Below are 72,089 nucleotides of genomic sequence, written 5' to 3' on the forward strand. Positions count from 1 at the left end.
ACTTGGTTTTACTTTCTCTAGCATCAAGATAATTAGACAATCCTCACCAATAATAAAGCTGTGTATTAATGTATCAAAATATTATCCTCAGATCTGTCACTTACTATCTTAGTAAGATTATTCAAGTAATTTCATATCTCTGGGTATCTCTTCTCTAATCTGCAAAATCCTTAGCCATGACTACTTCACAGAGATATGAGAACCAAGTTGGACATTGCATGTAAAAGCACTTCATAAACATACATTACTTGCTTATACACATGTAAAGAATGATAGGAAATTAAGGATACAAGAGTATGGACATCTTGAATGACTCTCCATGGCATCACCTGGAAGACCCTTGGAGAGTGTGTGTTTGCTTGCTCTCCAGTCAATTCTACACCCAATCTTGACTTCAGTTGTACTGTATTACTCACAATTCTCAAATACACCCCTTTGCCTTTGCATACACCATTCTCTCTTCCTGAAATGTCAGTTTCCCTCAATCTCATGCAGACTTACTGAATCTTTTCTCATTCTTCAAGAACAAACTGGTGCCCCCTTTGTAAAGCCGTCTTATTGTGACTTCCATCCCCGTGGGAGGAATGGATAGTGTCCTGCCCACACTGTTCTTCGGAAATGACTCTTTTATAGAATTCATGGAATACCTAATGAACGTTTTATTTCCAATTTTGTCACCATGCTTAGAATCTTTGAAGGCAGAGACCACATCTTCTTCATCTGTAATGAACCATCCAACATCTTTAATTCTTTATCTTTAATTGCCTGCAAAACATAAGTGTTGAATATAGATTCTAAGATGCTGATTTCTTTCTTGAGTCTCCCTTTCTTTTTGTCACCTAGGGCACTCCCTTTAAAATAATGATACCGTTGTATTTAATTTCCTCAAGCATTTTCTTCTGCAAGTACGTTAATATTGCTTGAGAATCTACGTCTTTGTTTATCTTTAAAATAACTATGTCTCTGCCCAGGGATGAATAGCAAAGGGTCACCAAAGAGAAAACATACCACCTATTTATTTTTAAGAGACCACTGATTTTATTTAACTTGATTATATTTTAGCAATTCCAATTCAGTTTGGCTTATATGCCCCAAGAGTGGTTTGATCCACATTTTTCTCAATAAATTATTATCACTTACCAGAAAGATTAAAGTTTTTCATCATCTGAAACGATTGTAACCACACTCTAATACTGTTCACTTTTTCAGTGGAGTTGCTTTCATATATCCAAGCTCTAATATCTAGTACTTAATACTTCAGAACGGCCCCTACTTTTCTATACTCATGCCTGGGACAGAATTAGGCCTGATTAAGCTTTTACAGGGATCCTTTTTACTGAATCTATCCCCATGTAGCACTTAGCTTTCCTGAGCAGAGTTTCTCCAAAGAAGATGGAAAAACATCCTACATAAATATATGTTCAGCCATTGCTGAAAGAAGGAGAAGACATATTACTCCCTTGTCCCTGCCATTTAAAGTTCCAATGAAGGGTCCCATCATGTGACTTTGACAAAGAACAAAATGGAGTGGCATCAAAGAGCTCCTCTTTAGCTGCTACTCCTCTCTTTAGAGAGGAGCTCTTTGATGTTAGCATTGGGAATGGTTAAAATGTAGGGCTAATATAAAAACTACTACAAGTTTTTGAATCTCTACTATGTGGCACATGTTCTATGCATTAGCATATCTTATAATGGACATCAGAAGTATATAGTACAATTACCCCAGTGTTAAAGATAAAAACTTAACTGGGCTTCACTGAGGATAAGCAGATGTTCCAAAGAGACAAGAAATGGCTATGCCTAAGAATTCAAGACCCACTCTGACTCAAAGCACAAAGTATATATTACTTTGCCCAAATTCAATCTACGTGTGTGCAGCCAGGAACGTTGAAGAAAAACCACCGGATTATTAGTTCAATTACAGATTGCTGTCTTCCATCGTACTGAATCAACATCTGAGAAGACTCAGGATAGATGTCTAACAATTTTTCCAGATGATCCTAATATTCACCTAGGTTTGGTGACACCAAAATGTATTAGTGATATTCTCCAAAATACATTTACCTTCAGGCAGGTCAATTCAGTGTAATTAATCTACATTTGTTCAATAAGCATTAGTGAATACCCAATATGTGCCAGAATCTATGCGATGTGTGATAACAAAAACAACTAGCGGCCAGCCCCATGGCCATGTGCTTAAGTTTGTGTGCTCCATTTTGGTGGCCCCAGATTTTGCTGGTTTGGATCCTGAGCATGGACCTAGCATCACTCATCAAGCCATGCTGAGGCAGCTTCCCATATAGCACCACCAGAGGCACTCACAACTAGAATATGCAGCTGTGTACTGAGGGCCTTTGGGGAGGAGGAGAAGAAGAAGAAGAAGAAAAAAGGAAGATTGACAACAGATGTTAGCTCAGGTGGCAATCTTTAAACAAACAAACAAACAAAACAACTAAAAACACATTGAAACTAAACCCAAGGTGCAACCCAGGAGTGAAAGGGTGGTGGCATAGAAACAAACAACTTGAAAGGTCCAAAGTCGGAACAACAACAAAAGGACCTGAGGCTGAAAATGTGAGAAAAAAGGGAATAATTATCTCTACTTGATGAGGAAGGTTACAAAAGCATCCACATAGGAGACGCATGTTGCTCGTCAGAAAGACAGTGTCTATACCGTGCATTTCCAGTCCAAGCCTTCACGAGTTTTCATCAGAGAAACAGTTTGGATTTATCTGACTAAAAAAATCCCCCCCAGACAGATAGATATATAGATATATGTGTATACGTATTTTATTTGCTTGTATATATGTTTTATTTATTTATTTGTTATAGTAAATATATATAATAGGTATGTATGTATATTTTATTTATTTATTCATTATTATTTATTTGCTTTAAGAGCCAGTGTATTCAGGAAATATTGTGGTAACTCGTAAGATAGCACATTGATGCCTAAGTGAATTTATTCTTGCTATTTCTTTTATTTGACCTTTTATTTTTATTAGATTGCTTTTATTTCAACACATAAAATATATAGTGCTGTAGGATGAAATTTATATTTTATTCTATATATATATTGCTGATTTAATTTTTTTCTTCCAAAATCTCATACCTTATGAGAAAATCTGATGAAACCATGGAAACTTCCCTATTCCTGACATTGTCTTCTGAAACTACTTTTATTGTTTCCTCTGGGACATCAGGGGAGTTAAAGTTTAATGATTTCAAATGAAAACTGGTCTAGAACAAACTGCAAACACAATCCATGAGAACATTTGTCTAAATTACATTTCTTCTATTTCCCTCTGGTTGCATCTTTGTTGAGGTTTTTATAAATGAAAGGAAAGTAAACACCCATATATGGAAGGCATCTCTGAGAACGTTTACTGAATGTTTCACATATACTGATGACACCAATGAGGCCCAGAGAGAGGGCAAGACACGTTCCCAAGGGTACACAGCACCCCTAGCTTTCAAATTTGTCTTTCCATTCTCAACCCATAATCTTTCCACATTATCTCACTATCTCTTTAAAACAATATATTGTGAGTGGGTGAAATTCTTGCAAATAATTTTTTAGGCCTTTCCAGAGGATGTATACAGAAACAAGGGGATCTATACATTTAGAAGGCTGACTTCCTATCTATGGTAAATGTGTCTTAGTGCCATTTTTTTTTTTTTTTTGAGGAAGATTAGCCCTGAGCTAACTACTGCCAATACTCCTCATTTGCTGAGGAAGACTGGCCCTGAGCTAACATCCATACTCATCTTCCTCTACTTTATATGTGGGACGCCTACCACAGCATGGCTTGCCAAGCAGTGCCGTGTTCACACCCAGGATCCCAACCAGCGAACCCGGGCCACCGAGAAGCGGAACGTGCGAACTTAACCGCTGCACCACTGGGCCGGCCCCTTAGTGGCATTTATTAATTATTAGTATATTTTTAAAAAGTAGCGTAGTCTGTCTCCCTGAACATAGAAGATACATCCAGGAAGAGATGGGCTTTTGATAGTTTTTCTCTTTGATGGTGTTTAGTAAGAAAATTATTACTATCCATCTCATCCACCCCATCCCTCAAAATTATAGCTGATGTATGTCTTAATGTTATGGTCCTGATATTTCCCTTACATTGTCCCTTGGGGCAAGGGAGGAGCATCTCATTGTGTCTGGTATTTTACTCTTTACCTTGAAGATTGAGGTACGTCTTTAAGCCAAACCAGGCACATCATTGCAGCTGGAAGTCAGTAAGCAGAAGATAAACTATCACCATGGAAAATTAGGGAGAAAAAAGTAAATTACATCAGCTGTGGAAGAAATCTCTCCTATCCTCTGATGTCTCATGAAAACAAATGGCAGTGTTGACAGACGAGGAACTGCCATCGTAAATCTATTTGAACAGAAGTAAAAAGAGGTGGTGCTTAACCTGAGGCCTAGCGTTTCATTCTAGAAGGCAGCAGGACACATACGTGGCCCCGTGGGTTTCATGGTAGCTCATATCAGAGAGAAGACGTGTGAAATCTCACAGAAATTCACACATGTTCTCAGGCTGTACGCACAACCACTAGTAAAGTGAAAAATAGTATAAGAGGTGAACCAATCAAGTTAAGTAATTACTAACTTGCCCCCTATGAGTTGGTATTGTTGTTTTTCATTTTTTAAATCTAAATAAATACATGGTACCCCTCTGTGCTACACTTTACTCTCTTAAAAGTGACATCAAGTGCCCTCATACATCGAGGGAAAGCTTGAGAATACTGTAATGTGTATGTAGCACCATTTTCATCCTTAGAAGGCCCAGTGCTGTCTTTGGTTTAAAAACAAACTAACCAAAGAAAATAATAAATCATCATTTACAGGAAGATGGATCCAAAGGGAAAAAAATTCCAAGTGAGACTAAATCATATTTTCAAATATCTCAGAGAAGGGAATGAGTTAAGTCATTAACAAAGATCGCTTCATATATGGAGAAATGTACCATGAGGTATTGTTATCCTGCCACTTAACAAATGAAGAAATTGGGTTTTTGCAAATTGAGGAACTTCCAAACTCCCAAATGCCAGGGAGTGGGTAGGTGTGATGCCTTCCTTGTGCTCTTTGTATTGTATTGTGCTAATGGCCAGGTCTGAATGAAATTTAAAAGTCACATCTCTTCCAGGACTTATAAAATGCCCAGTGCCATGATAGGTTGATTTATTGTGTGTGGCCAGAGAAGAAGCTATAGCATAATAGACTATAAAAAAAGTGCAACTATTAAAAATGACCATATGTTCTCATTTTACGGAGGAGGAAATGGAAACAGAGAGGGGAAATGACTGCCAATTGATCATTAATAAAATTTATTGAACTCAGTTCTGATTATATCACTCTCTTCTTTAATATTATTCAGTGGCTTCCCATTGACTTCAAATGAAATCCACATTCCTCGCCATGAATTACGAGACCCTTTGAATTCTTTTCTGCCTTCTTTTTCTAAGCAAAAGAAAGTCCTCTTTTAGATAGCCTGCTACATCAAATATTCATTTTGCTGGATTAAGGTTTTTAAACATGCTGTCCATTCTGACTTCATTTATTTCCCTCTGTCCCTCGCTGTACAGACAATGCCTATTTACACTTCAGAGTTCACCTTAAGTGCCCTTGCAACACTGAGCAAGATTTCCTGCCTGGGTTATTTTCTAATATCACTTGTACCACCTTTTTCCATTCATCAAAATCAAAAGTAAATAATCACATTTTAAAATTTCTGTTTAAAGTCTATGTTCCCTTCTAGATATAAACGCCATGAGGAAATGGATTATAACAACTTATTTTGAGTGAATGAGTGTTAAATCAAGAATATCGGGAGTGGAAAAGATGTGAAAGGCAACTTTAATTCCTCGTGGAATGTTTGAAATCTACCTGCATGATGACTTCCCCAAAGGGCTAGCTCCTATATTTTTTAACTCAGAACCATCTTTTACAGTGGAGACTTTTCTACAGCTATTTATCGCTACTTGTCTGCCCTATGTTTGATTAATGTTGAAAAGTTTGAGCACCTTTATCAGATTTGTAAGCCTAGAAATGCTACAAAAGAAATGTATTTTTTAAGTATTAAAGATAATCACACACAAAAATATTTAGTGGTAGTTAAATAAAACTAACTTCTTTTACATGTCACTAAAATAACAAAAGAACCTCAACTTATAATATTGCACTAGATTTACAATGACGTATGAAACACAATGAAATAAACATGAGGACCTATGAAAAATGGCCAGTGTAACAACTAAACTTTATACATGAAGAAGGTCCAAGCTGAAAGTGATTTATATCTTTGGAAGATGATTTCACGTGAGCCTGATGGTCAATCAAACGAAATGTTCTCCTTCTTCTCTGTCTGTATCTCTCTTCTTTAGGTTTGATGAGAAGAATGAAAGCCTCTAAGCCAATCTAGCTTTTCCTTCTAATCAGAATGTTCAGTTCATTTTTTTTTTCCCTCCCCAAAGCCCCAGTACGTAGTTATATATCCTGGTTGTAAGTCCTGCTAGTTGTTCTATGTGGGACACCACCACAGCATGGCTTAATGAGCACTGTGTAGGTCCACACCCTGGATGTGAACTGGTGAACCCTGGGCTGCTGAAGCCAAGTGCACAAACTTAACCACTACACCACCAGGCAGCCCCAAGCATAATACCAGATAAGAGTCCCAATATGTTCTCCTCCACCAAACCTGTCATTCACAAGATAGCAGCCTGACGCTGAGCAGATCAGTGCTACAGGATTTTATTTGTTGACCTTCATTTTCAGAATATTACATCCAGAGAACAAGTCAGTTGCTATTAAACATCTATTTGAAACAATTTCCTCTGCTTAAGAATTTCATTTGGCATGATTCTGACATCTCAGGACTCAGAGCAGAAGTATTTTTAATTTAAAAAAATGTTAAAATGAGAATTTTCAAATTCCAACAGTTTTTTAAATTCAAATATATATGCCTTTGGTAATTCTAGACTCTGCTTACAATGACAGTTTTTCCCTAAAGCAAATAACTCGATTTTTACTTTGAAACCTTCTGCTGGAAATCCACATCTAGCTCTCCTTCTCTCAGCTCTCTGCAAAAGAGCAATGATGGTCACTTACAGTGCTGTTCAGCACCACCTCAAAGATCTCTACATGCAATGCATCCACTTAAACACTGTACTCTGAACGCTTAATAATACTATAATGATGACCACCTCTCCTTGAAAAATAGAAGCGCCTAACCCCTGAATGGTACATGATAAGGCAAGGTAATCATGAAAAGGAAGAAGAGTGAGAAAAGTGTGATCAGTAAAATTAAGTACTAATGAATGATACTTAAAATTCTCATTGTTAACCAAATTGCATTTGTTGTTGTGCGTACATTTAAGTGAGTGTGTGTGCATTCGGGTGTGTTTTTATGTGTGTTTCTTTTAATGACACCTAAATCATCCACGTTATGCCTTCTGAAAAGGAAAAACAAATGTTTTTAGCACATGTAATGTTTATTTATCCCATTTCATTCTGCCAATAGTCCCGTGAAGTATTTTCACCAGTATGAGATGGAGAAGCTGTGGTCCAGAGAGATTAATAAGTAATCCAAGGTCACATGTCAAATGGGTGATTAAATTCAAATTTGAAAGTAGGATTATAGAAATGGAGGATCTGTATCGTTTCCAATCACCTCTGTGTCTTTTAAGCAGCAAAGAGCCATATGTATAGACATTCATATTCTCTTTCCTTGACACTTAATCCAATCAATTCAACAAAAGCCCCAGGGCTCTATGTAAAATTTTCCAAAGGATAATGCAGCGATTTGCTAAATTTGGAAAGAGTTGAATCAGACCATATGTAGAACAACCCAAATGGAGAGGCATATCTCACTATTGAAAGGCAAATGTTTCCAAGAGAAATATTTCCCAGGAATAAAGTGAGAAAAATAAATTGCCTATTTAATGAGCAAGACCATCATATCAATAACCAGTTTTATACAGTGTGCTCTGCAATGCACCACGTTGCAAAGCTTAAAATACCCCAGAGCTCAAGCCAATGAAAAGCTTTAGCAAATGAAGAGTTATGGAAACCTTGGTGCTGTTGCTAATGAAAATAATTTCAGGGACAATGTATAAAAAAAGAAAAAAAAAGCAGAAAAGAAAGGAAGGAAAAGAAAAAAAGGAAAAGAAAAGAGAAAGGGCAAGAAAAAAGGAAAAAGAAAGTCTTGTTTTCAAAAGGTCGTACTGCTTGATACTCCCAGGAAATTAAAGAGAAAGTGTGGCTAGATTTCCTTCTACCATGTATTACTTCTAGCTGCTGTAGATAGTTGGAATCAGTAGAGGGAGCAATGACAAATAGCTGTCAGAAGGGATGATAATGAATGATAATGATTTTCAGAGTCACATTTAGTAGATTCGAGAATGAAAGTGTTATCATGTTGAACAATGGACAAATTTTAATGTATTTGAAATATCTAGTAAATACCTCTTTGGAAGAACATTGAAACACAGTGCATCCTTGAGTATCTTTTATCTTGTTTTACTGTTCTAAAATTATGCAAATAGCCAATGGGAAATTTGAAAATTACTATGCAACTCTTACTCACCCTATGAAAACCTCACAACTTCATCAATGAATTGTACATACAGCTCCTCAGAATGGAGTTAACTTATTCTGTCTGAACACACTTAGCTATTTCCATATAACACCTTAATATTTATTATTTTATTCCTCTACATATTTATTGAGTGTTTATGATGCAGCCGATTCTGTTTTTATTCTAGGACTATACTTCAAAGAAATAAAAAATTACCCCTGCTCAATCAATATTCCAGTGAGGGAGAAAAATAATAAGCAAATAAATAAGGAAGATTATTTCACACGTTCAAAAGTGCTATGAAGCTTCTAGATATAAAATAATAAGTCATGGGGATGTAATGTACAACTAGTGAAGATAGTTAATAATATTGTATTGTATATTTGAAATTTGCTAACAGAGTAGACCTTAAAAGTTCTCGTCACAAGAAAAAAAGTTTTTGTAACTATGTGTGGTGTTGGATATTAACTAGAATTATTATGGTGAACATTTTGCAAAATATGCAAATATCGAATCATTATGTTGTACACCTGAAACTAATATGATGTTATATGTCAATTATATCTCAATAAAAAAAATGTTGTAAGGAAGATAACAGAATAGATCAATACCAGACAATTGCAAGAGAGGTGTCATTTAGATAAAGTAGTCAGAGAAGTTTCCAGTGAGAAGGTAACATTTGTGTGCAGCCTGAATGACAAGAAGGAGCCATTTGATGAACTGGGTCCAAAGTGTTTCAGAAAGACAGAAATGGACCCTCAAAAGTATTGAGTTGAAAAAGAGCATGATCCATGTTCTCAGAGCAAAAGGGAAGCTATTGTGGCTGGAATTTACTGAGCATGAAGGGGTAGGTTTGAGAGTAAGTAAAAGGTTAGTCCTTGTAAGAATATGACACAGTTATCTACTTCTGTCTAATCCACTCTGAGTTCTCCAGATTCTTGTCATCTATCCTTTTTTCTGTGGATCTCAAAAGAAATGCATTTTATATTGAACTGAGCCATCAATATTCACTTGGAATAAGTCCTAGCATTCAATTGCCTATTATTGTCAGGGACATATCTATATGCATCTTTTTTCACATGGGCATCTGTTGAGTGAAAATATGCCAGGCACCATGGAGTATCAAAAGCAGTAGGGAGAAATTGAAATGGACTAGGATGGAAGTCAGAGACCCACGTTTTAACCCCTTTTTCCAGTTACTGTCTCTGCTATTTTGTTCAAGGTTTCCACCTGTTCTTCACTCAATTTACCTCATCTGTAAAATGAGGGTAACAATGGTGGATCTGGCTTATCTGGTGATCTGATTGATCTGGATTTGATCATTATTCAAATATATGAAGGACCTTGAACAATAATAGGCTGAACCCTAAAAAGGCAGAATTGGATAAAGGAGATCACAAGAAAGGAAAGAGTCAGCAAGGAAATAATATATAGAACTGGGTTGAGAGAGCAGGAGTAACCTTAGAATTTGCAGTCATGTCAAAAGAACGAGAGGGAGTGTTGCCATGCTCTTGATAGGATAAAGTCTAAGAATGACTGATGACAAGCTATGGTTTGGTTTGCTTGGTTGTTTTGTTGTGTTTTGTTTGTTCATTAATGTGAAAACTTCATCCTATATTCTATCCTAGCACAGGACCTGGCACATAATAAACATTTAATAGTAAATGTTTGCTAGACAAATGAACCAATACAAATGGATGGACTGATAGATGTGTACACCCATATAGACAGCTGGCAAAGCCTTAGTCCTTAATGTAATCCATCCTCTCAAACTTTTCTGTGATCAAGTATGCAGTAGAAGAAACTGAGTAAGCCAGATTCATCCTATAGTCTAGAATCTAGAAGGCTCTTCCTCAGTATCTATTTGGCAGGCTCTTTGGTGAAAACTAAAGAACTATGTAAGTAACTAGTGTAATTCATGACTGAGCACAGCTCAGAAAATGGAAGTTCTCTTAGGTTAGAGATTTCATGGTAGGTTCCTGGATCACCTGCTTCAGAACCACCTTGGGAGTGTCTTCAAAAGCAAATCCCAGGCCTCCACATGGATCAGACTGATAAGAATCTCTTGGATTGGAGCCTAAAAATCTGTATTTTTAAAAAGCCAATTAGTTGATACCTACAGTCCCAAAAGTTTGATAATCTCTGTTTTAGTGGCTTAAAAAACATTTTATTTTCCAATTGAGTTATATTTGTGGGGGATATAAAGTAACGTAAATTATTGACTCCATTGGAAAGCAGAATTAGACACATATGCATGGTTCCCAAACTACATCCAAGACAATTATTTCAATAAGATAAAATGTAAGTGGGAAAAAAAGCTAAGAAGCAATGCATGTATGAAGATGTATGGCTTTTAAGATGACAGAAAATTCCAGTGCTGGTCAACCATGTGATGCGGCTAGTTCAAAAGCTAATGAATCTTCAGCTATAGTAATAGAAATTGGGTACTCATCAGAACTAGGACAATGACAGTCTCATATTTGTCAGACCTTCATAGGAATGCTGTGTTCACATTTAGGTGTCAACCTTTGAAAGGATATCAAGCAAAATGAAATTGCCCGGGTTAAAAGACTACATCTAAGGAGGAATAACCAAAGAAACTTGGCTTACATGAAAAAAGATAGACCATTGTGAAATTTACTGTCAAATTACTGGAAGGCTGACCCAAGAGAGTGACTAGATTCTCTCTGGGAGTAGCAAATGGAGAGAAGGGGTGTAAGCTGCAGGGTGGTTATTTCTCCTCAATATAAAAAGGTGTCTAGCACAACCAGAGACGCTCACAACTGGAATATACAACTATGTACTGGGAGGCTTTGGGGGGGAGAAGAAGGAGGAAAAAAAGAAGATTGGCAACACTTGTTAGCTCAGGTGCCAATCTTTAAAAACAAAAAAAAAGATGTGTCTATATCATTATACTATTAAAAAAGCTATATATGAACTTTAGAATTATGTTTCAAATGTGGGAAAATGGTATCCATAATTCTTTACGCTAATATATATATATTCATATCTGCCTAATCTCTTCTGATTCTGTCCATAAGCAGGTCTGTTTTTGTAAAAAGTTTGTATCATGGCCCGCACAGTTGCGCGTCTTATTTGACATTATATTCTGAGATGTTTCTGTGGATTTGGATTTACCATTTTGATGGCTACATAATAATCCATTGAGTGATATACCAAACTAAGCCGGTTTTCTGCTATTAACTGCATATATACAAAGAACTCTGGATTAAAAATAGATTTAAAAATGTAATGGAATACCTCAAAATAATAGAATCTTAGGGCTCAAGGAAGATTTTGAGGTAATTTCTGCAGACAAGCATGTTTTAGAAGAGATTTCGAATAGCAAAGGGGCTGCTTTAGGATTCTTGGTAAGTAGAAGAACCGCTTCTGTTTCCTGGGTCGGTGGTCTTTTTTCATCACAGGCTGGAAAGAACTGGTTCTCCTTCTTTAAAAGTACTCAAGTAGGTCACAGTGATGATTTGCTGGGACATCATAAAGGAGATTCAAAGCATCAAAGAGAGAACATGCAGTGCCACCATTAAGAGCCTTTCCCATGTGAAGATCATATGGCTTTGCACAGTGACGGCTAGTTTGAGGAAGCAGAGATCACTATTTCATAGACTGGCCTCAGAATAGTTTCTAGAAGAGGGGAAGACCACAGAGAGTTCTCAGCTATAATTGGTGCTGAGCTGTACACATTGTGGTATTCAAACTGTGCATCCTTATGCATCTGGCATAAAGGCATTGCAATTAGGATGTTCCAAATATCCACAATTCATATTCCAATATTGATGCCTGAAGATAAAGTTGCAGCTACTTCCTGTGATTATTCTCATTTTGCAAAGGTTAAAAAAATGATAGATAATCAGTATGGGTCCCCAAGATACAATCTGAGACAATAAAGGTGCTCTATATCTTTTGTTCTTTCATCCTTCTCTCCAACCATTTCCAGCAAACACATTTAATATGAAAAACAATCTTTCCAGAAAAACTTCAGAATGTACCCAATGAGTGCTTGAGGTATTTCTCTGGAGCCAACACCAGGTGTCCTGGTAGGCGTGGCATTATGCATGCCAGATGGATGTTTTTATACTCGTCTGTCGTTTTCTTATATCCTATATTTATAAAAGTTCTTAAAATTGAAGCTAATTAAATACAGTATTTCTACTTTATTTACAGAAGATATCTACTGCCAGATTTGGTCAGCTATGTGTGGCTGTCTATAATTTCTCACTTAAGAGGGTAATTTATTCATGACACTAATTGATGTTGAAGTGATTATTCAAGCTACATAGTGTGTCATTCCTTTCAGTTTCTCTGTCATTTTACACCGAGTTGGGATCTGTCTTTTCTGAATCTCTGTGCCAGGATAATTATATGGCCATATGTAAATCACCCCATCCCACCTCTCTGATTTTTGAATGAGAACCAGGGATGGAATTACTGTAGATCCATAACCATTTTATACACATAGTAAAAGGATTTTCAGAATTTAATATGAACTATAAGGTGAAGATTAATTTGAAAGAGTAGTTTTAGGACATGTTATCAGAAATTAACTTTAATGATAAGTTTGGAGGGTTTTAAACTTAAGCTGCAGTATTATGCATTTATTCTCTTTACTAAATTCTTGTTAAGACACTCTGTGACTTGTCCTTTATTTTATGACAAGAGACTTGAAAGGTTGATTTGTATGAGTCATAGTCATAATTATTAGGCAGTATAAAAAGATAATAGATTTCGGAACTTCTTTTTTATATTTTTAAGATCTTAAAATACTACCATGAACTCTTGCACTATTGAATCTAAAATGGGATATCTTAAATGTCTGACTTTAGGCATCAACCTAAACTTCAAAAGTGTATAAAAAATGAAACCCTGTATTGACAAATTTAATTCACTTTTTATAAGGTATAGATTATTGCCCTTATGTGTAATGTAGAAACTCAGGAATATAAATTTCGTTCTTTCACAGTCATACCATGATTTTGATGTTCAGAGGGAATTATCACTCAATGGGTGGCAAAACAAAAATGTGATTTTCAAGGGAGAGGCCAAATATTGGTGTTGCCTTTATTTCTATTGTTCACACTTAGTGTGATTCCTTTCTTTTCCTCGCATGAACATCTAATCAGTCAGAAAACTTTGTGTATTTATGCTTGAAACCACATACAGAAGAGCATATCTTTCCACCACCTTCACTGCTACATCCTGGTCTTATCCACCATAGTCTCTTGCCTGGAATATTAAATAGTTTAATTGGTGTCCCTGGTTCCACTCTTACCACCCTATAATATATGCTACATTCAATAGCCAGAATGAACCCTTTAATTCGAATCCAATAAAGTTCCTGCTCAGAAACTTCCAATGGCTTTTCATCACACTCAAATGAAATTAAAATTCCCTACATAGCCTACAACTGAAGTATATTGTAGTCCCTAAGTACCTTTCTGACCATATCATCTGAAATTTTCCTGCTCACTTACTCAGCTCTAGCCATACTCCTTGTATTTCTGCTTCCGGAACTGTTAAGTTCATGTCTACATCAGGGGCTTTGCACTAGCTGTATCCTCTGTCTGGAGCACTTCTCTCCCAGATATCTTTGCATGGTTCTCTCCTTCCCTTCAATCAGATAGCCACTGAAATGCCACCTTCTCCAAGGAGCTGTCCCTTGGCAGCCAATCTAAAATAGTCACCTTAAATTGCTTTCATTATCTCGTGTAAACCATTCCCTCACTTTATCTTCATAGCATTTATCACTACATTAGACATGTGTTTCATGTTATTCTCCCCCGTGACAATGTAAGCTCAATAAAGTACCTTTCCCCCTAAAGGCCAGAGAAGTGTTTGTTCACACTGCACATCAATTTAGTGAAGGGTTAAATATGTTAATAAATAAACTGATAGGCTACACAAATATATGCAGTAGTAACAAGGATCATTTTTTTCAAATGCACCAGACTTCCACATAACTGTGACTATACTCCACTTGATTCCTTCCTTCAGCTTAATTGTTGAAGGGTCTTTTACCCCAAATTTCCATATACATGCTCTAACATCTAAAAGTTCTCGAAATATCCAACCTCTCCTCCAATTATGGATACGATATGTTGAAGTGAAACTGGACTGTTCAGAGTCAAGAATGTAGCTCTAATTCTCTTTACTGGTATGGTGTGAGAGATAAAACTTATATGGTACGACAGGTAAAACATACTCAGCTAATAACTTTTAAAGGAAAATACATAAAATGGGAAAATTCATATTTATTTGTGATGAATCCAATTTTCAACGCAGGCTCTTTAAAACTGGTACTCTATAGCCCCTTCAGTTACCATAGTGACAAGTGGCAGTACAAACAAAAAGATCATAAGATCAGTAATAGGCTCTAAGGATGAACCAACAGTATTGCACTTGCCTCCTCATAGAAATCATCATCATTATCGTTATTATCCTCACTAATTACATAGCAAAGATCTAGACCTTCAGTTGTTTATTTCTTTAGAGGTAATAAGTCTCATTGACTCTTATACACTCTTAAATAAGCTCTAACTAAATTGCCTCCCAGTAGATCATCAATAATCTTTTCTTCAGTGCATCCAATGGTCATTTTCTTGGTGTCCATCATTGCAGCCTTAGATAGTTAACCATCCTTCTCATAACTATTACTCCTCTTTTTGTTCTTTGAGACATTAGTGTCTTGAGCATCTGCATCTCATTTCCTTGACCATTTTTCACGCTTCTTCTTGTTACATTTATATGAGTTTCCACGAGTGGGGAACTTTTTCTTGCAGAGAAAACTCCAGGCCTTGAACTCCATGATAGTTGAGTTACCACTCCCCGAGTCTCTGTCTAAGCAGCCAATCTATGTCCTCTTCAGAATCTCCCTTGTTAACTTATATTGACAACAGTCCTGTGAACAGTATGCCAGTCAGTACGTACAGCCATGAATGCTTTAAGGCAAGGCCTAAAAGGGGCTATGCAGAAATAAACATGGAAGTTGCATTAGATGGAGTAGATAGATGGAATAGATAGTTGCATTAAATAGACAAGAAAATTGAATCTTGCTGCCTGCAATTAAAAGGTACACATACTATGAGCATATCCAAGACTTCTAGATAGTGATTTCAAGAAGCATAACTCTGAACAAATCTGCCCCCAGAATGAAGGTGTCAAGATTTTCCAAAGTCTATATGTATCACACACTCCCTGTTTGTCCCTCCAGGTCCACTCTCCACCTTCTGCAGGGGGTTCACTTACCTTATTTACTGCTCCCCTTATGACCTCCACTGACATCACTGGTGGTGGAAAGGATGGGAGTTGCCTTGTTAGTGCTGGGCAGTAGCAAAAGTTCTAGAGAACCTCGACTTCCACCCTTGCCAGGCTATAATGAGGCACCCTGAGCCTACTGCCAAGAGTGGCGTCTGAGAAGCCATGTAGGCAGCAAGGACTTCATCCCCACACAGAGTTAAGGAAGCCCACACCCATTCACCCTCGAGGCACGTCAGAGGATTCCTAGTGTGAGTGGGTATGGGCTTCCTTGTAGCAGGTGGGGATGAAAGTCTCAATTGCCTACATGACTTTTCTGACCCCACCCTGACAGTAGGGTTCCAGTGTCTCGTTACAGTCTGGTGAGGGTGGGTGAAAATCTAAGTTCCCTAATGGGAAACTTCTGATGTGGATGGGGGTGGAGCCATAGTTTTTTCTCTGATGTTTGGCTGAAGTAGAGCATTTATTACCTAAAAGTTTTGTTTTGCTAAGCTACCCTTTTCCTGGTCCTTTGGCCAGAATAGTAGGCTTTTATTGTAGCTTTTTAAAAATTTGTGCCTAGGGGATGGCCTGGTGGCATAGTGGTTAACTTTGGGTGCTCTGCTTCAGTGGCCTGGAATTCACAGATTCAGAACCTGGGCATGGACCTACACACTGCTTACCAAACCATGATGTGGCAGTGTCCCACATACAAAATAGAGGAAGATTGGCACAGATGTTAGCTCAGCAACAATCTTCCACAAGCAAAAAGAGGAAGATTGGAAACAGATGTTAGCTCAGCGCTAATCTTCCTCACCAAAAAAATAAATAAAAAATAAAAATCTGCCTGTTGGCATTTCTGCTTGCTGGCTTCTTCCACTCCTTGTCTAGGATATATGAGACAAAAATAAAAAGAGGAACTCATCACTGTGTTGTGCCCTGAGTCCCAATGTCTGGATCTAGCATGTTTTCTTCTTTCATCTTTTAGAGGCTTCTTATGTTTATTTTATGTATAATGTCCAGAGTTATTAGTTACACTTAGCAAGAGGAATAGGGAAATGTATGTCTACTCCATTTTCCTGGAAGCAGAAGTCTCTGCCACATCTGTTTGAATGATCTTTCATAAACTTTTCTTCAATAATCTAATCTGAGTGAACTGTTTTCTGCTAGAATCCTAACTTATAACAGTTGATTTATTCACACTGATATTACCTGTCTCCTGAAGTTTGACTTCAGTGCAGCAAAAGTGCCAGATTCATATTCTTATTTTTTGGAAAATACCTAAGACTTTAGATAATGTAAAAGTCATGACATTCATAATTTCCCCATATTTGCTGTTCTAGTTATTTTTAGTCTGTATCTGTATAGCAACTTATAATAAAATCTCTAAAATAAACAAACCACAATGGTTTGTGCTTTTAACTTGCTTCAACTTGAAAAGCTTTGGCCTTAAATTCGTTCCACCTCAGAATGCGGGTGGGGAAGAAGGACAAAGGAATACAGCAGTGTCCTGACGACTGGGAACAGCAGGAGGGGGAAGTATGCTGAGACTGGGAATTATCCTCTGTCATAAAAATGGTTACCTCTGTCTTACTATTTAAAGCACACCATGATAATTTCTTTCTCATCCTGGACTGCATATTCTAGAGAGTGCAAACCTGGTCTCTGGGCTATAGTGCCTAGATAAGTCCCTCACAAAGAGACGATGACTGCTGAAAGGTTTAGGATATATTCTCTATATGTCCACATAGTGACTCAGACATAATAAATTTCAAATATGATTGATGAAAGAATGATTGCATGGTATATTGTTTCTTGAAAGAAACATCTTTAGAGAAAAATATAATTCCTTAAAAAAGACTTAATGGAGTCAGTTAAATAGATATATCACATTTTCTCAAGCATATATTGGCATTGCCCAAGGATAATAAAGCAGATACAATAGACATAAAGCTACGTAATTAAAGTAGCTGAATTAATGTCATCTTCTGGAAGAGTATACATTGTTTCTCCATCATTCTATCATATTTTGAAGCTTAATTTTGTCTGGCCTCCAGAGAACCTTTTTCTTACTTGGCCAATGAGAAGCAATCTCACTTATGTAATTTTTCTTTTTTTGCATTATAAGATAGAGCCTTCTGAAATCATGTTTCTGAATTACTGGTTAATAAAGGTCAGTCATCTAGGAATTTGATTGGTTGAGCCTGATTTCATTAGGTATGATATGGTAATATAGAAGATGAAGAAAGCCCATCTCATTAAGATCAGCAATTTAAAGCCAAGAATCATTTTGGGATAATAGCATGCAAAATTCTTCAAGCTATTGAAGTGTACAGAAGATGTTAAAATAAACCATGATGCTCTAAATGGAGAATTCATCCTATGCAAGAAAGATGAATTTATGCTAATTGTTCATTTAGAGTGGATAAAATTGCCTTCTACTTTAGAAAGAACTGACCCCATCAGGGATTTGTTAAGTTGGAAGCCAAAGAAAGTGACTCTTATTTTTAAAGAGCAGAAAATAATAAGGAAAATAAATCAATGGCCCCATATGCAAGGATCAGATGCTAATAGGAGGTATGTTTTAATCAGGATCAGGAACATATATGAAATAATCCTAACTAAATACCAATGGTCCCACTCATGAATTGTTTTCACATATCATGTTAACTATTTTAGTTGCAATGTGTGTGCATTTTTTTTAATTGTAGAGTTCCAATAGAAAACATAATCAAATTAAAAGCCTTGTGGCCATGGCTGGACTGAATTGAGGAATATCAAGAATGCAGGATCCTTGCCAAAACATGAGAACACATTGGGTCGGAATTCAAAAGTTGCTTTCTCCATTATTTCAAGCACCTTTACGTTATTGTGCGAGAGCAATAACATTTTTACCCACAAATGTTTAGGGGAAAAATATAAGAATAAGTTATTTTGAGGAATAAAAGTCAGAAGCCTTTATTTGTCAAACAGCCTCCATGAAGCTAAGGAGCTGCCAAACAGGCCCACATGTAAAAACAGCACACATGTAACTGGAAGAAATATGTGCAGATGTGTTCAGGGTGGTCCTCAACATATTTCCTAAATGGGCTCCCAATATCTTATCTAGCATCATCACACCTAAAGGATGAAGGTATTAAAAAATCTCTTATGCAAGAGACTGGTAGATGACTTAGTCAATTCCCCATTCATTTTACAGGTGATAAAATGGATATTCAGAGTCGCAAGAAAGCTCTAGTCAACATTTTTTTCATTCCAGGCTTTTCCCAAAGGGGAAACAAAAAAGAGATTTAAGCTATAAATTATTTTTGTGAACTTTCATGAGAAGGTGACAAATGAAAATTAAACTGTTTGCTAAACCTCACCAGCCCCTCCTCTCACAGCTCCAAAGGAAGTAAACAAATTATAGACTCAGACCATAGAGTCAAACACATCTCTGCTTTCCTCACTCCTCACATGTCTGTGCAATCCTGCCACCAAGCCACAAGCAGAGTGAAATGACAAGGAAGCCTTTACATATGATTACACTTCTAAAAAATCTATTTTGAAGCACAGTTTAGGATATTTTCAGCATTGCTAGGCAAATAGAACTGTGGCCTGTCTCCATATGCAGGTAACTGATTTAGTTGCTTAATCCTTCTCCTGTTGGCAGGTATTAAGACACTACATTCTACAAGTGAAAGCATAAATGTACACTGTAATAATACCACCTTAGCCCCCTCAAAGCTTTATTCCTGCACTGTTCTCCTGTACATGGGATTCAGCTTTGTCTGAACATGAAAAACATATATTTAAATTTTTTGTTGGAAGGAAAGAAGAGAGAAAGGGGGAAGGTAGAAAGAGGAAGAGAGGAAAAGAGGGAGAAAAGAAGGAAGGAAGAAACAAAAGAAAAAAAATGCCTTGTAGACTGCTAAAAATCATGTTTTAAAAATTAAGAAAAAATTATCAGGGAAGTTATTAGATGACAGTATTGCCAAATGTGTATGGATTCAAAGATCGAGTAAAATATTTATAAATGCACTATCATATATTGCATACATTATGCTCCAATGGTTATATTAGAGCAACTCAACATGGAGAAGAAAGTGTTGTGTAACCTCAAACTTCACTATCCTTTTTGAATTCTCTTTAAGAGATTTAAGAGACTATAATGATTTGATGTGACTTACAGAGCACTTCGGATAAAGCAATTGTTCTCACAGTGCAGCTCTAGACCGCATTAGCATCCCCTGGGAACTTGATGAAATGCAGTCCTAGGCTCTCATCCTAGATCTATGAATCGGAAGTTCTGCAGGTGGAGCCCAGGAGCCTGCGTTTTAACAAACATCCTCCAGGTGTTTCGGATGGATGCTGAAATTTGAGAACGCTTGTTTGAAAACACATGGAGCACTCTACTTTTCCCGCTTCCTCTCCTGGACAATTTCTTTAAGTATGTGGGGAATACATGGCATAGCAAGGATTTGTGTTTTTCTAAGCACAAAAAAAGAGGAAAGAAATTTATTTAGAGACTGATAAAAATGATTTGTTTCCATGCATTATATTCATTCCTTTCAAGGTTTCAAAGGTGAAATTCAAATAATTATAGCAAAAGAACAGAAGGACCGCAAAGCTGTTTCATCACATACAATTGCCAACGTTTTCCCTAATCCAGAAAGACAAAGGCAGATAACCTGGTTATCTCCGTGGAAATAGGTTTTTGTCTATATAGTGTGTTTTTAGGGTCTGCAAATTAATCCTACGTTCCTATGTCTCTATATGATAGCTGAATTGCAAAATTTTGTGTATATTAAATGGTGGTAATGATTAAAATTCAAATAGTTGGAGAAAGGCTAGAACTTCTATATGTCAGCAGTCATTCATAATTTGAGGAAATAAAAGTTGAGTGTGCCCCTTATCTTACACCACACACAAAAGTCAACTCAAAATTGATTGAAGACTTAAACGTAAGACTTGAAACCATAAAACTCCTAGCAAAAAATGTAGAGAAAAATCTCCTTGACATTGGCCTTGGCAATGAGTTTTTGGACGGGACACTGAAAGCTCAGACAACAAAAATTAATAAGTGGGACTATATGAAACTAAAAAGCTTCTGCACAGCAAAGGAAATCATCAATGAAATGAAAAAGCAGCTTTTGAATTGGGAGAAAATATTTGCAAACTATATATCTGATAAGGGCTTAATATCCAAAATATATAAGGAACTTATACAACTCAAGAACTAAAAAACAACCAACCTGATTAAAAAATGGGCAAATGAAATAAATAGACATTTTTCCAAAGAAGACAGACAGCAGATAGATGAAAAGGTGCTCAACACTACCAATCGTTAGAGAAATGCAAAGCCAAACCAGAAGAAGATATCATCTCACACTTGTAAGGATGGTTCATCAAAGAAAAATAAAAGAGAAGTTTTGACAAGGATGCAGAGAAAAGAGAAGCCTTGTATACCGTTGGTGTGAATGTAACTTGGTACCGTTATAGAAAACGGTAGTTTCCTCAAGAAACCAAAAATAGAACTAACATACTATCTAGGAATCCCTCTTTTGTGTATATACCCTAAGGAAATGAAATCAGTACCTCAGAAAAGTACCCAGACTGCAATTTTTAGTGCAGTATTGTTCACAATAGTCAAAATATGGAAACTACCTGTGTCTATCAATGGATAAATGGATAAAGAAACTGTGATATATACATATATACGTACACACATAATGGAATATTTTTCAGCCTTAAAAAAGGAGATCTTGCCATTGGTGACAACATAGAAGAACCTGGAGGATATTATGCTAAGTGAAATATGTCAGACACAGAAAGAAAAGAACCTGCATTCTCACTTATATGTGGAATGTAAAAAAGTCAAATATACAGAAGCAGGGAGTACAACGATGGTGACCCGGGGATGGGAGGTGGGGAAATGGGGAGATGTTGGTCAAAGGGCACAAAGTTGTGGTTATGTAGGATGAATAAGTTTAAAAATATAATCTACAGCATGATGATTATAGTTAATAATTCTGTATTGAATACTGGAAATGTGCTAAGAGAGTAGATTTCAAATGCTTTCACTCATCGCACACAAAAAATAGTAATGATGTGAGGAGATATATTAATTAGCTTGGCTATAATCATTTCACTATGTACATGAATATCAAATCATCATGTTGTACATGTTAAATATATACAAATTTTATTAAAAAAAATTTGAGTGTACCTTTGATAGGTATATGTGAAATCATTCCCTTTTTATAGTAACAACCCTTGAGTGAATAATACATATGAAAAATGAAGTTAGGCATTAAGAAATAATGTACAGGGGGACTGGCCCCGTGGCCGAGTGGTTAGGTTCGCGCGCTCCACTGCAGGTGGCCCAGTGTTTCGTTGGTTCGAATCCTGGGCGCGGACATGGCACTGCTCATCAAACCACGCTGAGGCGGCGTCCCACATGCCACAACTAGAAGGACCCACAACGAAGAATATACAACTATGTACCAGGGGGCTTTGGGGAGAAAAAGGAAAAAATAAAAAAAAAATCTTTAAAAAAAAAAAAAAAAGAAAAAGAAATAATGTACAGGGGCTGGCCCAGTGGTGTAGTGGTCAAGTTCATGTGCTCTTCTTCAGTAGCCTGGGGTTCACGGGTTTGGATCCCGGGTGTGGACCTACACCATTGGGCAGCCATGCTGAGGTGGTGACCCACATATAAAGTGGAGAAAGACTGGCACAGATGTTAGCTCAGGGCTAATCTTCCTCAGCAACAACAACATAAAAAACCACACTGTTGAATTGACACATCATCTAAGCAAATTCATCTGAAAGTGTATTTCACAGGTACAATACTGGAAAGAAGACATTTTTGTTTTCATTTTGTTTAATATATCCTACATTAATTTATTCAAAATTAAAGAGTTATTTTAGAAACAAATGGAAAAAGCTAATGTACATTTTCTAGTCTATCAATAATTGCCAGAAAGAAGTGAAAACTTAATCACTTAAGCAACTGTTTTTATGTTACCATATTAGCCTGAATTATTATTTTAATTGAAAGTTCGACTGACAAGTAGAGAACTATATTTTGTGAACTTAGTGAGTTATTTGCCTTCTCTGAAACTTGGTATTCTGTTTAAATTACAAGGGAATAAAACTAGAACTTGAACTTCTATATAGAAGGTAGGGAGCCCTCAGTAACTATGGTGAATATTAGAAGCCACAGCAGGAAAGGAGGACAAGATTGGACAGAGGAGTTTCTATCCAGACTTTAACTCATGTTAACAAGTCAATCTGACATGAATTGTTATCAATTAACCTTTTTTTTTTTGGAGGAAGATTAGCCCTGAGCTAACTACTGCCAATCCTCCCCTTTTTGCTGAGGAAGACTGGCCCTGAGCTAACATCCATGCCCATCTTCCTCTACTTTGTATGTGGGATACCTACCACAGCATGGCTTTTGCCAAGCGGTGCCATGTCCGCACCTGGGATCCAAACCAGCGAATCTAGAGCCGCCAAGAAGCGGAACGTGGGCACTTAACAGCTGCACCACCGGGCCAGCCCCGGTCATTTCAATTTCTCAAGTTCTGTGCTTGCCTGCTACTGTTTTGGCTGTTAGAGATGTTTCATCCAAATGGCATCATGTAAAGCCAGATTCAAACTTGAGATTTAGGATACTTGATGGATTGGGTTTCATAGCTTGGAAACCAGGGTAGGTTGTTTCCTCCCAAACTGAAGGTAAATAATAGTATGCTGGGTTCATGTGAACACTCCAATAAAGCTGGTTTGTTCTAAGAATAGTTAGTGGAAATTAGCACAAAATTTTAAATGTTCCTCTAAGAAAGAGACATTTTTAAAAATCCAGTATAAATGAATGATATAAATTATTCCTGTTGAGATGTTTATAAAAAGTGAAGCATTAAAAACACATACACAGATTTTTAAAAATTTTATTATAAAAATTCTCAAATAGGTAAAAAGTTGAAATAATTTTACAGTGAACACATATATACCCATCATCCAGATTCTACAATTATCATGTTACTATCCTTCTACTAACCTACAACTATCCATTCGTGGCTTACTCTTTCCATCCATCAAGCTGTTTTTTCTTTCTTTTCTGGACCCATTTCAGTGTAAATTGTTACAATACTACACTTAAATATTTCAGCATTCTTATTATTAACTAGTGTGTGGTATTTATTTACAGTATTTTTTTCTTTTGAGTTAAACTTCATAAAATGGAAAACTTAAGTGAATATTTGCTGACCTTTGACAAATGCACACCCCTGTATCAAGTTACAGAATGCTACCATCACTCAAGGAAATTCTCTCAATCCCTACTACAGACCTCCAGTAACAGCCAACATTCTAATTTTTTCCACCACAGATTTGTTTCTCCTTGACAAAGAACTTCACATAAATAGTCATACCTTATATACACTCTACATAAGTCTGCTTTCAGTCAACACACTGTTTTGAGACACACCCATGTTGTTGCGTGTATCAGTAATGTGTTCCCTTTTATCGATGACAGTATTTCATTGTATGAATACAATACTTTTTAAAAATCTGTTCTTTTATTGATGAATACGTGGACAGTATTTCACTTAGGGCTAATATGGATAAAGTTGTCATGCACATTTTTGTATAACTCTTTTTGTAAACCAGTGGTTTTATTTCTCTTGGAGTAGAATTGCTTTTACATAATGAGGTGTATGCTTAATATTAATAATCTTCCAAAGTGACCTAACTATATATGCCCACCAACAATGTACGAGAGCTGAAGTCACACCATATTTCTGCCAACTTTTGTTAATGATTAGCCTTTTTTTTTTAGTGAGAAAGATTAGCCCTGAGCTAATATCTGTGCCGATCTTCCCCCACTTTATGTGGGATGCCGCCACAATATGATGGGTGGTGCTACGTCTGCCCCCAGGATCTGAACGTTTGAACCCCCGGCCGCTGAAGCGGAGCGCACAAATTTAACCACTCCACCACCGGGCTGGCCCATGATCAGGCTTTTCAATTGTAGCCGTGTTACTGAATGCACAGTACTAATCTCATTATGGTGTCAATTTTCACTTTCCTGATAACTAAAGCTACTAAGCCCTTTTAAATATGCTTTTGGCCATCTGTATATCTTCCCTTTTTGACACATCTGTTCAAATCTTTACTCATTTTTCATTCATTCGTCTTTTTATTATCGAATTGTAGTTCTTTATATAGTTCAGATACCAGTCCTTTGTCTCTTTCCAAAAATAAAAATTGCGAACACTTCTCACCTGTGACTTATCTATGTATTTTCTTAATGTTTTATTTGAGCTAGCAAAAGTTTCTTGTATGATGAAACTAAACATCTTTTTTACTCTTTTGTAGTCATTACTTTCTCTGTCCTTTAGAGGAAACTTGAGAACTGCAATCCATGGCCATATTTTCCCATGTTGTCTTCAAAAGCTTTATGGGTTTAGTTTTTCTGTTGATGTCTATTATCCATGTCAAACTAAGTTTGTGTATAATATGAGGTTGGGGTTGAAGTTCATTTCTTTTTTTCCCCATATGAGCATCCACTAGATCCATCACCTTTGTTGAGAGGATCTATCTTTATCCATTGGATTACTTTGGTACTCTTGGTGAAAATTCAAATAACAGTGTAAGGTTGAGACTATCTCTGGGATATTTTTTCATTATGTCTCAACTATTTATTGATCTTTACACTAACATTACAGTTCTGAGATTACATTTTCTTTATAGCAAATCATAAGTCATGTAACGTAATTTCTCGAACTTTGTTCCTCCTCTTCAAGTTTGCCTAGGATATACCATACCCTTTGTGCCCGCAAATAAATTTTAAAATAAGCTTGTCAATTTCTACAAAAATAAAAAGAAAGTCTGCTAAAATTATGATCAGAATGCCACTGAATCTATAGATCAACTTGGAAGTACCAGCATATTAACAATATTGTATTTTCCAGTTCATGACTATGGTGTATCTCTCCATTTACTTTGGTTCCCTTTATTTTCACTCAGCAATTTTTTTGAGTATTTCGTCTAGAAAGCTTCATGTGTTTCTTAAATTTATGCCTTTTTTATGATACTTTAAGTGGAAATGTTTATTTTTAATCTTATTTTCCCATTGCCAGAATATAAAAATACATTAATTTTATACATTAACTCATACTTAGTATCTTGCCAAATTTGTGAATTTGATTTTTGTGAATTTCTTAACATACTCATATAAATGATCATGTCAAAAACAAATAGAAACAATTTTACTCTTTTCTTTTCACATCTTGATATCAAATTTATTCTCCTGCTTGATATCAATCACCAAGACCATCTTATACAATGCTGAAGAGAAATGGGATACAGGCATCCACTGTTTTTCTAATCTTGTCAGAAAAGCATTCTATATTTCACCATTAAGTATGATGCCAGCTATCAGGTTATTACATAAGTCCTTCATCAATGGGGAGTATTTACTTCAGTTCCATAATTACAGAGGAATCTGTTCGTTTTATCATGAATGGTTATTTTTTTCAAATGATTTTTCTATATCTATTGGAATAATCACATGCTTTTCTTCATTCTATTGCTATCGTGAGTTTGATTCTTTTGAAAGTCGTTAGTTTTGTGTTTTTAATTTTTAAAAATTGAGATATAATGCATACCATATGCTTCACAGTTTTAAATGCACAGCTCACTGTTTTTTTAGCATATTCACATAGATTTGCAACGATCACCACTGTCTAATTTCAGAACATTTTCAATACCTTAAAAGGAAATCCTGTACCCATTAGCAGTCACTCCTTATTCTTCTCTCCCCCAGGCCACTGGCAACCACTAATCTCCTTTCTGGGTCTATAGGTTTGCCTATTGTAGATATTTCATAAAAATGGAATAATAAAATATGTAGCCTTTTGTGTAAGGCTTCTTTCATTTTGCCTATCATTTTCAAAGTTTATATCTGTTACAGCATGTGTCTGTGTTTTATTCCTTTTAATAGCTGAATAATGTTCCACTGTTGGATAAACTGTATTTTGTTTATCCACTCATCAATTTGGTTTGTTTCTACTTTTTGGGGGTATAATGAATAATGTTTATGTGAACATCCATGTACAAGTTTTTGCATGGACCTATTTTTTTTTTTTCAATTCTCTTGGGTATATATGGATATAGGAGTGGAAACACCGGGTCATATTGTAACGCTGTGTTTAGCTTTTGAAAAATTGCCATACTATTTTCCAAAGTGGCTGTATCATTTTACATTCCCACCAGAATTGTTTGAGGATTTCAATTTCTCCACATTCTGAGCAAAACCTATTATTGTCCAGTTTTTTTCATTATAGCCATCCAAGTTATCTCATGGCTCTGATTTTTGTTTGCCTAAAGTCTAATGATATTGAATATCTTTTCATGTTCTTCTTGTGCTTTTGGTGTTATATTGAAGAAAGTACATATTCCCAAGTCACAACATATGCCTATGTTTTCTCACAGCAGATTTAAAGTTTTACCTTTTACCTTTAGGTCTTTGATTAATTTTTGGCATAATTTTGTCACTAAAAATCACCTGGTCAAAAATCTGTGAGTGTGCGGTTTATATTTATGAACGGTGAATGTGATGCTGTGAATAACCTGGATTCTACTATATTCCTCCAAAGAGTGCTGTGTATTTTGTTTTGCTTGCTTGTTTTAACACATAATTAACTTGTTTGTGTTAGAACTGCAAACTCTCTTGGGTGTCATTACAAACATTAGGTTAGTTCCTTAATTCTTAGCTGTCCTGATGGAATCTACTTCCTATCTGCAGGCTTCAGAGATCAGTCAGATATTTGGTTGGAGTAGTTTATACACAAAATTTGGCCCCCCACCTATGACTTGCTCCTTTCACAAATTCTCTTTCCCCAATTTCAGCTGTTATAGTAGCCTGGAACTCTGTTCTCTGGTTTTTCAGGCCAGAAAGACAGTTGGTTTTCTATTTAAAACTCGTCATGCAGCACTGATTTCAATCTGCCCCCAGGCTAAATTTCATTTGAAAAAGGATACTCCCTTCCAATTACTTCCTGTTCTAAGAGTTGACGCCCTGTAATGTGTCTGTATTTTTTTGTTCTTAAGTACCTTCAGTTGTTTCGGTATTTTTTTTGAGTTTAGAGTTGTTAAGCGCAGAGTGTTGGTTTGCTAGGAGCATACTTTGCCATATCAGAGGTGGAATTTTCACAAACGAATTACAGTTATCTTTTCAGTGAAGCTAGTTATTAAACTTGATCTGCCTTTTCTTTTTTTTTTCTTTTGTTAAAGATTGGCACCTGGGCTAACATCTGTTGCCAATCTTCCTTTTTTCTTGTTCTTCTTCTCCCCAAAGCCCCACAATACATAGTTGTATGTTCTAGTTGTGAGTGCCTCTGGTTGTGCTCTGTAGGACATGGTGCGCCATGTCTGCACCAAGGATCTGAACTGGTGAGAGTGCAGAATTAACCACTCAGCCACTGGGCCAGCCCCCTGATCTGCCTTTTTTTGTTGGGCTTTATTAGCTTTAAATCTCTCTAGTCCTCAGTCTTGTAATCAGCCTATAGTCAGAATTATTTACATTTCCCTAAAACATGCTCTTACATAAACTTTCCTCCAAGTGATCCATGCATTGACACATTACTCATTTAAGGAGTTTATATTGAAGATATTATCTCTATTATCTTCTATTCTTTTTGAGTTCTTATTTAATTCTGCTCAAAAGTATAGTTGTGACTTCCCTCCTGACTTCATATTTCTGAGAACCAAGTTATTTCTGCAATAAAAGTAAATTAAAAGTAGAAGAGAATTAGACAATAATTTCCATAATAAGAACTTTGATGATTTGCGAGAGAGCCGGAAAGGTAGAGTAGTTTCTTTGGATTTCAAACTTTGATCCATCTTTGCTATTTGAATTACCATTAACTTTTCATTTGCATCACATTTATGTTTTGGTTTAAGCACCTAAAGGGTTTATGTTTTATTTCAACCCTGCCTCTCCACCTTCCACTACTTTAGAAACCATTTAAATATGAAGTCTCCGAATTTGGTAATTGTCTAACTTAACTGTAAATATTTAATGAGTCAACATATTGCTGCATGTTCTTTAAGCAATGCCTGAATTAGCTGGAAGGAGACACTGCATAATGACTTCAGTCCGTAATTGTGCAATGAAGGAACTTCTGTCAGATTGCACTCTTGCTAGGAAACTGATCTTAACTCTTAACAGAATCTAGAAGAGGGTTCCATCTTCTCAAATGACAAAACTTAAAGCAAAACTGTTTCCTGAAGCACTGAGATGAAAGCAGCAGCCTACATTTTGCAGAATAGGGGAAGGGGAGATGATCCTCGATGAAAAAAGTAGAATGAAGTCTTCCATTTTCACTGGATGAGACACCATTGCAAAGATCTTTGTAAATTCAAACAAAGCAAACAAAGCTAATGAAATAATAGACATACATTTTGCTTTTAAAGTCTCAAATTTAGAAATGAGGGTAAAGATTGACAGTATTCTATACTTGGAAATAAAAACAAATGCAGGTGCCAAAAGAAGGAAAACATACATGTAAAGTTCATTTCCACCAGAGACTTGCTTTGGAACACGAAAAAGAATCTGTGTACACTGTTGAGATCAATGACTAAAGAAGGTGACCTAGACAATGAAGGAACCATCTCAGTTAGCCATGCTTGCTAAGAATTTCACAGAATTCTTTAGTCAGTGGTTGAAAGCTGGTACCTTAACTGTGTAACACATTATTTGCAATTGTTCTTGTGTGTATGTGTACGTACATGCACACACATTTAAGCTTTTCAAGCTTACTGGTTATTTAACCAAATATAGTCTTTATCTGAGATGGGAATTTAGTCTTTCTCAGAGAAAAGAGTGCTTGCTGATTTAGGATATCCTGAGTTAAACACTAGTAAAGCCCAAGTATGTCTCACATAATGTGAGTGCCGTTATGTGACAATTACACGCATACGCATAGACACACACACACACACACACACACAGTGCTGTGGCAATTGATAATCATGTTTGTGAAATGCTGCATATCTTATCTTCCTCATAGAGGTTTGCAATGTTGAAGCACATATGAAAAGCTCTAGGAACTCTTCCATCAGGGAAAATTATTAAAAGTTGTTTTTCTTCCTTCCTTCCCTCCCTCCCTCCCTTCCTTCCTTTCTTCCTTTCTCTCTTTCTCTCTTTCTTTCTTTCTTATTTTTCTGTATCTCCCCCTTCCTGCCCATGTAACATTTGTTAACATAGAAACAACCTCTGGGACATATTTGAGGAACATAGGTACAGGAATACTGAAATAGACATAAATCTAGATGCAATGTATTCCGGCTATGGCATCCAAGACTCTAGTGCCCAAGGATGATAAGCCAGATAAGGACCTAGTAATGGTGGGCTTGTTGCTCCACGGACTTGAGGGGATGCATCCAAATAAGCACATTTCCTGAAAATCCTGGAAGAGCTAAAAAAGAATTTCAATATTCAATGTGCTCCCTTGGAAAATGCAAATAGGGAATTCCCTTTTTGAGGCAAAAGAAATGTCTTCAAATATCCTCTCCATTCATTTACCTCTGCAGGTCCAATTCATGGACCAAGACAGCTGTCCTTAATCTCTTTACCACTGCCCAGTCACACCCCCTCTTTGCCTACTTTTACAGAATTACCATATATCTCCCTAAAACCCCAGTGTGTGCTCACCCACTACTCTTCACCTTTCCTACACGTGCTTATTTCTATTCTATCCTGGTAAATACAAATCAACTTGTTTCTGCAGGTCTGTACTGGTTGTTTTATGCCTTTCCAAAGATATAAACACATAAGAGTTCTAGAGCCATCTGGCCATGAGAGGAAAGGCAGGGGAGTGAGGAGAGGGGAGGTAGAGGCTGTGACCATTCAGATATTCTCCAAGCAAGACATTGATACCAATTCTCCAAGGTATTGTCCAAGCAAGCTTCACGCTTTTTATCTTTTTAATGCTTTCCGAGTTATGACTTAGAATATTGTTTCAATTAGTGTTAGAATGGCTAAAACATGCTAATTATTTTTTAAAACAGTTTTAAAAGAGAAATAAGAAGAATCCAAGTAAGTAGTGTTATAGATCTAATTGTGAAAGATGAACTCCTCTCAGAAGTAAGGAATCATGCATTTCAGCCACACAAAACTTTAGCTAAGCATCAACTATAGAGAGAATAGATTGCACTGAATAACATAGGTTCCATCAACCCTAATTTGGCATTGAGTACACATTTCTTCAACAGTGATCTCATGCTGGTGGTCACAAGCTCCAGATCATAGGCCACCCTGATCTCTGGTCAATTTGCTTCTCGAACAATGGCTCAAAGTCAAGAGCTAATGAAGCAGGGATTACCTCTATTGGATATTGTGAATTTCCTCTGAACTCTTATAATAAATCCATATTTTGCCCAAGGTGAAAGTATGTTTTGATTGTATTTGCTTGTAAGGTTTGCTGGCTTTCAGAAGTAGAACAATATTGTTTCCAATGTTTTTGGAAGTATGTGGATCCTTTCTATCTGATCATGGACTCATGCAATGCTATATTTTTCTACTTTATAAAAAACAAAGTTGGGGTGTGTGTGTCCATGTGTGTGCCTGTATGTGCACAGGCACATATGCTTACTCATCTATTTATTTTAAAATGTGATTGGTGGCATTACCTTGTAATGGGTTACATGCGGGTTCCCACTGGTGTAGGTCTGTGTAATTAGGCAGTGGCAGATGGGCGAATATAATCCATATATCAGAACACGGCTCATCCTTACATTATCTTCTCCCTGTCTTGGTAAGTTTCAGTGTAATTCTGTGGTATCCCAGATTAAGAAATAAGATCTTGAGAGTGATGGTACTTCAAGAAACACATGTCAGAGCCAGCCCTGTGGTACTGCTGTTAAGTTCGCACATTCCACTTTGGCGGCCTGGGCTTCGCCAGTTCGGATCCCAGGTGCAGACCTACACACCATTTATCAAGGCATGCTGTGGCAGGCATCCCACATATAAAATGGAGGAAGATGGGTACAGATATTAGCTCAGGGCCAACCTTCCTCAGCAAAATAAGGAGGATTGGCAGTAGATGTTATCTCAGGGCTAGTCTTCCTCAAAAAAAAAAAAACTTATATGTATCATGATGCCATACATCCAGACTCTATTCATTTTTGGAGATACATTTAAAAATTAATTCCTTATCAAGGAAACATAAAAATTAAAATAGCAAATTACTTGTATCATGTGGAATTGTCCTCCAGAAGTATCTTAGATTATGTCAATTCATCAATATCCCCTCTGCCTCCAAGATCCTTATGGGCCTCTATAGACTGCTAAGATTGTGTAAGAGAATAAAGTTATAAAAGAAAGAGTCTGCTATGTTGTGTTTACAGGCAGGGAGCTATACATTAGAGCTATACATTAGTAGGTTGTCCTAAAGAGATCATTCTCTGGAAGAAATAAAATGTATGCATCTAAAATACATAGATCTATATTTTAAGAGGCAGTATATCACTTTTGTGATATCAGTTTTTGAAGCCCATGTGCCTGACTTAGAAACCCTGCAATGCCCCTACCTGGGCACGTGACCTCAGGCAATTTATGGAGCCTGTCCGCACCTCAGATTCTTCATCTGTGAAATCAGGATAAAACAAAAATCGTTTATTTTTTTGTGAGGATGAAAGGAATACAAGTGTGTGAACACAGTGTAAACACTGCCTGAACATAGGCACAATCGAGTGTTAGCTATTTTCATTGATGTTGTTGTTGTTATTACTAACGTAGGGAGATGTTTTGTATTGGATATCCCGCTCTGGGATTTTTACAAGTTAAGAAAAAAAATCATCTCCATACACCATAAACGATAAAATATGGGAGTTATCTTCGTGTGGATATGAAAAAGCCTGTTCACACACGTGGACTGGCCTCCAGACTTATGCTCTTTCCTCTCTTATAACCTAGATAACATAAATAATTCAGAGTCATCAATAAAATGCATGAAACTTCATATGTTAAAATAGCTCTTAATCCTCCTTAATCTTGAACCATCCTCTGAATATATTTTTTCCAACTTTTTTCACAATAGTATGAGTTGAAACACGTACATTTTATCATTTAAAATTCCACTAAATCTTGACCTTCAATACTTGCATAGCATTAACCTTTGAATAGCAAATTACAGAGACATCTGGAAGCATGAAACAGTAATAGTCACTCAAAAGTACGAATTATGTAGCATACAACATATCTTGGAAGAATGAAAATTGCTAAAAGCTACATATTTAATTATGCATGACCTGAATACTTTTGGAACAAATTTAATGTGTTCAAATAAGCACTGTTTCAAAGAGTACTTTGGAACAGAAACGTAAACTGACATCCCCTTTCGTGACTTATTTTCTTCCTCAACAGAACTTTACTTCTAAAAAGGAACATGAAAAAGATCCACTTAGTAGGTCACTGTTATTAGAAAAAAATGCAAATGAACAGCTAAACTTCCTTGCACAAATCAAGCTGCCTATTCTCCTGGGCATTATTCAGCGCTTGGTTTAATATTTTCCTAACATTTTAAGAGTTTTTCCAATTAAATATTAATACTTTTCTCAAAGAGAAAGAGAGATTTATTATCCTAAAAAGGTGGTAGAAGGGAGGGATAGTGATCTGTGTCAGCAGTTAGAATGAGGAACTGAAGAGAAAGGTTCATTAAGGAAAACACACTGAGCCCACTTTCTCTGATACAACAAAAAGTCACATGTATGTGCTTGTGGGTTTTTTTTTTTTTTTTTGAGGAAGATTAGTCCTGAGCTAACTGCTGCCAATCCTCCTCTTTTTGCTGAGGAAGACTGGCCCCAAGCTAACATCCAGGCCCATCTTCCTCTACTTTATATGTGGGATGCCTGCCACAACATGGCTTGCCAAGAGGTGCCATGTCCACACCTGGGATCTGAACCAGCAAACCCCGGGCCACTGAAGCAGAAGGTGCGCACTTAACTGCTGTGCCACCAGGCGGGCCCCATAGGCACTTGTGTTTAACCATGTGGTGGAATTAAATAAAAAATCAGTATGCTTTCTAAATGATTGACTATACTGGGTAAGGAAGTTCCCAACCATAGTATCAAGCCACTAGAAGGTCAGGGAGGCATTAACAACATGCAAATATTTGGTCTATATTAAAAAAATAAACACACACACAGAGAAAACTACAGACTTATTAGGCATCTTTGCATCTCAACTTGCCTGACTATACACAATTACCCACGTGAGAAGCCTACTGACTTCACAATAACGCCTATTGCATTAGACTCCACGGTCCACCCCTCGGGGGACCTGAAGTGGAATGATTCCTGAAACTGCTGAGAAGAGAGTGTTGATGGCTTACGAATCTCAGCTAACTTTCTTTAGAGGATGTGACATCAGTTGAAATAAGCTGCCTTGGCCAAGGTCATGCCCCCTTCCTGAGGATTTACTCCATCAATTTACTAACCAGAATCTAGAAAATGCAGACACATAATTGGTGAGCCATAAGCAAGTGTAAAACCCCTATCCAGCAGCTAAGCGATTCCCTCCAGCCCCACTTGTCCAAGTAAAGTTAGGCTCTGTCGCTCAGTGACATATTACATGAGGCACTCCAAATATAACCGCTAAATAGGTAAAATTTTATTAATTTGTTTCTTTTTCTATGATATGTACAAATAAAGAAAAATACTTGATTTTATTTATAAAAATAAATTCAGGGGCTGGCCCCATGGCCAAGTGATTAAGGTTCCATGCACTCCACCTTGCCAGCCCGGGTTCGCGGGTTCGGGCCCCAAGTGCAGATCTACTCCACTCATTTCCATGCTGTGGAGGCACCTCACATACAAAAAGTAGAGGGAAATTGGTGCAGATGTTAGCTCAAGGCTAAGCTTCCTCAAGAAAAAAAAGAGGAGGATTGGCAACAGACGTTAGCTCACAAAAACAAATAAATAAATATAATCAATTACATCTCTGAACTTCATTGGCCTCAACTGTTAAATAGTAAAATATAAGCCTCCTCAATCAGCTGGCGCTTTGCTTGACAGATAAAAAGTTCTCCATAAAAATTAGTCCTGATTATTTTCGTTAGAATTCCTACCCTTTCTATCTGGGAGTGTGTTTTTTCTCCCATTATTGTTAATACCCAAACCTGGATAAAGATATCAGAGGCCAACCGTTTACAAAATACATAGAATGAGACTCAAAACTTGATGTGGAAAGAAATAACATAATATACGTATCAGGTTTTTGGCAATTCTTCTTTAATATGGAAGGATATTTGGCTGTAAGGATATTTGGCTGTAAGGAGTGTAGACTAAGTTTTCAAAGGAGACAATCTGGTGAGAGGAGAAGGAAATCTCCAAGCAAATCTGTTTCCTAATCTCCTGGAAATCAGGTTTTAACTATTGTCAACCTTGGTTCCCATTCTCTACCAAAGCCCAAATACTGATTCTGTCTGTATGTCTTAGGGCATCAGTTTTCTCATTTGTGAATATTACACAAGACAACCAAAGTTACTAGCACATAATAACCACATAAAAGCAAGTTCCCAGACAAAACCCTCCCTCTGCCATATCTAGCCTTCTCCAATCTAAATTCACTGAGCTCTCAGTCTGAAAGGTGAGTTCTTCACTAATTTCTAGAACTGTAAATCAGACTCATGGGATTAGCATGTCTGCTAACACCCATATTCAAAGGATTAGTGTGCTCCATACTCAAGGATTAGTATGTTTCTCCCTAAAATTTGAAATGTAATGACCAAGTAAGTGTTGTACCAAACTATTTACCAAGCACACTTTGGAATCAAACCATCTTGGTTTCCTCAAAGTTAACTTTTTAATCCCCACAATATGTTTCTCCTTTTTCTCTCCACATATTGGATTAATGCATAGGATTAGATTTTTGCCAGATTTTCTATTTATTATCCTTCCCATTTTGTAATACTCATCTTTGCAACTAAATGCTGCCCTATACTTTCTCCAAGAGGCTAACGTCCTTGCCATCTGTATTCTTTATGGGAAATCAGAACCATAATTCTGCCTGGTTATAGGACATCTAGTTAATTCCCACAGTCTTGGTCCCAATTTTGACTTGCCATCTGTTTCATTAGCGTCTCCCATTACTAGTAGAAAAGAGGCACATTTTTTACTTCCAGAGATATTTGTCCATCCATTGGGCATACTACACCCAGTTGGAGCCTTAAATTTCTAATATTATTACCTCTTCAATGGCTTCCCACTATCCTGAGGATAAAGCCTAATCTTTCTAACATGATTCACATTGTTTTTTATGGTCTAGAATTAGTTTAGTAATCAAGTCGCTTTATATTTTCTCTCCCACTGTCTCTCTCTAGCCACAATGTACTCATTTGTTTCCTGAAATATGACTTGTTATCCCTCACCTAAAAAAGCCTTTGCAAATACTTTCCTTTTTGCCTCCTTCATCTTTGTTTGACTCTTGGTTATTCATCTCACATCTGTAAATTATACTTTTCTATTTCTCCCAAAGTGACTAGGATATTCGGTCCTTGCCATGAATTTCTAGGGTACTCTGTCCTTTCATTTTGATAAGCTTTGTTATATTTTATTATTCATCCTTGTTCAATTTTCTGTCTTTCCTACTTGTCTGCAGGTTGTAGGATGGCAGACTTTTTGCTAGTCACACTCGCTATTAAATTCCCAGAAAATAATATGGTAACAACAATTCCTATTGAATGAATGAATGCCGCAAACACCTAGTTCACATCTCCTCATGGAAATTGCTCACTTCCATGTGGACAATTGTCAAGAACTCCTGAACCACATAGTAGAAAACAGTATTGCATAAGTGTGAAAATAGGGGCTTTTGTGTTAGCCTTCATTTAAATACTGGCTTTATCCCTTAGGCAAATCATTTAACTTCTTTCTTCTTGAACTGAAAAAACAGGTTTGAAAAATTATCTCACTGGATTGTTGTGAGCATTAAATTAAGGGAATGTATGTAAAGACATTACTCCAGTGCCTGGCATAGAACTAACAATTGTTCTATGCCAGCAATTATTAGTATTTTGGGAAGAGGCTATAATATGTTATCAACTGGGGACAGGGTATGAAAAATAAACTTCTTCCCTTACATTCAAAAATGCTTATAAAATTCTGCAGTCATTTCCTTTTTGATTCCCATTTCCTGAATCATTTATAGGAACAATTCAATTATAGTTTCCAGTTAAAGTAACTTATCTTTGTTTTTTTAAAATTCCATTCAAATTAAGCTTGTTTAAGCAGTAAGGGAGGCAGTGATAGTCTTTTCTGCTGTTGACAGAACCTGACATGTGGCATGCCTGATTCATCAACCGCAGACAGCATTAACTTATTATTTATGTGGTACACACTGCAAACTTTTCATGTTTAAGGTTCTGCAGACTCTGAGATGGTTTTCAAGGTTTCCAGGGATTTTCAAGTTATTGGGTCAATTCAGAAAAAGTATATATGTATACTATTTGTGGTACCCATCAGACTGGTAAATTTGTGCATGATATCAGCTGTTTTGTATTCATCGGTATAATCATTATGCCAAAGAGGTCTTCCCAGTACTTTAAAATACACATAATGGTTTAAAATTTATATTGACTTTTGCCATTTCTCCCATTTCTCTTGTCACAGTCTTAATTCAACAAAAGATTAATTCTTTTCTGGGTATCTGCATTATCCATCTAACTCATCTCCCTGCATTTCTGCTCCCTCACCACGCTCCATTTTCTCTACCAATTATCTATTCAAGATGTAAATCTCAGCATTCTACTTCCATGCACAAAACCATTCAATGTCTTCCCATTGCTCTTTAGATAAAGCCTCCACTTCTTAACACGGCTATTAATCCTTTCACTATCCCTTGGGTCCTCCTAAAACTTCAGTTCTACCAACCCACTCACCCATATCTTTTAGTTCTGGTTACATACATAGGATCTCTTGACTGCCTCAGAAGCTTTACTCAGCATCTTTCTTCTGATACACGTCTTTATATTGTACAACCCACTTTTGCCTATTTACCTCCTCCTCAACTTTCGGACACCAGATGAAATATTGCTTTCTCAAAGGAGCCTTCCCCAAATCCTAATTATAGGTCTAATTCTTTCATACATTACCACAGAACAACACACTTTTGCTTCATGATACTTATCTTAGTGATTATACAATGACGTTGTATATGATATCAGCTGCTCACAAGGTTGACATAAGAGAAGCCATATTGTAGAAAAGAAACCATATTGTAACTTTGAATGGCTTCTGACTAACTAGCCCAACTGGATATGCACCCTCCGGGAGGTCTACCTGCTCCGTAGATTTTATGGCCCCTGCTTGTGCACGTACGTCTCAGCTGCGATAAGATGATAACTTTGTTCTTTTGAGTTCCTTAGGAATACAATGACCTCTAGACAGAGAGTCTGTCTGGTTTGGCCACTCCTAGTCTGTAACACCAGAGGGTCAATATTGCTAACCCCTTCCTTATTACCCACTGGCCTATATAACTGCTTCAAGATTCTGTGCCCCACTTTGGATGGTTCTTTTGAACATTAGTTGACCATCTTCCCTCTTGCTAGCAGGCTGTAATAAAATGGCCTTTCTTTGCCACCATCTTGCCTCTTGATGATTGGCTTTTGTCTCATGGTAAGCAGATCATACCTTTTTGTGCATTACCATACATTTATTACTTAGAATGTGACTGCCAAGAATGCAGGGATTTGCTTTTCATTATATTCCAAACTTTTCCCAAGCACCTGGGATATGGGCTAAAATATTTTGGAAAGGCTATAAATGTAAAGCATTGAAGGGGAGCAGAATTTGCCACCCCCAAATATGCCTATTTGGCATAAGGATTACTTTAGGATGATTATTTTTAAGAAACAGCAAACATGGAAGAAGATCTGAAAACCAAGTAGAAATTACCCTTTTGTAAGAGACATTTACACTCATAAGGGAAATCTCTATTTTTTTATTTATTTATTTTTATTGATTTTTATTGATTTATTTTTTATTAAGATTATGATAGTTTACAACCTTGTGAAATTTCAGTTGCACATTATTGTTAGTCATGTTGTAGGTACACCACTTCACCCTTTGTGCCCTCTCCCCACCCCCCCTTTCCCCTAGTAACCACCAATCAGTTCTCTTTGTCTATATGTTAACTTCCACCTACGAGTGGAGTCATACAGAGTTCGTCTTTCTCTATCTGGCTTATTTCACTTAACATAATACCCTCAAGTTCCATCCATGTTGTTGTGAATGGGACGATTTTGTCTTTTTTTATGGCTGAGTAGTTTTCCATTGTGTATATATACCATATCTTCTTTATCCAATCATCAGTTGCTGGGCACTTAGGTTGCTTCCACGTCTTGGCTATTGTAAATAATGCTGCGATGAACATAGGGGTGCATGGGACTTTTGGAATTGCTGATTTCAGGTTCTTAGGATAGATACCCCTCAGTGGGATGGCTGGGTCATAAGGTATTTCTATTTTTAACTTTGAGAAATCTCCATACTGTTTTCCATAGTGGCTGCACCAGTTTGCATTCCCACCAACAGTGTATGAGGGTTCCTTTTTCTCCACAACCTCTCCAACATTTGTCACTTTTGGTTTTGGTTATTTTTGCCATTCTAACAGGTGTAAGGTGATATCTTAGTGTAGTTTTGATTTGCATTTACCTGATAATTAGTGATAATGAGCATCTTTTCATGTGTGTATTGGCCATCCTTATTTCTTCTTTGAAGAATTGTCTGTTCATGTCCCCTGCCCATTTTTTCATCAGGTTGTTTGGTTTTTTGTTGTTGAGGTGTGCGAGTTCTGTATATATTATGGAGAGGGAAATCTCTATTTTTAAAGGTGTCTTCCTCTTGGTACAAGGAAGAGAAGGATGACTAAATCTCTAGAAAGTCTTATCAATGGAGAAGACAGAGACTCAAATCTGCATAACAACCATACCCTCTTTTACTATGCTTTGCCTGAAACCCTCCCATAACTGGCTTCCCAAACCTGACATCTTTTGTTTTTACTTAGAGATGGTATTTAAGGTGATGGCTTGGGCCATTTCGGGAAGTTACTCAGTTTTCCTGGGTATCTCTGTGTATGCAGGAGATATGCATGTTACTAAATCTCTGCTTATTTTTCTCCTGTTAATGAGTCTTTTTATTATGGAAGTGGGAGAGTTTTGTTGCATGTGCTCTTGGTTCTTGTCGTCCCCCAGGAGAGACATCAAGAGAGCCAGTGAGCAACAGTGAGATGAAAGAAAATATATTAGCTTGTGAACAAAGGAACCAATCACAAAAAGGGAAGAAGGGAGAGAGAGAGAAGTGAGTGGTCCTCAAATATTGTGAAGTTTTTATCAGGCTGGGGCAAGGGATGTGTCTTCCATCATGTCATGTAGAGGTGGGGTTGTGCTTGTGCCTGCACTGTCTCTTAGTGTGCTACTGATACATGCAACAGTAGCATGCTAGCTCTCCACTCCTGGGTGTGATTTTCACAGCAGTAATGGGGCTAAAGTCACCTTCAGTCAACTCCTGAGTGCTCAGGAGCATTCATAAGCCCAGGAAAATCTAGAGCCTGCAGAATGTGGATCTTGGTGGTCTCCATCTGATTCTCTTAGCTTGCCAATTGGTTAGGGGCCTTCTCTTGTTAGGCCAGGGAACATGCAGATCATTAGGCTGGTTCCTGTCTTAGTCTGTCTCAGCCAAGAACTTAGAAGGGTAGAGGGGAAATTATTTTTTCCTCCCCACAGCATCATGAAATCTATCTTGAGATGTAATAGGAATTTAGAGAAAATTAATACCAATACTAATAGTAATAGCTATCATTTATTGAAAGCCTTCTAGATCTATGCACAGTGTTAACTGAATCCAGAGATGGAGTCAAGACCATTGACCCACGTTTAAGAAACCCAGAAGTCTCACTTATGATTACATATGAAATAAGATGGGCTATAATATGAACACAATGGATAATTATGATGAAACAGTGGAAACAATGATAAATGATGATCTGGAAGCCTGGCCTTGGTAGGCAGAATTTGTAGGCCTACATTGGGGATATATCAGTGGCTCTAATTTTTATACTAACCAGATTTTAGAAACATTGACTGAGGTAAGAACCACATTCAATGATCCAGTTCTACTCGATGTTGAAGAAAGGGAGTATTACCACACAAAGGGCATGATCTGCTCACCACAAGACAAAACCCAATCTTCTAGAGGCAATATGGTGGCACAGAAAGGCCATTTATTAAGCGATAAGCTAGCAAATCAGAAGATGTGGGCACTAGTGTCCTAAAGAATCATCTTAAGGGGGGCACAGAATCTTGAAGCAGTTATATGGGCCAGTGGCTTATAGGGGAGGGGATTAAGAATGCTGACCCCCTGGTGTTATAGACTGGGAGTAACCACACTAGACTCTTCAGTTGTCACTGATGATGGTTATCAGCATAGACTTTCTGTCTGGGGGTCATCACATTCCTAAGGAACTCCAAAGAACAAAGTTATTGTCTTATCACAGCTGGGAAGTACATACACAAGCAGGGGGTCATAAAATCTACAGAGCAGGTAGATCTTCTGGAGGGGGTATATCCAGCTGAGTTAGTTAGTCAGTGGTCATTCAAAGTTACAATATGGTTTCTTTTCTACAATATGGCTTCCCTTATGTCAACCTTGTGTTAAGCCAGTATCTGAAGGAGACAGCTGGAAAGCAGGGATAATTTCCAAGAGATGTCAGAAATCATGGACGTGATTGTCTCCAGTGATTCATGGGGGATAACTGATTTGGGGATTTGGAAGTTAATTTATTTTAAGACTAAATATATTAGATTATTTAATTATCACCTACTTCATATCCAATTTGGTTCAGGAAACAACAGAGGAGATGAACATCCAGAAAAGACCGTTGCTGTCTGATGTGGAAAAGACAGTACATGAAGTGAGATTGTATTTACAATTTTTCAGATGCTTTACTGAGTGTACTTTGTAAAATATAGATAACATGTTTCTGACAGCACTAGTATCCAATGCCTTCATTTTAAATGTAATTATAAGCAAAATGGATCTCAGAGAAATTATTTAATGAAGGCTGCACAACCTGTACAATTGGAATGGAGATATGTCACACAAAGATGAGATTAACACTAAGATTTCTCTGACTCTAAGACAATAATGTTTCTATTCTACCCCAGGCTAAGCTAGAAGAGAAAAATTTTTGAGACAAAGTTCTTAATGTATCTCTCTGTCTCTGTCTCTCTCTAGCGCTCATTCTAAGTCTCTTGTTGAATATAGATGATGTAGATAAATACAGATAACAATATAGATATAAATGTGAATATAATGTTGGCTTATCATTAATTTTCTCTATTTTTTCTGTTTTCCTTTTTAATAACTCAGTGAGTACTGGAGTAGTTGCTAATCAATAATGAAATTAAATCCCATCTCATACCCTAGGCCCATGGTTGAACATGTAATATGAAGATATATCCATTTGGGGTTCAGTGTGATTCTGATGCTGTCTAATAGTATAACATTTCTTGATGCTTCTTTTATATTCTGAAACTTGTAGGTATAAAGTATCAGACATCCACATGTAACTTGAAAGCACTAAACCTGCCATTTGAGTAAAGATGATGCTATAATTTTGATCTCTTTAAAAATAATTTTCATGTTTAGGCATAGCCTAATTTAACCAGTATACAAAATTGAACTAATGAAAACAAACATCAGAATTAAAGAAGCTATATGTGAAGAAGGACCACATACACTGAGAAATAAAGACACAAATACTTAGGATATTCTAGTAAAGTTATTTTTATGTCTTCGGTGTTATCTGTGACATCCTGATTTAATCAAGTTTTTTTTTAAAAGACTTCAAAAAATCTTTTAAACTTACACTGATACACACGATGAATTCCTGAAACTACTCTTCACTTGCTGTCTGACCAAGGTAAGAGATGATAAAGGGGGTGATGAGATAAAAGGGCCAATGGGATAAATGTTAGTCCCTGCATTACACTTAAAAATTATATAATAAGAATTATAAAAATGCAGGTATGGACATCTGGTTGAAGGAGAGAGTAGTGGCACTTTTGAAAGAGAGACCTTGCTATTGTTACAAAAAAGAATAAAAGGTCGAGCAAATATTGGATTCATGAAAATAATACAATTCCTAGAATACTTGAGGTGGGATCCCATTATTCTTTATGACAGCCAAAGAGATTCCGCCTGGTAGACAGAGGCTATGTCTGTGAATTACTTTCCATGAGAAATATTTACTAAGTAAAAGCATATTCAGATTAAAATGATAACAATTGTAAATGAAGTAGAAATCAGAAACCCATGAATATTAATCCTGGGGAAAAAAAATGGAAGATAATAAAATTTCCTCACCTTAGGTGTTTCTAAGGCCATTACACAGAATAAAGCTCCGACATGATATGATGTCAGAAATATTACTCAACGTTAGAAATACCATTAATCAGCAGAAGCTACACGCCAGGTCTGGCTAAGAAAAAAAAGCAAGACTCTTATTGCCAGAGTTACCCCCAAATAGAAGAAACTTCTCTGCAGTATTTCAAAATGAAATACCTCAGCTCAGACTGAATTATCAATTGAAAGATCTTAAAAAAACAGAAATGAAGCTTCGATGAATAATTTGAACAATGAATAAGTGAGCAAAGTGTGAATAGCCATTTTTTCCTGTCAAAATAAAATTTACAGAATAGCAAGTATGATTTAAACATAGTTGAAATACCTAACATACTGGAATACCAAGGATGTTTCATGTGATTTCACGCTTCCAACACCATATGCATAATACCTGATATTATTAATTTCACAATCCAGTGCAAAAAATAGATACACTAACAAATTATTGCTAGTGGGATTTCCAATCTGTGTACAAAATTGAATGTCCCTCTATTATAATATCATTACTTCCCAATGTTTAGTGACTTCTACTTCAAATTCTCATTTATATGAAAAGAACTTTGATGTCATTAAGAGAAAATGGCACAACATTTACTTGGAAATAATTAGCAAATAAGAAGTTGAAGTTGCAAACTAGAAAATTAAGTAAACAAGAAAACCTACTTAGAGTAAATATATTTGGAATACAGTTTGAGGAAAAAAATAAAATGAAACTTCATGACCCTCTTGTCTCAGTTTGGAGGGAGAAAGCTGAAATGTTCTGTGAACAATGTAACAGCATGGGCTTATAATACGTGGTCCAGGAATAAGTAAATAAGGCTAGAATATTTGATTGCTTGAAAGGGATAAGGAAATGCCTCTTCATCTATGCTAAGAAAGTTAACAGAGGGTACCACATTTTTCTCTGTCTCTGAGTTTATGTTAAGACCTTGTCAGTAAAAGTCAGCACCGTAAGTCATAAACTCAGGAGGAAATCAGACATGTGGGAACAGACTGGAAAAAAAACAAGACAAAAAAGTATGTCTTGTAATGTGTATATTAAGTGAAATAAAGAAAAACGAATATATATATCCATTTGACTACAACGAAAGGAGATGAAAATCAGAAATGTATACAGAGATCAAGGGACTTTAAATGGAAATTAATTATCCAGGAAACTTGATTTAATATGCACAAAAAGCTGTATTCTATTTCAGTGATCCAGATTTCTCATTTTTATGTAACATAAATGTTGAGTATAAGGATTTTTATAAGTAGTCTTGTATCCTTGTAAATATATAATTTTCATGTGATTTTAAAGTTTTTGACCAAAAGTTCTCAGTCCTGAATGGAAGATTTGTCCTTTTATATGTTTTTCTATTTCTCTCAACTTAACCATGTGTGTAAATGTATTGGTATATTTATTACGTTGAATTTGGAAGTTTTATGTTGTCAACATCTAGAAATTTCTAGCAAACCTACCAGGCATACTTTTTCAACATTTTCAAGACATCAGATTTTCCTTCAATGTAGAAACAAACATTTCAACAAACAAAACTAAGACAGATTATTTAAGTGTTTTAAAGAAACACAGTCCCCAAACATTAATAAATACTGATCTTGACTTTACTCGAAATCTGTGTCTCATACTCTGGCTACCTTCAGGTCTACATAAACTCTATAATTTACCAAAATAGTGTTACACTAGCAAGGAATCAATATTTGTTCTTTGTTTTTTTGGTTTTTTTCACCTTTATGTTAAGAATGTTTTGCTGCACGTTGGCTAATATTAAGATTGTCCTCTGTCAATGAAATAGATTATAGCCAGATTTAAAGCAGCATGGGTGAAAAGAAGTAGGGTCAGTATACAGACAGATCTGAGTCAGCCTCCTGGTTCTGGCATTTGCTTTTTTTCTAGGAAGCTTGAGCAAGTTACCTTTTCCCAACTTCATTCTGTGGAAATTAATAAAAGAAAATTTAGCTAAATTGGAGTCAGGAAGGCCTGTAGGGGGAGTTCTCACGCCCTATCACTCATGTTACACCAAATAGGAAGAGAGGGACTCCTGAAACTTACTTTACTACTGGAGAAAGATTTCTCTCCCCACCCAGCAACAGCCCAGCCAATAAGAAATGCCACAGCTCAGTCAGTGAGAAGCCATTGCCACCCTGAACTGCTGCTTCCCCCAGAGAATTTTGCTTTCAAACAGTCCCTCCGTACGCCCCGTTTTTCTCTGTGAAAGCAGCTCCCTTCTTTGTTTATTGGATTTGCCTGTGGTTTGCCATGGCATGCACATCCTGAATTGCAATTCTTTTGTCTATTCACAAATAAACTCTTTTTGAGATAAAATAACAGGCAAATTTGCTTTTGAAGTTGGCAATTCCACCTACTAGTAAAGTTCAGGTAATACCTACTCCACTGAGGTGTTCTGAGAACTTAGGTACAAATTAAGATGCCTGATAGGAGAAAACACCTGGTGAATATTTGTTCCACACTATGGAAATGATGTATATCAAGTAAAACATACTTAAAAATATCCATTAATCTCTAAAATTTCTGTAAATGTTCTCCAGGGTGCACAGATTTCCTGCAAGTTGTTTTCGTTTGCTTTACTCACTTTGATCGTAATCGGATAAACTATACAAACATATCCTGAGTCCTGTGAATGAGTACCGTGTAAGTGAGTGCTGCCTCCCGAATTCAGGGTGTATGTTTGCACTTGGATTTATGATCACCGTCGTATCAAATAGTACTATTTGGTTGATGCACAAAGAGCAGAAGTGAACTTAATGCATAAGTGATGCAAGCATGATAAGTAAAGCCAAAACCAGAGCATCAGTTTCTTCAGCATTTCAAAAGGGAAAATTTCAAGAAGCATTCAGTCTTGACATGGTGCACACAGTAATATATGCTATGCAAATTTGAAAGAATCTTATTCTTAGCAGTTGGGGCTATGTTCACAATCCGAGGAATATTTTACTTCCAGCAAATTATAATTCTGTTTCTGTTTTTACTTTGAATTACATTGGACACGTGGGGATCTTTTTAGTGTTTTAGTATTTTGTGAGCAATTTTTGCTCTTAACTTTATGTAAGCTAAAAGTTTAAGGAGTTTATAACTAGTTTACATGAGTGCATATCTTAATCATATGGAAATCATGATAGGCCATGATTGTTTTTGCCTTTGATTAAGGTTCACAGTGGGAAAAGTATTATTATACTAGAAAACAAGAGTTATTGTTCTGAGTACAAGCTTAAGCGCCAACCCCTCCAGTTTCAGCATTAGCTTAACCTCAGTGAACTTCATTTTGCTTCCAGGTAAAAAAGAGATAATTAAATTCATCCTGCCTCCTTTACAAGGTGTTTGAGAGAATTAAATGAAATCAAAGATGTTAGAGAGCCTTGTAATCTGTAAAGCATTGTATTAATGTAAGGGATTATTCATTTCATCATTATTAATAAACACTTGAACTTCCTACATCACAACATTGTGTAAGACATCTTCAGAGGGAAATATCTAATGCCTTAGAATGCAAATCAATGAATTCATTGTTCCTTTTCCTGATTTGGAAGGTTTATCTTGTCCAAAACCAACATTTTCTGCCACAAACAAAATTATGCATTTTGGGGTTTTGTATGAAACTGTAGTTTGAGGAGTAAGTAAGTATAGTTTGGATTGTTTGCATTACAAGAGCTTAGCTGTAGACAAAAGTTTGGACTCCAGGGACCTTGAGAGAGTTACTTAATTTCTCTCTGATTTGTCATGATATCACATCTAGGATGTAGCCTACCCCTTTAGCATCTTATACAGAGCTGAAAAAAATTTTTTTTCTGAAAATCATTAATATAAAATACAATTTATGTGCTCTAAGAGAAACTAGAGAACAAATATCTATAATAATAAATAGACAGCTAGATACAAACAGCTTCTATAGAAAGTGGCACTATATATTTAATTTTTAACTATATGTCTATTTCCTAAAGAATTTCTGGCTGTTACATAAAAAAAATACAATAGGATAAAACTAAGATAAAAGTAGAAATAGAATATCAAGTTCAAAGAAAACGTGAGATGGAAATTTTGTCATATAGTATTTCCCAGTTTTTCAAACATATAAATATCATGTTAACATCTGAATAATGATCTGAACAGTGAATATTTGATTATGTAACCATTGATGGACAACTAACTTTAATGCATTTTATATGATAAATAAGAATATGTAATATATATGTATGTGTGTGTGCCTACAGACATATATGCACATATGTTCATATAGGTCTTTTTTACTGTCTATCATTGACCAATATATATAAATTGTGTTTGAATCATTTTTTTATAAACCTTCACAATGCTTTCCAAAAAGATTTATGTATATATTAATTTATTCAAATAACAATTAATCTTTAGCATTGTTTATCTCCACTCGTTATTTCAAGGACTCAATCTATTTACAATGCCATCTACAGCATACGTATTTGCTTATTTTGATGTCACCTAGCTCGTATTAAAAATTCACTAAAAAACAACTTTTAGGTTAAAGAAGAAGTTTCCCATTTTTGCTTTACTATTTTTTCTGTTAGTTGGTGTGCATTGTTCCTGTCTCTACAGTGAGAATAAAAGTTGCTTGGGAGCAGAGTATATTTCTACTTTTGAGTTTTCAGTAGCACTTAGCACAATGTTTGGCAAATCGTAGGTAGGTACCAAAGACACATTTGTTGTTCAAACAGAAACTCATTTTAAAAATCGGAGGTTGAGAACTGGGAAAGATGGTTTTGGAGAGAGTGTCCGAGTTTACAATCATGAGAAGACAAGACCTAAATATTTGCAGTTAATTCAAGCAAGAATTGAATAGCAGCCCTAGTAACAGGCCACTTAGTTGGGCTGTGGTTTTTCATTTGTGCCCTACATTTTGTCTTCTATGCCTGGAGGTGCACCCTTAGATGCCACCCAGTGCTCCAAGTCTCTGCAGTGCCCAGAGAAGAGATGGAGTCAATATTATCATAACCTTTTTTGTGTGTGCGATCTCCACTAGTGCATGTCCATCTAATTATAACAGTCAGGTTAAGTAGACATTATTCCCACTTTATAGATAAGATTAATAATGCTTAGAGATGTTAAGCCACCCACAACTTTACAAGAAGAATAAATAGATTTGAACCTGGTAGTGTCTTAATTTACCATCCATGCTTCTGCTAATCTCTCCACTTGCCTTCCATAAGGGTATGTCTTCTGGAACCATGGGCACTGTTCTGGCAAATTCTGATGTTCTGGCTATTGCTAGGAATTGCTACCTGAGTACTCTTGGCACCATCATTTCACTGAACAATACTTCACTCGGATTTAAATTTTGGCACTCCCTCATTGGCCGACAGAAGTTGGTCCCATCTCTAAAACAAGGTCATTTTTCCAGATTTCAGTCATAAAGTTTAAATTTGCCTGGGTAGAATATAAGAATTAGTTTGAGTGTCTGAAAATAGAAACTGAGATTTCTATCTGCCCCAATTTCATAGACTCTGTGCGTGTGCATGTTGCAACAAGAAAACCCCTGAATTTCTCCATGTTCATTCTATATGCTCAAAATTGTTGAAATCACAGAATACTTCAGTTCTTAGTCACACTGTCACAAAACTGTCATCAGTGTAAGATGAAAGGGTTAGGTAAGACTTCCTACGGGAAGTTGGATTTTAGCTGAACTTTGAGGATCGAGCAGAAGTTAGACTGGAGGAAGAAATGGTATGGTGTGAGCGTTTATGGGAAACATTATTCCTAAATGAAATCTTTGAGTTTGAAACCTGAACAATGTGTTCAAGTAAAACTCTATCCCCTTTGGCAAGAGAAGTTCATTTACAAAATGCCAAAAGCCCATTAGTACTAAAACTACTAATATATGTCTAGAACTTTATAGCATAGATGTCTCTTTTTTTGTGAGTGAGATCATTGAATCCTTAACTACTACCTTAATGTAGTTTGGAAAGATTTAATTATGCCAACTTTACACATAGGAGAAATAACATCTCAGTCATAAACTTTAAATTTGCATAGGTAGAATATAAGAACTAGTTTGAAGTTCTGGAAATACAAACCGAGATTTCTGTCTGCCCCAATTTCATAGACTGGTGTGTATGTGTAACAAGAAAAGTCACTATTCTATCTTATAGTCTGACTGTGTCTCTAAATAATTATTATTTGTACGTTCCTACTATTCTACCCAGCAGAGTTGATATCAAACGTGAAGCGAGTTTGCTCACCTGTTGCACAGCAAGCCAATCATTGATACTGGGTGTGGTGGAAGAAAGTAGGAATTTTATTATTGCACAGTGCTAAGCAAGGAGAGAGAGCAGCTAATGCTGAAATCCCAAAATCCCCAAAAAGCTAAAAGGAAGGGTTTTTATTTGGGGTTTTAGGTAGGGGAGGGGGAGCATATGGCCTTGCTCGTCAGAACTTTCCCACCAGCCTGTCTTTGGCCTTGAGACTACTTGCAGAGAAGAGGGAGCCCGTGACCTTCTTGGTCAGCAGCTTTCCCACCAGCCTGTATCTCTTTGCAGGGAGGAGATAGTGAATCCAGGTGCTTGTCCTTGGCGGTGTCTGTCTCCATGGAAGATAGTGGATTCTGGAGCCAGGAAGCCAGAGAATAAGCAGGGAATGAGTGTTTTGGTTTTAACCCCATATGTGCTGGGTTTAATGTAGGGAAACTGATATCAGGGTTGGTATCAGTGTTATGGCATTATTATAAAAAAATGTCAAATATCACAATTTTCCCCCTGATTTTATACACATTGTAGACTCTAGCAACTATTCCGGAGAAGATAAGGAAAATAAAGCTGTATAAATAAAATCCCAAGACAAAACTCAATAAGTGGAGGACATGTAATTCAGCTCCACACACCATGATAAAACATATAAAAATGAAATATGGGGTAGTTTTATGACTCATGATTAAGCATGTTAAACTGAAGATTAATGTTACAATTTTAGTCCGACCATTATAAATGTCTCCATAGTAAGTCAGTTCAATGACTGAATCATTTTACACAAATTGCTTAAATCACCAAAAAAGGAAAATGTTGCCTATACCTGAAATAAAGAGGATGTATGTGCATGTGTGTGTGATGGGCTGGTCTGCTAGCACAGGCTGCTGAACAATTATTACGGCTTGCCAGCGGTGAGGACTTCTGCAGCTCATAATCATAAATACTCAAGAGATTTTTGGATAGATTTCTTGTTCATCGGATGTTAATACTACAACCTAAATTAGCAAATAAATTCTGAAAAAAGTGTGATGATATGAATAGATTTACTAGAGTGTCTTTGTATGATTTGAGTTGATTTGACTCAATTCTGCTCTACCTTCATACAATAAGTTTGTAGATTGGAAGTGATGAAGCTTCCCAGAATGTGCAGACCCCCATGGGAAAACCATTGTGCTAATTTGTTGATTTGGCTGGCTTAGGATACATTTATCTTCTAGTGTCAGCAGCTCTATTCTGCCATGTAGAATTGCCTCTCTCCCCATTTGCTTAAGGTCTTTGTGGGAAAGGTGATCAAAATGACTAGATCTTCTTGGTTAACTTGTGCATGTGACCCATGACTGGAAGATCTGATTCTTCCTCCTGAAAATGGGAAGCTTGACCAAGGAAAGTAAGGACCACATGTGTTGGAGCTGATTCCTCCCAGGGGGTCCATAATAAGACTGCCCTGGTGTCCTCATCCTAAACCCACAAGCTGTCCTGACTCCTGACAACTGTCCTTTCCCAGGTCTAATTCTTCAGCTTTGCTTTGACTTTTCGAACTTTCCCATAAACTTACATTAAATATATTTTATTTTATTTTCCTTTTTATGCTTGTCTCTTCTTTCCCTTCTTTTCCTTTTCTATTTTCTTGAATTACCCACAGTCAGCTTCTGTTGCTAGAGAAGAACAAAATAAAATGAAAACAAAACAGTGCTTCAATATATAGCCAACTTTGTTGAGAAGCTTTATAAGTGGACTTTCTATTTTTATACCACCCATCCTGCAGCCAACTCTGAGTTCAGAGGCTTTACTCCAACTATTGATTCCTCACATTAATTGTAGAGAGGAGTGGCTTTGTAATGTAAAAAAAATACCTCCTTATATGGAATTGCATATGTCTCCCTTCTCTTTACCTACGAAGTGACTGCAGGCTACCACTTCTGACTTAGTATGGTGTCCAGGGAGTGTCCTCTTTAATGGCACTACAATTTGAGGAAATGATCACAACTTGAGGACGTCTGTACTACAGTCATTCTTTTTCTTTTCCATGCAACATTATTTAGTTTTTACATAGATCTGTGATACAAAGACTATCGTTCATTTTTAGGTCCCAACTAAGGGCCATGAAGTGTGTACTTAGAAGAGGAATTTTACAGTAAAAACTGGGATTAAGCATGCAGATTTGTGTGAAGAGCATTGGCTAGATCTGAGTCCTATATTATGTGGTGTGCAAATGGAGACAAGTTGGGTAAATGGGATTATACCAAGATTCTAAAAATTAAAAAATAACTGATATTTATTGTCATTTTATTATGCTGAAGAGGTTCAGAATGAGCCTCTCCAAAATGTGCCACTTTAGCATGCTGATTATTTTGAGCTGAAGACAATTAAGGCCCACAAAACTCAGGAAGAGGTTTGTAGCTCCCCCTTAGCTGCCTAAAATAATCTAGGTAGAGGGTCTGTTCCACAAAGAGAGCTATCACCAGAGCTAACTACAAAGAAGATGAGCTACGTGTGGTAGACCGGGGGAAACTTAGCAAGGCCCATTTGATCAAAGTCCTCTCTGTCTTCTATTGCCTCTGCATGACATGGCAAACATTTGTTCATCAAACATTTGCTTTCCCCATCTTCTTGTGAATTGTCTTCCTTCCATTTGAAGTCCCAGATCCCCTTTTCCCTTCTCCATAGCTCAGGATGGCATATAAACCTCAATTGCCTGACTGTTTGGGAGCCTCATCTCTTTGGGTTTCCTGTACATACTAATTAAATTTGTTTTTCGCCTGTCAATCTGTCTTATGTCAATTCAATTATTAGACCAGGCAAAAGAACCTAGAAGGGTAGAGGAAAATTTTTCCTCCCTTACCCTAGCGTGATCCCATTCAATTACTGGTTATCATGTCATTAATTCCTATAACATTCAGATGCGCATTTCACCGGTGATTAAACCTAGCCTTTTATGACTTAAACCACTTGCTCGGGAATAGACTTATTGCAGGTACAGCTGGCATTCAGAAGAAGGTAGCCTAACTCTCACACTAACACTCTTCATCACTGGTGTAGACTGCCTTCTGGATGAGTTATATGAGTGAGAATTGGAAGAAAAGAAAAAGTCAATTTCTGGGAGCAGTTATAGATGAAGGGAGAGGCAGAGGCTGCATGGAAAAGACAAAGATGTAAACTTATATATGTTCATGGAGATATATATGTGTATGTGTGAAGCTGGAGGGGTGAGATTGGTGTCAGTGTGAAGATTTTCTGCTACAAAAGTGAAAACTAAAAATAAACAACATCTGAGTCGGGGAGGGAGAGAGACAAGGGACAGGTAGGGAGAGACAGAGAGAGAAAGCACTGCAGTCAGAAAAGCAAAAGCTTATTTCCCAGAATTACATAAGATTTGGGCAAATGAGAGAGGGTTTGTTTGGGTCTAACGTTTACCTAACTTCAGTCTTGTCATGGCTCCTTTCCCTCTCTTTCTTCTTTGATAAAGAAGACAGGACTGCCTTTGACAGTTTAAACATATTCATTCAATTACATGTTAAATTCTGAGCAACACTGAATCTCCTGTTGTGAAAATGCCCTGCAATACAGATTCGCAGTCTTCTAGAACCATGATGTTTGTCTAAATTGTCTAAGTTTTCTGCCAAGTTCAATAGACTGAAGAGAAGAGAATACTGTCAATCTTTTTGAGTATTTTAGTAGATTCTTAAAGAAGTAACTAAATCTGTTTTTTTCTTTCTTTATTTTTTTTATAATGTGAATGCTTATTCTGTGTTCCATTCAGGGAGAATCAATGCTGCTTGATTTGGCAGTGATGAAAATGCATGGATAGCTCAGCAATTCACCTTTTCTCCTTCTTACCAATTGTTATCCGATGGAAATAAACACCAAGTAATAAAGAGAAGGAAACCAGTGCTGCATGTTGGAAATAGCATCAGGCAGGTAGTCAGGAAACCAGAATTCTCTTCCTAACTCTGCTGCTAACCAATGGAGTAATCTCAGGCATGCCATAAACCTGTCTGAGCTAAGTGTTGGTGTACAAAATGAAGAGGTTTGACTTTATGACAGATGATCTCTAAAAGACAGCCCGTTCTAGACTGATGAATACATTATTTAAAAAATAAACTCTGTTTTATTTGATTTTTTTAAAAATAAAATATACAGCTCTCTGTAACCATATCTATTTCATGACCCAGCAATGGAAGTCATAAAATTATTTTTGCAAACATTTAAGATGTCAACTTTTTTCAAATGAAAGTTATTTTAAAATGTAATAAAACCATGTGTTCAGTTTTTACAGAGTTCTAGGTCTTCCTTCCTAATATCAGTGACATATCTCATGAACACTGTCATTAGAACTATATATTTAAGCTGAAGAATGAGTCCCTTGGTGCTATCTTTTACACATCTATTTTAATATCTAATATTTAGCAGACATGGCTTGGGGATTTTAAGTTCAGTGTGTCAGTTTATGAAATATTTTCAAATAGTCCTTTGGAAAACTCCCTTATAGGCAGTAGCATTTTACTAAAGATTTGTTTAGGAAAATCTCATGTGTATGTTAGTAAAAAAATACTCATGCCTCTATGTACCAATTTCCTCCACAAGCTTTCAGCTGTTGTCCAAGTCAGTCAAGTTATCAATGACTTTGTAAGGAAGGAAGGGACTTCTCTGTGAAAATGAATAGAAAGTGAATTCGATAATATTAATTTATAGGGAGACCTGGGCAAGGGGCACAATGTCAACTAGATGGTTCAAGATGGACACAGATATGAATATTTTTAGGGAGAGTTTTCAACATTACGTGTTTGAAGCAATGCTAGTTTTTAAAAAAAAATTTTGTAATAAAATAAAACATCATCTCCATTGCCTATTGTTTCATGCCTCAATTATAGTATTCTTTCCACTGCAGTCTTATCATTTCTGCAAATATCTGTTCCTCCAGTAGATTTTCAAAGTCTTGGCTTTGAACTCTGGGCTTTGAAAAACGCCTCTTGATAAGTAGGTGTTTGAAAGCTTCTACTCAGTCTTCTGCGCTCATCTTAAAAGTCATTGTCTCAAAGAAGACTTCCCTGATTTCCCCAGGGTAAGCCAGTCCCTTTTATCCTACGTATTTAGAGGCCCAGATGTTTTCTTTTTATTTAGTACTTTGTAATTACATGTTTCTTTATGCTTTTTCCTCTTCTAGACTGTAAGCTCCAGGGAAACAAGAACTTTATCAAGAGGCCTTTCAGTTCAGTCTCCCCACCTCAGCCCTGACATTGACTCATGGTAAGTATACATGAAATATTTCCTGACGGCATGAAAGAACAAGTAAATCAACAGTCCTGGAATCAGGTTAGCATCTCCACATATATTACATGTCGGTTAAAAATTACAGCATTAAATTCAGCCAGACATGCTTATAAAACTTCCACAGTGTCCCAAGCATATCACCGAACAGTCTGTTCTGCACCTTCCTCTTCTATATCTTGGAAGTCTGTATTTATTTGTAACACATTGGACCAAAGGGCAAGTCTACACAAGCAGATCTTCTAGATATTCTTCTCCTTTTCTTTCTTTTTTTTTCCTTTCTTTGTTTCCTTCCGCTGGAAATAAAGGGCTTCTGTCACTAACACACGACACAGTAACTCGAACACACTGCTATTAGTTTGGGATTCCTAGTTAACAATACAGGGCAATGCAAATTGGGACAGCAATAGTGTCCCAAGTCTCAAGCACAGTGATACATCATCACTAGTATCTCATTAAGCCTAAAGAAAACTCATTTTAGTCTGGTCATTTTCTCACTGAATTTTAAATGCGATGGCTTCTTCAAATGAGAGTAATTCATACCTGGGATCCATCGATCTATCCATCTATCTATCTATCTATCCATTTGTCGATCTATCTTGTAGCTTAAATCTTTATAAAGAAAAGCGATTCTTCTATTTGAGAAAATTTAAAATAATAACATGAGAAATATCATTATAAATGATTATGTTATGCCAAATGGCAATATGAAGCTTTGGCGAAGGTGCATGTGTTAGATAAAATTTTCTTTATGTGCTCTTGTAAAATTTACTTTCATCTAAGTCTGATTAACATATTTTAAAAAGTGACCCCCAAGGCCATCTCACTAGTAATTCTTTATCCAATAGATCTTGTTTTAGAAGTCCCTTGAAAGGAACAAAGCATGTCAGATAAATTAAATGAAAAGAACAGATGTAGATTAAGAGTGATGTACATTCTGAGCCTGAACTTTTAATTTCACTAAATATTATTTTCCATGTTCCTGATCACATTATATGGAAATGTTGGAACTTAAATTTCCTCTACTATTTCATTTAATAAAATCTTTGTCTCCTCTGAGCTCTTAAGATGTTAGCTTTAAATCACAGTGACTTCACCCTTTGCCATTTACATAGGCTGAAGAACTAAGAGCCTTTTCTTTAGGTACCACCCACGGGACCAGAGAGGTCTCAAAAGAGTGTTAAGACCTTGAATTTAATGTGAACTGCCTCAAACCCAAAACACAAATCATCCCTGGGGAATATTAATGGCTTTTGTGTACAGTTACATTTTCTTGTGATTTTTTTAAAGTCAAGGAGCAGCCCATGTATAAAACAGGCTTTGTGCTTGTGATTTGGAAATCCAACTCCAGCTCAAAGTTGAAAAGGGCAGCTTTCCATAGGTCATCGTTTATGATGAGGATTTTTAGGCTGCTTAATTTTAAAATGGCTTATGATGAGGATTTTTAGGCTGGTTAGTTTTAAAACTACAGATGAGATTCAGGCTCCAAGGCATGGAATTTGTTTGCCCCTTTGTTGGGAAACATTTACATTTCTAAGGGAAACCTCTATCTGTGAAGATGCCTCCCTCTCTGTGCCAGGAAGAAGGGGGGATGGTCTTAATCTCTAGAAGCTCTTAATCAATGCCAGAGGCAAGAATTTAAGTTGGTTGCTGTCTGGCAATCTCATGTAACTGGTTTAGGGTGGTGGCGTCTAACCTTTCTAACCTTTACTTAATCCGATTTGATTCTTGTCTAAAAGTCATGGGATCACCCAATGACCAGACCCCACCTGCACTGATACCATTTTAACTTTTTTCATGTTCTTTCCTTTGTCTTGTAAAGAGATGAATCATATACCTATGCCTTAAATTTAGCCCTAACCCTCAACTCGGGGCAGCAGCAGGATCTCTGACTGCCCATGGGTCCTGTCCCCACGCACCAGCTCTGCCTGCCCATGGGTCCTGTCCCCATGCCAGCAGGGGCAGCAGCAGAAGCTCTGCCTGCCCATGGGCTCTGTCCCCATGCCAGCGGGGGCAGCAGAAGCTCTGACTGCCCATGGGTCCTGTCCCCATGCTATTCCACACTATTCTCTAAATAAAAGAGCACTACTGCCAGATCTTGAGAGTCTAAGAAATCTTTCTTTCGACTCCTCGGCTCACCGACCCCGCATCAATTACATAGTCAAATTTACACTGGAATAATTAGAGGAAGCTTTGAAACACTAAAAAGCAATAATATTGAAACTGTAATTCATGGATTGTGCATCACATGCCTTGATTTGAGAATCAGATTTCTTTGAAGATTTATTCAAAAGGGCATTTTAAATATCTAAAATATAGTTAGGAGTTTGGTCTTTGATATCTAACGGCGGATTTATTCTAAGTTGTCTTTTTCTCAAAGTCACAGTTTTACTTTATTTTCTGGAAACATATGCTTGGTTTTAATATTAACAAGATTCACACAATAGCTCGAAAAGTTCAGGAGATGCTGATTTCCTAAAATGACCTCTGTCCTTCCCTCATAACAGATCTTTCTTATATAATTCATAAGCCATTAAGTGATCCAGGAAGGTTTTAAACATGGCAGAAATCCAATGATGTGCTAAGAAATTCTTGGGGATGTTTCTTTTGGAGTCATTCAGGGGCTTAGCAAAACCCAGAAGTTCAGAAAACTAACAGTGAAGAATGCACCACAAAGCATACAAGCCCTTAAATCCTTGTTCTCAAACCTGGCTGCATAATTGTATCATTTTAGGAGTTAAAAAAGTAGGATATGTTGGACCTGCCCTAAATAAATTAAATTGCAGTCTCTTGGGCTGCATTGTTCAATACAATAGCCACTAGCCACACGACACTACTGAAGCCTTCAAAGGTGGCCACTCTGACTTGAGATGTGCTGTGAGTATAAAATACACATTGAATTTCAAATATTTACTATGAAGCCAACAAACATATTGACAAAGACTCTCTCCTTGACCAGACTTTAGGCAGGCTCCTCTGAACCCTCTTTTCAACTAGGTCTCATCTTTGAGCCCGGTCCTAGGCATGCCAAGCCCAGTTTTAGTAAACGTCCTGCAAAATTAGTTTTGCTAGAATCCCCTATACCCTTGATATCTGATCAATTTCCTCATCCCTCACCATTGACAAGAATCCTGTTAGACCCCGCTACCCTTGTTGTGTCCTCTCAGTAATTTTCCATCCACTGACCCTCATTTTTCTTCTTGGCTATAAATTCCCAGTTGTCTTCCTTATATTTGGAGTTTATATGGGGTGAAGACATTTCTTCTACCCACTCCACATCCTTCTGGCCAGGCTATGAATTAAATTGACATGAGACAGAATAACAGGAGAAAATCAAACAAAGCTTTATAATACGGATACTTGGGAGAAACCCAGGAAAACTGAGCAACTCACTAAAATGGTGGAGGTTGTCATCTTATATATCATCTTCATCTAAAGACAAAGGAGGCTGTTGGGGGTGGGGGGAGTCAGTTATGGGAGGGTACCAGAAAAGCACAGTAAACAAGGGTAAGGTTATTATTCAGATTTAAGTCCAAGCCTTCCACATTGATAAGAGTTTCTAGAGATAAGGTTATTTCCCCTTCCTCTTGGTACAGAGAGGGAGACACCCTTACAGAGGGAGATTTCCTTTACAAATGTAAATGTATCTTACAAAGGGCAAGTAAATTCTACTTTCCAGAGTTTCTCTCATGACTGCAGTTTTTAAAAGTAGCCAGCCCAAAATGTGTCTCACGCCAAAGAGACACATTTTGGGGTGGCCAATTCCAATCTCCCACAAGTTGAACTCAGTCTCTCTCCCCTATTGCAAAAGTCTTGAATAATATCTGTCTTGAACAACTGTCCAGTGAATAATTTATCTTTAATAATACAGAAGAATATAAAATATATCAATAATTTTATATGGATCACGTGTTGAAATGATATTTGATGTATACTGGGTTAAATAGAATACATTATTAAAATTAATTTGATCTATGTCTTTTTACTTTTTTCCTAAGGCGGCTATGAGAAAATTTAACATTATGTATTTGACTTGCAATATATTTCTTAGATAGCAGTGTTCTATTGGTAGAGCCAGGGCATCAGTACTTTGGAAAACATTCCAGGTGATTAAACGGGCAGAGAGGATTGTGACCCTTAACCTTTAATCCATCTAACACAGGAAAAAAAAAATAACACACATTATGCAAACATGTTATAGATTTTACTATGACACGAGTACGGTTTTATGAGCTTTACAATTATTAACTTGTCATGGCAACACCATATCGTAAGGGCTATTATTATTCCCATATTATGCATGGTAAAATGAGGTGCAAAGAGATAAACACTTTGTTCAATGTCGCAGAGCTGGTAAAAACAAGGGTCAGAATTTGAAATTGGGCAATATGATTTATGAGTTCATGTTTTCTACTCTTACACCCTAATACTGGAAATATTTAAGCAAAGGTTATGTTCATTCATGGTCTTGAGGAATATATATAAGTGACGTTGTCTCTATCTTACCAATTGGGAGGCAGATGCTCAGATACATCAAACTTGCCCCAAAGTCACATCAGACTTCACCTCGTGTATATCTCCCTTAAGGGTTGCTTTGGTGATCCTATTTCCCAGTTGTCTGGCCTCCTTAACATTATAACAAATGAACTATTTCAGTAGACTCCTGCTATATGAGGACTTAAGGTAAGCCCATATTTTCATCTGATTTAGATCATCTGACTCATTGATGAAGGGGCTATTGAGTCAGCTAGTTAAGGGAATCTTTGCTGTAGCGCTGCGACATGGCCCTGGGCTAGGAACGTGGGAAAAAAGGTAGGAACCCACAAATACAGAGATCAATCTGTAAGAGATCGCTTATTAAGACATTCTCTACAATAGCACAAAACCATCCTCAAATAGTTAGGATGTTAGCTTAATTCTTTAAAAAAATGTATGTGTGGTATTCTATCCCTGAAATTTGAACTCAGAAATAGTAAGCCAGGGTTTCTTACCCCTGCTCCACCATACACTTTACGTTAACATTATTCCAAATGTTGCAAAAATATTGAGAACAGAAGCAAGATTATGCATAAATACATGATTGTAGTCATTTGTAGAGTGTCATTATAAGAATACCTTGAGATGTTGACGGTCTTTAAAATACATTTTAGACAGCAGTATGAATATAGAATAGTATGAATATTCAGTTAGAACCAAGATTCATAATTCTGATGAGATTGAGAGGCTTGTTTGTTTTTGTTTTTAAACATAGTCCTCTGTTTTGGTTCTCAGTGCTCTGTTTCACGGCCCTTATGGGTGATGTCCACAGCTTTCTTTTATCGGTGCATCTAGATGTCCCTGCTTGTAGGCTCGGTTGTTGGACTGAATGGTGCAAGCATGAGACCACGTGGTGGAATTGAAAATGCACCAGGGGGCCATAACTTATTGAAAAAGTAACCTTGGGCACATAACTCAACCTCTATGCATTTTAATTTTTTCATCTGAGAAATAAATAAGTATACATTATTTTTCTATTTGGAGGAATTAAGTGGTATTTCTATAAAGATAATTGAGCGTGGTGCCAAGGTCAGAGTAGATATTTAATAAAATTGGAGGTTCCATTTATCCTTTTCTTTCTTTCTATCCCTGTGAGAAAGGTTGTACTTTAACAGATCCACAAGCCACTCACACAAATATTCACACGTGGGTTCACACACACACACGCATTTCAGTCAGGTGAGAATCACCTTGATGTTGTGCCCTGGTACCAACATGGACCAATGATACACTACAATATTCCCATGGGGACAATTTCAACACCTACAATATGATCTAAATCCCTCTTTGCTTTCCATATGTCATCTCCATGCTCTGCCCACAAGTGATCCATATTCTGAGTTCCTGAGTAAAGACCAAATCATCCCCACTCCTGCCTGTGAACCTTGCCTACCTTCACCAGATCTGCCCAAACAAACTGTGGTTCCTATTGCTGAAAAATAGTCTATGGCAAAGAATTTTTACCCATGATCATCCAGAATGTAGACAGAAGCCTATATTTCTTCTTGCCTCTCCCTTCTCTTTTGTATTTAAATTCCCTTTGTGTTCATATCAGCCAACGTATATCAAATCTTTGCCTAAACTTTTTATCCCTTGGGCTCTATGCCGAATCCTGACGAGTAGATCAAATGAAATAGAACATTCTCTGGAAACTAGGACTCAGAACAGACAGCCTATCAGATGGTAAATCAGAAAATATCTCCTCATCTCTTTCCTTTCAGCTTAATGCCAGAAGCATCTTTACTACCAACTTACTCTGCTATGGAAAATATGGTAGAGAATGCTAATTGTCTATAAAAATGTATCTTCTATAAATAAAGAATTTTAGTCAGAGATATGGATATTATTTCCCAGGCCCCTTCTGAAATTTAGGCTGACCTCTGCTGGCTGGTGGTTCTGATGGGATCACCTGCGGTAAGTGATATAACTACAGTTATTTGGAGCTTCAACTTGGGCTGGATGATCCAAGCTGACCTGACTCATATGTCTGACTGTTGGTATTTGCAGTTGCCAGAGCCATGTCCTTTGTGTTGTCCCTGTCCATGTGTCCTCCCATCATCCAATAGTCTAGCCCAGGTTCCTCCCTTATGGATTATAGGTTGTCCCAAGGACATCTCCAATAGAATTTTATTGAAAGTAATGTGTGCCAGTTCTAGGCTTGTACATCAAGACAATGGGCATCCTTTTCTATAATTTATTTCCATTTCCCATTTGCCGGAAACCAAACATGGTGGTGACTCAGCATTAATCATATAGATGATGCTATTGACCTGTGTGTGGCTGATCAATAACTCAAAGGAACCTGGGTCCTCAAATGATCGTGAAGAGTGCAACTAACTGCTGACCTGGCCTATTTAACTCGGGACAATTACATGGGAGCGTCATAATTAACTACTTTGTTCATTAAGCTCCTGTATTGTTGAGTCTAAACCCATCCCCAGAAAGCAGGTGGGGCACAAAGCCAGCATGAATCCTCATAGTAGCTAACATGAAGATGTGGTGTGATAAATTCCAAGTTTTAGTTTCTGTGACCTAAAAGCAAAATATATAATAGACACACTCCAATAAATGGAATAAGAAGTATTTTCTTTTTCAAATGACTCCATAAAAGTTGAGGGGTTTATAACAAAAATAAAAGGCCAATGAAATTATTTCTATAATGGGGAAAACAGACATGGAGGTTAAGTCTTGGTCATGATATGAAACACCGATATCTATGAATATTGAAATAAAAAAGACCGCATTAAAGACCTGAGCTATAAGTTTGTCTAATGACAAATGCAGAACTACCATGCTGCCACGGAACCTTAACAAGGATATTGCCCATTAAGTGAATTTTACCATTTTCTCTACACTTAGTCATATGTACTGTGTGGGCAAAACAATTGCAATTTGTAAGTTTTATAGGATAGTTGAAGGAAGAGAGTTAACACATAGCACTTGAATAGCCCATAAAACTTCTGTCCTTTTCCCAGGGAGATAATTACCTGTGGTTATTGAGTAAACGTCACTAGAATGTTATTAGTGTTTTGAGTGGTTTGGCGAATAGTCTTAAGGCTGCTCCTAGGAGGATGGGAAATGGGGAAGAGATGAGGGAAACCTCCTTCTTCTCACAGTGATAGCAACCTTTACCTCGTTCTCTACAGGCCAAATAAACTAAATTTAGCCAAGCTAATCTAGTACCTAGGAAAATGGGTCCTAGGGGAAAAAAAGAATCCTGGGAAAAAAGTAGTGAGTATATGTTTTAATAATGAACTTAGAAATGGATACTTCTTGTTTCGTGGTTTCTTGATCAGTGTTGACCACCAAGCAGAGAGGAAGCAAGTCTTTTTCACTGTCCTAAAAGCCGTCACGAAAATATTTTTGAAATTTATTTTTCTTCATTTGGAAGCAATTCCACGGTTTAAATTCCAGTTTTCTGATTCATTGTTGTCTCTTATTAACTCTTCCCCATTGTGCTTGTTCATCTAATGATCTGACTCCCTCTCTCATGTTCCGGTTTCTAAGAGATTTCCTTTTCACAGCTCGCTGGGTACCCTAGAGTTTCTGGCAGGAGAAGAGTTGGGCTTGTATTAAAAACGGACGAGAACTGGAAGGGATCGAAGTCAGCACCAGAACTGGAAGGGATCCAGAGATCTTGAATTGCGATCACCTCATTTGGCGGATAACGAAACTGAGCTTAAGGAGGGGGAGATCCTTGTCTAAAGTCTTTGAAGAAGTGCGGCTGGGGGTGGACGAGTTACCAGAGCTAATCAGAGATTATCAGCAGAGTTGTGTTATTACTATTTTTCCTCCACTGGCCTTTCTCTACCTTGTCTCTTTCTTCCTTAGTGGACATGGCCATGAGTATAATACTTGGAAAAGACTTCTCAACATTCATTATTAACATTTAAGAGAACCAAACTCTTTCAGACTCCTTTTGAAGAAAAGTTTTTTGCCTTTTACTTTTCAATAGATAAAAGTGGTTGAAAGATTGTGACTATAAACAAAAATGGAGGCCCAATTTTCCTGTGTGTGACTTATTTTAGCTACCTAAATCCTATGGATTTACTAAACTCCTTCTCCAGTGGGCCACTTCAAACTATTCTAGATCTGTTACTGCTTCCTGTTAATTTGTAATGCTGAGGGAACATTTACTACTCGTTGACAATGAAATAAGATTTTTTTTCCCCTCTGGATGGCTTTTCAGTTTCTATTATGATTCTCCCTTGACTTTTGTATCACTACATAGTATATTTCTCTGAGCCAGAAGCCATGTCTTATATATACTATTGATTTCCCCATAACTCATGAGTGGAGTAAGCTTACCTTTCTTGAGTTCTTATAATGTTCCACTTATCCTGCCAAGTATTTTACAGATATCATTTCATTTAATCTTTATGGAAAACCCCTTGAGGTAGGCCTTATTATCCCCATTTCATATAGGAGGAAAGGTAAAGTGCAAATACTGGCCAAAAGAACTTCTCCAAGAAGTAAAATTTAGTGAACAAGTAAAACAAGCAATTAAACCAAGATTATCTGTCTTGTGATAGTGCTCTTTTCACTAAATAGTATTGGCTGTACTTACCATCTGGCATACAGTAGGAGCTTAATAAATTCCTGACTATAAAAATGTTTATTATTCTTAGAATTTAGCGTATGTAAGAATATACTTATGTATGATATATACAAATGTATGTGTGTGTGTATTTATGATTGTGAAACTGTAAGCTGATTTGGTTTTTAATGAAGATTTGCTTTCCGTCTTTTTGGCTGTTCAAGATTTTTTTGATACTAATTATGATTGCCAGTATAAGTAGTGTCTAAATCTATATTTTATATTTAATTTATATGTTGCAAGAGAAAAATCTACTTCAGCAAGGATGCTAACCAGCTCTCAGAGAATCATTTACAGTCCCTCTATGCATTGCCTAAGGAATAGTTTGCAATGCATGATTTAACACAGAGTCTATAACATAGACATTATATTTAGAAAACTTTCCTTAAATAAGAGGATGACCATTTAAATAGGAAACTGTTTTAACCATGAAAATGCATCTACTGAATTTGAGAAAGAACTCTTACAAGAACATTTTTCTTCCAGCAGATATTGTTGAATGATTATTCTCTATAAACAGACAAAACTGAAGCTTGCAAAAAAAAAAAAAAAAGAAACTCTCTCCAAAAGAATTATTTAAAAACTTTCACGATTTTCTATCCATCCAATGCACATATTCAAGCATGTTCAACCATATCCATCAGTTAATCCTAAAACTTGTAACATTTTTTGGGGCAACTTTATTTAACTTTAATATGCTTTGCACTTGCAAGTTGGAATATAATAGACAGACGTGGTAGTCTCATGTTATTTTATTTATTTATTTATTTTTGCTGAGGAAGATTAGCCCTGAGCTAGCATCTGTTGCTAATCTTCCTCATTTATTGTTTGAGTTAGATTAGTCCTGAGCTAACATCTCTACCAATATTCCTCTACTTTATATGTGGGTCACTGCCACAGTGTGGCTGACAAGTGGTGTATGTCTGTGTCTGGAATCCAAACCCATGAACCCAGGCCACCAAAGTGGAATGCACTGAACTTAACAACTATGCCATGGGGCTGGGCCCTTAGTGGTATTATTTTAGGAGGACAAATTAAGTCAAGTAGAACATTCACAGTGAGAGTTTAGGGGTTTCAAAATGCAAGGCAGAGTTTAGTTAACTCAGATACTATACAGCAATGAAGCTTTGTGAACACAATGGGAGTCAAATCTATCAATCCTGGGACAATGACTTTCCTCCTTCATTTAATAGTTAATTTAGTGTAGATAAGAATTAGGGATATTGTATGTGTGGGTGAGTAAAACAAACACTACCATTCTTTAGCAGACAGCATTTGGGGGGTATGTTGAGAAAGGGTGGTAAATTCCATATCTCTTCATATTTAATAATAGTGCCACAGATTATCTAGAATTTAATAATAGTAATTTCCTCTACAGTGTATGACAGTTTCTTCAAATTAATAATGTTTTACATGTATATATCAATTAATCATGTATGTGCATGTATATCATGTATATAGATTATTACATTATATAATCAATTAGTATTTAATGACAATTATTTGAAAATAATGTAGTATGTAATAATGCTTACTTTATTAAAAGGGACATTTTTCTCCCCATGCCAGTACCAATACTTTAAGAATGTATTTATTAATATGATTCCATGTGAGTAATATGCAGGGGACAGATCTAAGGTTATGTGATTGAATTGTAAGTGCCTTTGGATGGTGGTATTTCTGCCTAAATCAGGACATGGGAAAGATGGAAGCCTGAAAGTGGGACATCAGGATACTACTATTCAAGAAGTGGAGTTGGGAGGTGATGTTTTAATAATCATTGATTTGAATGACGTTTCTTTTGTTTGTTTTGCTACTTTTCAGGAATAAAAATTAGATCCAAATGGAAACGCCCTCACAATTTCTTCACATATAATTAACCTTCAGTAGTTGTATACCTTCCATTTAAAAAACATCCTTGTTAAGCCAGCCCTGATGGCCTAGTGGTTAAAGTGGGTGTGTTCCACTTCAGCAGCCCAAGTTCAGTTCCTAGGTGCACAACCACACCACTCATCTGTCAGTAGCCATGCTGTGGTGGCAGCTCATATAGAAGGGCTTACAACTAGAATATGCAACTACGTACTGGGGCTTTGGGGAGGGAAAAGAAAAAGAGAGGAAGATTGGCAACAGATGTTGGCTCCAGGGGAAACCCAGAAAAAAAAAAAGTCCTTGATTTTTGGCTTGTATTTTTTTTTAAAGATTGGCACCTGAGCTAACAACTGTTGCCAATCTTCTTTTTTATATTTTTCTTCTGCTTTTTCTCCTCAAATTCCCCAAGTACACAGTTGTATATCCTAGTTGTAAGTGACTCTGGTCGTGCTACGTGGCATGCTGCCACAGCATCGCCTGATGAGCCATGCCATGTCCACGAACAGGATCCGAACCAGTGAAACCCTGGGCTGCCAAAGCGGAGCACACAAACTAAACCACCCAGCCATAGGGCTGGCCCCAAAGTCCTTGATAATATTCCCCATTCCACTGCACTGACCTCTGCTCCTATCTCATAGGAAGTACTTATTCAACAGTCATCACTCAACACATGTTTGTTAAGTCTGAAGCAGTCTCTGTGCTAAAAACTGGAAATACAGTGGTCAACAAGTTCGACAGAGACCCTTCCTCTGTCTCACAGCCTGGTGCACATTAGAGTCAAATAAAGGGAGAATTGCACCAACATGGAGGAAGAAAACAGAAGAAGCATCTTAGCTAGGCTTTGGGTGTTAGCCATTGTGGATGGCTGCCAAGAAGATTTCCAAGAAGAAAGTGTGTCTAATATAAATCTTCTTAGCCTCTGCAACACTGGCTTCATCACAGCGTGCACTAATCCCAGAGGTGAAATCCACTGGACAGCCATAATTACTCATAATCTTTTGCTCATTTTCAATGCTGGCTTAGTGACTCTACAGACTTCCTGTCTCTCTTTCTCTCCCTCTTTGTCTCTCTGTCTCTGTCTCTGTTTCTTTCTCTCCATTTCCTTTTCTTTTTCTCTTTTAAACCAGAAACTTAAGAATAAAATATAACATTGAGGTCTAGAAACTTAGCGTTATTAACACTGAAATACAGCAGCTCAAAGGAATGCTGTACTTCAACTGACGCATAAGGTGTGAGCAACTCACTGAGAATGCATAGAAAACGTGGGAAGATCATAGAAGAAGATGAGCTGGTGGTTTTTCAAAATATATAATATATCAATATTTAACAAACATCATTTCAATTTTTAAGCTCTCCTCCCTCAAGAAAAAAAATGCTTTTTTGAAAAATGATAGCATACGTAGATACAATTTTAGCAATGGGTCTGACACAAACCACTGGGTTTGTAATGATGTCTGATCCCAATTCTTAGACTCTGCATTACTCCATTTAATGGGTGAAACATAATCATGAGAATACACTGTTTTTCTGTGCATGGAAAACATAGTACTTCCATTATCAAAGTGAGCATAAGTTGCAACATCATTTTAAATAAAAGTGAATAGTATAGATTTCTAGAATTGTTTCCTGACAGTAGTCTTCTTTTTACAATAATTCCAAGAAATATATTCTTGGCCCATGCAAGGCTAGGATATCATTGGAATAATACTGTGTGAACCCTTTCTGTGGTTAAGCATTACCTAGTGTTCTCAATTAATTGATGAAAACAGTAGCAGCTACCAGGAATCGTCTGTATGCTATCCAACTGTCTGGCTCAATCCAGGAGATATTTTATTTTTTAAATAATTATTTGGAAGGAAAGCAGAAGATAAATTTGAACAGTAGATTATTTTAAAGTCATGAAGTTATCTATAAATCATTCTTATCATATCATATGATTGGATTTATTTATTTATTTTTTGGTGAGGAAGACTGGCCCTGAGCTAACATCTGTTGCCAATCTTCCTCTTTTTGCTTGAGGAAGATTCTCCCTAGGCTAACACCTGTGCTAATCTTCCTCTATTTTGTATGTGGGGTGCCTCCATAGCATGGCTTGATGAGCAGTGTGCAGGTCTGCACCTGGGATCCAAACCGGCAAACCCCAGGCTGCCGAAGCAGAGCACACGGACTACACCACCAGGCTGGCCCCCTGCATGGATGTTTCAATCAGGCAAAAATCAGTTTGTTTTGTCTTCTTGATGCATAATTCTGTTGCCAGACACTCATAGGATGATATGATCTTCACACAATAATACATTTAAAGAAACAGAGGACTGGGAATTATATAATTAAATAAAAAGTAATACTTTTTGAATCTACATGCATCATACATATACACTGAGGTCCCATTCTCTCATGGTTGTTTGCTCCAAGCCCATCAGTGATAACTATTTTAATTTATTTTACTCAATGAAATCTAACAAATAGACCCATAAAACCTATAAACCTATAAAGCTCTTAGAAGCAAACATATGGAAAAATCTTCATGATCTTGAGTTTGGCAGAGGATTCTTACAGATGACGCCAAAATCAGGAGGAACAAAAGAAAACATGGATAACTGAACTTCATTAAAAACTAGAGAGATTCAAGGGACATCATCAGAAAGGGAAAAGATAACCCACAGAATGGGAGAAAATGTTTGAAAATTACATATCTCATAAGGGACATAGATCCATGTAATTAGAGATTGATTAAACTATGGCAACACTCATAAGGGATACAAAAAGTTAAGAATTTCAGTTGAAAAGACCATGGGAATTATTTCTTAGGGTAGCTACAAGTCTAATTCCCCACACCTGGCATTATTTTCAAATTCAGATGACTTTTAAGACATATTCCAAAATGAGTTTGGTCTTCCTTACATCTTTCTAATGCCTCAGTTTTATTTTAAGCTTAAACCCTCAAAGACAGCTTTATGCACCCACAAGCACATTGCAACAAATCACAAAACCAGATACAATTTGAATATCTGAAAATAGAGGAATAGCTAAATAAATAATGGCACATCTACTCTATAGACAGCTACAAGGTAATTAAAAATTATTACTATAACCCTCACAACCCAGAAATCGTCTAATATTCTGTCAAAAAGCAGACTGAAAAAACGTATATTTACTGTTATTTCAACTAGGTAATGGATTAATGTGTAAGTGCCAATTCTGTGTTTGAGGATACACCAGAAACTTTAAAGATATTATAAAATTAATCTCTATAAGACACCAAATGCTCTAAGTTTTAAGATGCACCATCAAATTAATAACAACTCTTAAAGATGGAAGGGAGAAAATGAAGCAACACAACGTTAAATGTATGCATCAACTATAAAATTCACTTTGACTTTACACATATAATTTCCACTCAAAACATCGAAAACAACATTTTCCGAAGTTACTTAGGTCAGCTTCTTTTCCCCCCAACTCCGACAGTGAGGTTATTTCATACATTTGTGCTGTGGACTGAATTGTGTGTACCCCTTGAAATTCATATGTTGAAGTCTTCATCCCTTCCCTCCACGTGAATGTCTTTGGAAATGAGGCTTTAGGAGATAAGGTGAAATGAGGTCGTAAGGGTGGGACCCTAATTTGATAGGCTTAGTGAGTTTAAAGAAGAGGAAGAGAGAGAGAGAGAGAGATCTCAGGGTACATCCACCAAGGAAATGCCCCTGGGAGGACCCCATGAGATGGGGTCAGCCACAAGCCAGGAAGAGAGCTTTCAGCAGAAACCGAAGCAGCTGGCACCTTGATCTTCGATTTCCCAGTCTCCAGCATTGTGAGAAATAAATTTCTGTTGTTTAAGCCATGTAGTCTTGGGTGTTTTGTAATGGCAGCCCGAGCAGACCAACACAATTTATAATATAGTTATTTTTCTGCAGGGGGAGGCAAAGTCTTCCTTCACTCCTAGGAGCCCTGCCATCCTGGGTGATTATTTTTATTAAATTGCATCAATTAAAGTTCATTCTTTGTGACATACAGTTCTATGGATTTAATGAAACACACAAAGTCATGTATTCACCACCCTAATACCATACAGAACAGTTTCTTCATCTTAAAAAGTACCCTGCCCTCCTACTTTGTGACCAACAACCCTCTAGCCCAAACTCAGACCATCTAGGAACTACCAATCTGTTTCCTTTTTACCTTTCCTAGAACGTCATGTGAGTGGAATCATGACAACATATTGCCTTTTGGTTTTGGTTTATTTCACTTAGCAAAATGTGTTTCAGATTCACCCATGTAGTTGTGCAAATCAATAGTTCACTCCTTTTTATTGCTCAAAAGTATTTTATTGTGAGGATACAGAGCAGTTTGTTTAGTCATTCACTTGTTGAACAACATTTTGGTTGCTTCCAGATTTGGGGGGTTATGAATAAAATTGCTATAAAAGTTTACATACAGGATTTCGTGCGAATGTAAATTTTCACACAAAAACTACAGAAAGAGGAAATGTACATAAACATAGTACTCTAGCTGACAAATTTGTTTTTTCATAGGGGTACGAGTCACCAATTCTATGCTGCGTTATGTGTGTGCTAGAGTTTCACACACAAGTTAATGAGGGATGGGAGATGGTGGAATGCAGTTTCTCGCTGTTGGAGAGGGAAGTTCTAAAAAAGCAGGGAGAGACAGTTGGAATGAACTCCTGTGGTACTGAGTTAGTGTTGGAGACAGAATGAACTCATGTTTAGCACACATAGGTAGGTAGGCAGAGAGAGAAAGAGAGAGAGAGTGACCGACAGACAAATGATTACAGATATATGTGTAAACTTGAGTTAGTGTGCATTCCTATATCTTCTAGATCCAAAAGGGCCCGGAGACAGTGACACCCCAGCAGCCACAAGCATACCTAGCACCTTGGTTTCTAAGTACTCTTCTCCAATGAAAGAAACCAAGCCTACTCGAAGAAAAGGCTAATTCTGGGGCTGGGGCAGGGAGAATACATAACGAGCCTGGAATATGTTATAGTACTGAAAAGCAAGAAAACACTCAAAAACAAAAGATGGGGAAATGCCAAACAGAAGCAAACCTAAAGAGTTCTCAATGGCCAAAGCTGGACAATTTGATCAACAAAATAAATGATGTGGTACTGGATTATAACCCAAAGCACCAAATAAGTATACACGATATTAACTAAATGATGAAGGTTAACATCACCAGTGATATTTGTTCGATATCAGGATGTACCCCTGATACATTAGGAGGAGTAACTCTTCATGCCTGTGGTGTTTCCCCCGAAACCAGTAACCCCCATCCACCTTGAAAAAAAAAAGGTGAAACTCAAATTGAGGGACAGTTGATGTCCATCCTTGTCCTCAGGTCATTATTTATTTATTTTTTGGTAGGGAAGATTCACTTTGAGCTAACGTCTGTTACCAACCTTCCTCTTTTTTTTGCCCGAGGAAGATTAGCCCTAAGGTAATATCTGTGCCAGTTTTGCTCTGTTTTGTATGTGGGTTGCCACCATAGCATGGCTTGACAGGTGGTGTAGGTCCATGCCTGAGATCTGAACCCATGAACCCTGGCCACTGTAGAGAGAGTGCAACGGACTTAATCACTAAGTCATGGGGCTGGCCCCCTGACGTCATTACTTTTTTGATATCTATCATCAAAGATTAGTATTGGTTGTGTTTGGTGAAACACAGCATACTGTTACAGTAAACTTTTTTTCTTATAAGTAGAAAGAGTCCACTGTAAAATAATGATAAAAGTATAGTGTAACAGTTCTATTAATCCATTTATATATCATTATGCCAACACCACACTGATTGCTGCAGCTTTATGGCAAGTGTTCAAATCTAGTAATGGAAATTTAATATTATTTTCATTTTTCAATATTGTTTTGGCTATTCCTTTGCATTTCCAAATGTTTAGAATGAGCTTGCCAATTTAAAAACAAACCAACAAACAAAAAAGACTGCTGGAATTTTGATAGTGTCGAGTCTATAGATCAGTTTGGGGAAAATAAATATCATGCAATATTGAGCTTACTTATCTGTGAATACGTAGATTTTTCAGATTATTTAGATATTATTTAATTTTGTTAATCAATTCTTTGTAGTTTTCCATGCACATATACACACTATCTTTCTTTAGATTTATCTCTTGCTCTTTGGTGTATGTAGCAATTATTATAAATAGTATGTCAAATTTCATTGAAAAATATTTTTATTGTTAGTATATAGTTATTTTTTCTCACTGACTTTGTATCCTGGGGCCATGATAAAACTACTTACTAGCTCTACAAATTTTATGTAGATTACATAGGATTTTCTCCA

This window comes from Equus asinus, chromosome 28 (assembly GCF_041296235.1).
Source record: "Equus asinus isolate D_3611 breed Donkey chromosome 28, EquAss-T2T_v2, whole genome shotgun sequence".
Taxonomy (NCBI): domain Eukaryota; kingdom Metazoa; phylum Chordata; class Mammalia; order Perissodactyla; family Equidae; genus Equus; species Equus asinus.